At 42.5% G+C, this 72089-nt stretch overlaps 1 protein-coding gene across 4 annotated transcripts; it reads left to right on the top strand.

The window, feature by feature from the left end:
- Positions 1-13978: 13978 nt before the first annotated feature.
- On the top strand, positions 13979-68231 carry LOC128589067 (HAUS augmin-like complex subunit 8). Of its 4 annotated transcripts, XM_053595934.1 has the most exons (11): positions 13979-14114; positions 16411-16475; positions 19385-19440; positions 24354-24441; positions 25929-26039; positions 28682-28752; positions 29341-29406; positions 29513-29671; positions 31906-32047; positions 34192-34333; positions 68088-68231. In XM_053595934.1, exons 1-11 carry the CDS (start codon positions 14086-14088, stop codon positions 68149-68151), a joined length of 993 nt encoding a protein of 330 aa, XP_053451909.1. In that variant the 5' UTR covers positions 13979-14085; the 3' UTR covers positions 68152-68231. The 4 variants fall into 4 exon arrangements, with proteins under 4 accessions (XP_053451909.1, XP_053451911.1, XP_053451910.1 ...); XM_053595936.1 differs by lacking the exon at positions 25929-26039; XM_053595935.1 differs by lacking the exon at positions 29341-29406.
- The last annotated feature ends 3858 nt before the right edge of the window (positions 68232-72089 follow it).

Below are 72089 nucleotides of genomic sequence, written 5' to 3'. Positions count from 1 at the left end.
ATTTGAGTTGTCACCCGACCCTTGTGTTCCAGTTGCCAGAGACCTTTTAAACTCTCCCACCTGAGACAGGTGCTGACTGAGACAAATGATTTGGACTTTTTGAACTGAGCCAATCGCCTGAGGACTATTCAACTGGTGCCCTGGATGTGTGGTTGTAGGAAGGTTTGGTTTTCCTTTTCCAAATGTTGCCTGTGGGGGGCAGGGTGACTTAATTGCTGGTATTTCTCCACAGCTGAAACTTCAGCCTGGATTAACTGTTTCACTAGGGTCGAACAGAGACCAGCTGAAAACAAGACAGAACCACTTAGCCCCACCACACCAAATAGGTTCCCAGTTTCTCAGGCCGTAGCACTGTACAGGTCCTCAAAAAAGCTCCAGGGGAAAAGTCAAATGGTGTAAAATAATCATGGGGTGGAATTAGCAGAAAAACTCTGGTAACATGAATGACCAGAATAGAGCAACCCTGCTGCCCCAAGGAAAGATATGGCAGATGTTACTGAAGATCCCATTCATAAACAGCTGGCTGAGATGTTAGAAATTGAATTCAGAATTTGGATTGCAAACAAGATTAATAGAATGGACGAAAATTTGGAACTAGAAATTCGAAGAGCAATTCAAAAGTCAGAATTAGAAATTCGAGGAGAAATTCAAAAGTTGTCTCAAGAATTTAACGAATTTAAAGACAAAACCACCAAAGATTTTGATGCACTGAAGCAAGAGTTTGCAGCCCTCAAATATCTGAAAAATACAGTAGAATCCCTCAGTAACAGAATGGAGCAAGCAGAAGAAAGGATCTCTGACTTCAAAGACAAAGCTTTTGAATGCTCCCAAACTCTCAAGGAGGAAGAGAAATGGAGAGCAAAAACAGATCATTCTCTCAGAGTGCTCTGGGATGATTTGAAGAAGGCTAATAACTGCCTCATTGGAATCCCTGAAAGTAATGAAATGGCCTCAAAAGGCACAGAGGCCCTTCTCCATGAAATTATGAAAGAGAATTTTCCAGACACGCTAAAAGATTCTGAAATTCAGATAGCAGACAGTTTAAGAACCCTAGCATGACTCAATCCAAATAAGACATCCCCCAGGCATATCATAATTAATTAAACTAGTGTTAATAGGAAGGAGAACATTTTCAAAGCAGCCGGATATAAGAAATACATTACCTACAAAGGGAAGAATATTAGAATATTGGATAGATCTCTCTGCTGAAACTTTTCAAGCCAGAAGAGGGTGGTCATCAACTTTTAATCTCCTAAAACAAAATAACTTTCAACCCCGGATCCTGTACCAGCTAAACTGAGTTTCATTTATGATGGAGAAATTAAATACTTTAATGACATTCATATGTTGAAGAAATTTGCCATAACCAAACCAGCTGTTCAGGATATTCTCAGACCTATCCTCCATAATTACCAGCTCAATCCTCTACCACAAAAATAAACTCACTCAGAAACTTTTGATCAAACTCCAACTTCTACAGTGGTGGAAGGATTAAAAATGTCCACTGGACTTTCAAAAACTCTATACCCAAAATATTACCAGACTTATCAATATTCTCCATTAATGTGAATGGCCTAACCCATCCTCTAAAGAGGCACAGGTTAGCTGACTGGATACAAAAACACAGTCCAGATATTTGCTGCATGCAAGAGTCACATCTTACCTTAAAAGATAAATATAGACTCAGAGTGAATGGATGGTCGTCCATATTTCAGGCAAATGGTAATCAGAAAAAAGCAGGCATTGCTATTCTATTTTCAGATACAATAGGCTTCAAACCAATAAAAGGAAAGATAAGAATGGTCACTTCATATTTGTTAAGGGTAATACTCAATATGATGAGATTTCAATTATGAATATTTATGCACCCAACCAGAATGCACCTGAATTTATAAGAGAAACTCTATCAGACATGAGCAACTTGATTTCCTCCAGCTCCATAATAGTCGGAGATTTCAACAATCCTTTGGCAGTGTTGGATAGATCCTCCAATAAGAAGCTGAGCAAAGAAATTTTAGATTTAAACCTAACCATCCAAAATTTGGATTCAGCAGGTATCTACAGAACATTTCATTCCAAAAAAACTAAATACACATACTTCTCATCAGACAATGGAACATACTCCAAAATCGATCACATCTTAGGTCACAAGTCTAACTTCAGTAAATTTAAAGGAATAGAAATTATTCCTTGCATCCTCTCGGACCATCAGGCAATAAAAGTTTAACTCAATAACAATAGGAATCTGCATACTAATACAAAAACATGGAAGTTAAATAACCTTATGCTGAATGATAGCTAGGTCAGAGATGAGAGCAAGAAGGAAATCACCAAATTTTTGGAATAAAACGACAATGAAGACACGAATTCTCATAACCTCTGGGATACTGAAAAGGCAGTACTAAGAGGGTAATTTATAGCACTGCAAGCCTTCCTGAAGAGAACGAAAAGAGAGGAAGTTAACAACTTAATGGGACATCTCAAGCAACTGGAAAAGGAAGAACATTCCAACTCCAAACCCAGTACAAGAAAAGAAATAACCAAATAGCCAGGCATTGTGGCGGGCACCTGTAGTCCCAGCTGCTTGGGAGGCTGAGGCAAGAGAATCGCGTAAGCCCAAGAGTTAGAGGTTGCTGTGAGCCGTGTGACACCACAGCACTCTACCTGAGGGCGGTAAAGTGAGACTCTGTCTCTACAAAAAAGAAAAAGAAAAGAAATAACCAAAATAAGAGAAGAACTAAATGAAATTGAAAACAAAAGAATTGGGGCGGTGCCTATGGCTCAGTTGGTAAGGCGCCAGCCCAATATACTGAGGGTGGTGGGTTCAAACCCAGGCTGAATTGCAACCAAAAAATAGCTGGGCGTTGTGGTGGGAGCCTGTAGTTCCAGCTACTTGGGAGGCTGAAGCAAGAGAATCGCTTAAGCCCAGGAGTTGGAGGTTGCTGTGAGCTGTGTGATGCCATGGCACTCTACTGAGGGCCATAAAGTGAGACTCTGTCTCTACAAAAAAAAAAAAAAAAAAGAATTATAGAACAGATCAATAAACCATAAAGTTGGTTTTTGAAAAGGTCAATAAAATAGATAAACCTTTGGCTAACCTAACCAGGAAAATAAGAGTAAAATCTCTAATTTCATCAATCAGAAAGGACAAAGACGAAGTAATAACAGACTCCTCAGAAATTCAAAAAATCCTTAATGAATATTACAAGAAATTTTATTCTCAGAAATATGAAAATCTGAAGGAAATTGAACAATACTTGAAAGCACGTCATCTTCCAAGACTTAGCCAGAATGAAGTGGAAATGTTGAACAGGCCAATATCAAATTCTGAAATAGCATCAACCATATGAAATCTCCCTAAAAAGAAAAGCCCAGGACAAGATGACTTTACGTCAGAATTCTACCAAACCTTTAAAGAGGAACTAGTACCTATATTATTCAACCTGTTCCAAAATGTAGAACAACAAGGAATACTACCCAACACATTCTATGAAGCAAACGTCTCCCTGATCCCCAAAACAGGAAAAGACCCAACAAGAAAAAAAATTATAGACCAATATCACTAATGAATATAGATGAAAAAGTATTCAACAAGATCCCAACAAACAGAATCCAGCAACATATCAAACAAATTATACATCATGACCAAGTCAATTTCATCCCAGAGTCTCAAGGCTGGTTTAATATATGTAAATCTATAAGTATAATTCAGCACATAAACAAATTAAAAAACTAAGACCATATGATTCTCTCAATTGATGCAGAAAAAGCTTTTGATAATATCCAGCATCACTTCATGATCATAACACTTAAGAAAATTGTAGAAGGGACATTTCTTAAACTGATAGAGGCCATCTACAGCAAACCCACAGCCAATATCGTATTGAACGGAGTTAAATTGAAATCATTTCCACTCAGATCAGGACAAGGCTGCCCATTGTCTCCACTGCTCTTTAACATTGTAATGGAAGTGTTAGCCATTGCAATTAGGAAAGAAAAGGCAATCAAGGGTATCCATATAGGGTCAGAAGAGATCAAACTTTCGCTCTTCACAGAAGATATAATTGTATATCTGGAAAACACCAAGGATTCTACTACAGAACTCTTAGAAGTGACCAAGGAATACAGCAATGTCTCAGGTTACAAAACCAACATTCATAAATCGGTAGCCTTAATATATACCAACAATAGTCAATCTGAAAGAACAGTTAAGGACTCTATTCTGTTCACAGTAGTGCCAAAGAAGATGAAATATTTGGGAGTTTATCTAACAAAGGACGTGAAAGATCTCTATAAAGAGAACTATGAAACTCTAAGAAAATAAACAGCCAAAAATGTTAACAGATGGAAAAACATACCATGCTCATGGCTGGGAAGAATCAACATTGTTAAAATATCTGTACTACCCAAAGCAATATGCAATTTTAATGCAATCCCTATTAAAGCTCCACTGTCATCCTTGAAAGATCTTGAAAAAATAATACTTCGTTTTATATGGAATCAGAAAAAACCTCGAATAGCCAAGACATTACTCAGAAATAAAAACTAAGCAGGAGGAATCACGCTACCAGACCTCAGAGAATACTATAAATCAATAGCGATCAAAACAGCATGGTACTGGCACAAAAACAGAGAAGTAGATATCTGGAACAGAATAGAGAACCAAGAGATGAACCCAGCTACTTACCGTTATTTGATCTTTGACAAGTGAGTTAAAAACATTCAGTGGGGAAAAAAGTCCCTATTTAACAATGAAGAAATCGGTCTGGGCGAGTATTTTATGACGAGGACCCCCCGGGCAATTGAAGCAGCTTCAAAAATACACGACTGGGACCTGATCAAACTAAAAAGCTTCTGTACAGCCAAGAACACAGTAAGTACAGCAAGCAGACAGCCCTCAGAATGGAAGAAGATATTTGTAGGTTATGTCTCCAACAAAAGTTTAATAACCAGAATAATCCACAGAGAACTCAAACGTATAAGCAAGAAAAGAACAAGCGATCCCATCTCAGGCTGGGCAAGGGAGTTGAAGAGAAACGTCTCTGAAGAAGGCAGGTGCATGGCCTACAGACATATGAAAAAATGCTCATAATCCTTAATCATCAGAGAAATGCAAATCAAAACTACCTTGAAATACCATCTAACTCCAGTAAGATTGGCCCATATCACAAAATCCCAAGACCAGAGATGTTGGCGTGGATGTGGAGAAAAGGGAATACTTCTACACTGCTGGTGGGAATGCAAATTAATACATTCCTTTTGGGAAGATGTTTGGAGAACACTTAGAGATCTAATAATAGATCTGCCATTCAATCCTATAATTCCTCTACTAGGTATATACCCAGAAGACTAAAAATCACATTATAAGAAAGATATTTGTACCAGAATGTTTATTGTAGCCCAATTCACAATTGCTAAGTCATGGAAAAAGCCCATCGATCCACGAATGGATCAATACATTGTATATGTACACCATGGAATATTATGCAGCTTTAAAGAAAGATGAAGACTTTACCTCTTTCATGTTTACATGGATGGAGCTGGAACATATTCTTCTTAATAAAGTATCTCAATAATGGAAGAAAATGTATCCAATATAATCAGCCCTACTATGAAACTAATTTATGGCTTTCATAGGAAAGCTATAACCCAGTTATAACCTAAGCATATGGGAAAGGGGGAAAGGGAGGCGAGGGAGGGGGGAGGCTGGGCACAGGGAGGAGGATTGGTGGGATTACACCTGTGGTGCATTTTACAAGGGTACATGTGAAACTTATTGAATGCAGAATATGATTGTCTTAACACAATAACTAAGAAAATGCCAGAAATGCTATGTTAACCAGTGTGATGAAAATGTGTCGAATTGGGTGGTGCCTGTGGCTCAAAGGAGTAGGTTGCTGGCCCCATATGCTGGAGGTGGCGGGTTCAAACCCAGCCACGGCCAAAAACTGCAACAAAAGAAAATGTGTTGAACTGTTTATAAAACCAGGGCATGGTGCCCCATGACTGCATTAATGTACACAGCCATGATCTAATACTAAAAAAAAAAAAAAAAAAAAAAAATGTAAGGTAAAGATTTGAAAAGAAGAAAAGAACATGTTGGTTATATTTTTGTGAAGTAAGTACAGCATCATTACCTCTGGATTGTTGTTATTTTCTCCTCCTCCTTCCCTTGATCAATAGCACCAAACCATTTATCATACAGATTGGTTGGAAATATACCTCCTCAGATATTTCAAAGAAAATCCTCACACAGACAAAAACAAAATTATTCTCATAGCAAATATATATTGAGGAAATTACAGAGAAAACATGTATCTTAAAAATTCATTTTGATCCCACTTTTTTCACAGCTCCCCCAACTGTGACCCACACAGAAGTTGGCTCCTCCTCTCCCATAACTTGCATACCCAGAGGTGTGTACTGGTATGTTTTCCAACTAAAACTAGTAGCATAAGAGCATAATCTGGATCGTGGTGGGAACAAAAATTGGACATTTTAGCAAACGGGTACAAACTGACAAGTTCAACTCATTTTAAACCTCTTAATTTCTTGAAAATAAATATTGATATTTTCCTTCTTTGTTTACACACAGTGCTTTAGTTCTTAGCAAGAAAATTTCTGAAACAAATAAAATAAACACATCCATGCACTCAAGTACTTGGGGCTTCTGACTTGGGTAAGTGAGCTTGGGAGAAAATGCTCCCCTAACAGTTTCACTCTTCTTTCTCTTAATTGTATACCAAATACCAACTCTTTAAACTTCTAAGTATCAACTTGTTGGCTAAACACTCAAAACCCCAATGCCTAACTAAATATTACTCCTTAACAACCCCTTGGGTTGGAACATATACACCCTCCACAAAAAGGGAACTTCATCAAAATTTAGACTTATCTTCAAGTCTCTGAGTATCAGTGTTAGAGACAGATGTGAGCTTCCATTGTGGTGGCCTGGAAACTTGATGTAGCTGATGAACAAGTATTAACACTGTAAAATGTGGCCTATTGCACTTAGGAGGTTTGAATTGGGGAGGGGGGCACGAATGAGGGACAACTGTCATATAACCTTGCTAGCTTCAGAGGCACACTTTGTTTCATTGGTCTCACTAAACAGCCCAAGACTCCCTCAACAGTAACTGGTTCAGGAAATGCCTCTAGACAACTCTCTTGATTATACTTCAGTAACGGCTCGTTTATTCTAATATGTATTGAGCTGCCATTTGCGCTAGGCATAGTAGGGAGTGCTGAAGATAGGCGGGAGAAGCAAATGGAGTCTCAGTCCTTCTATACCTTAACTTTACCAGGTTATTGGTGCACAACACCCACCCATGGTAGTTATGGTTTTCCCTGTGCCTTCCCATGTGGTGGTGCCAGTGTTTGGAAGACTCTGGGTGACTCTGGAAACCTGGCAGGTTCAGAACATGTTTGCCTGATGTGCACTAAACGTACACACACACAAAGCATGTGTTTCCTCTCTGGCTTCCTGGACCCTGCTCTGCAGAGTCCATGGGTAAGAGCTGGGTGGTGAAACCAGAATGTGACCCAAGCAGGATAGGCCAAGGATATTTGCTGTTCCCTCCTGATAGACAGCTCAATGGCAGACTCAACGTGGTGCTAATGATATTTTCATTTCTGGATTGGCCCAACTCTCTAGTAATTTGACATGGTGTTATCAAGAGCAAGGTCACAAAGTCTACAGATGAGTAACTCTAAGCTTGCTGGAAAATCACATCAATTTCAGGTGTGTGCTATTAGGACATCAGTGCCAAGTTACTATCTGCATACCTACTGTGTGACAGACATTCCCAGCACAGTAGTGGCTGACTCTAAGGCATTAGTAAACTATTGCTGTTAATCATATGGTTGACTAAGAATGGGGGATAAAGAAAGACATATTGTGAAATTGTAAAAACCTGTTTGCAGTTGTTACCACACTGCCATATTTTTGTTCAGAGCAGTTAACAAAAAACAAAATGAATTGACTTTTTCTGTTCTAGTCTTTCCCCCTGTGAAATGTACCTGATCCTTGAGACAGCTGTATCAATTCAAAACTTATCTGTTTTAGCCTGGGTGTGGCGACTCACACCTGTGATCCTAGCACTCTGGGAAGCTGAAGTGAGTGGATTGCTTGAGCTCAGGAGTTCAAGACCAGCCTGAGCAAGAGCAAGACTCCATTTCTAAAAATAGGTGGGAGTTATAGCGGATGCCTATAGTAGTCCCAGCTACTTGGGAGGCTGGGGCAAGAGAACTGCGTAAGCCCAAGAGTTTGGGGTTGCTGTGAGCTATGATGGCACAACACTCTGCCTCATAAAACAGAACAAAACAAAAACATCCCCCACTTACCTGTTTTCCATATATACTGATTACATTTTCAGAGCTCTAAACATTTTGGCTGTTGCACTCACTTTAAAAGTCAGACTTCTAAGAGGCTTGTGGTAGGAGCTAGTTGCTGTTTAGCCATCAATGTGAGTAGTGAATTAAGCAAACAGATACAATAGAACCTCTAGAGTTGGCCAGCTCCCCTCAGTGACAACCTCCTTAAATTGACCTCATTTTCGCATGCACCACATGTATGCATCAGTCCAGTTGGCCTAGTTCCTTCTGCTGACCATGTCCATATGTTGACCAGTTGTCACAGTCCCTTGGGTGGTCAACTCACAGAGGTTCTACTGTATTAACAAAGGATGCCAAAGGTGGTAAAGGTGAAAGAAGGTGCAGATGGTGGAGTCATTCCGACATCAATTTTAAAGTAAAGGTATTAAGAGAGAAGGGAAGGAATGAGGAGAAAAGGACGGTGCCATAGGTGGCCCCTTTGAGTAGGTTTCTGATTCACCCTAAGGTAAAAGTTTGCTTACTCTGGTAAACTGCTATAACTATTTAGAACTGTTTTCAGAAGTTCAATAGCATTTTTCTTTTGGAAATGTTCCCTTCATTAGGAAGGCAGTGGGAAGTCATCAAATGCAGGATGCTTGATTTGGTAAACATTCTGTACATGTAAGTACATATTTAACATTTTTTTTCTTATTACTAATTATTTTGTATGAGTGTTCATCAGTGAAGATGGAGAAGGTGATGTGTGGTGAAAAAGGAGAGCATATCTGACACTGGGTTTTTAAAAATCAAGGAATCCAATTTACCGAAATTTTGACTTTGTGATGTGTTTCCCAGTTTTTCATATACTTTGTCTATTATACCTGTTACTGTGCTTGGGCAATCATGAGGCAGGAAACCAGTCACACAGCACTAGACCTATGCTGTGAGTGGATGATGCCAGAGCTTTAACAACCTTTAAGACAAATGCTACCACAGAAACGGGCTCGCTGTCCAAGTTTACTTTGTCTCCAGACATTAGTTTTTCCTTTAGCTTTACATGACTTTTTATTGGCTGCTATTCTAAAGATGCCCTTCATCAATGGCCCTCCTTGATTAATGAAGGAAAGCACATCCTATGAGGAAGCAAAGGAAAGAAAAGTACACGACTCTTCAGATTCACAAGCCCAGAGGGCAAGATGGCCCCTTTTGATAACCAGAGCTGTGGTATGCTAGGTTACCATGCTCACCCTCAAATGAATGAGGAATGCTTTAAATTTTTTTCTTGGGGGGTAGGGGTCTGGGGATCTCTATTTTCTACTCATCAATTCATTCTTCACAGCCTCTGTGGAATTACCCTCTGCTACCTCAACATCCTTTTCTGATTATTTCCTAGTACAGATGCTCTTCCTTAAGCATGGAATCCTTCTGCCACACTCATTTCTCATTAGTTTATTCTCTTTTAATTGACTATATGCCCCATCCCTACTTCCTATTTTTCCTAGGATCTTTCAGAATCACCTTAAAACCTCCCTCCTCCATGAATGAAGACTTCTCTGGTCACACTGTCTTCTCACTGGAAGAAAACTCATTTCTTTTTGCTCTATCTTCATGTCCTTTGCTTGTAGTGTAGAAAGATAATAAGAGCAAGGATCAGGTGACAGTTTTCCACTTATTTATCTATTATGCCACTTATTTCCTGTGTGACACTGGACGTAGTACATACTTTACTGAGGATTTATTTCATTTGTGAACTGGGAATGATGATGATAATCACAGCTACCTCCAAAATTTGCTGTGGAAGCTCCATGGTCTGAGGTAGTTTCTACATGTACCTAAAACAGTAAGTTGTTTCCACTTTTAGCATAGAATTCCTTCCATCTAGCATAGTGCCTGGAGAGAGATGGACACTCAGTAAATATTACCACTGACAGTGAACACACTCGTTTGAAATGATGCAGATCATACTCTGCTTTCCTTTGAAACATTCTGTTAGAATTAACAGACTCAGATATGCCCAAGGAGGAATCTGTATGCTTAAGTCCTTAGAATGCAAATCATAGACACAGGAGATATTTTAAGTTGTGAGATTGAGTAGCCTCTAATGAAAACATAATTAAAGGAGACTTGAGACAAGTGTGGAGTCAACAAAGAAGCTAAAAGGGGAATGTGAGGGAGGCGGGATCGCAGAGATCCTCCCACTGAGCCCACTCTGATGTGTCTGAGCCAGCATACGAGGGGCTTTGCTGAAATCAGTAGAACAGCATCTTTTTCTGTTGTGTTTCCCTTCCCATTCTGCAATGCCTGAATCAGATTTGTATTCTTTGAAGTAATACACAACCAAAACTAGGGTCTGTCCACTGATTGCTCCATTTGGAGAAACACTTGGTTGCGAGTGTTGACCCCAGAGTACTTTCTCCTCAGGAAGGCCGCAGAAGACAAAAGGAGACCTACCAGAATCAGGGTGGCCAGGTTGTCATTCTCACAGACATCTGTGACAGAAGCCCTGAAGAGCTGCCCAGGCTTCAGGGCTGGAGCTGGGGCCAGCAGAGTCATGCACTGCTGGTGCTGGCAAGGGTCCCAGCTGCACCAAAAGGTCCAGTTCAGGAAAGAAAGCCTTCTTTTCACTTCTGATTGGTCTGAACAAGTAAGAAAGAAGTCAGATTAGTAGATGCAGTAGTTTAATTTACTTAGCCTTATTTCCACTTATCTCTGTTCCATAGCATGTTGGAAGAGAGACACTGAATCACAAGCTGTGTAGAGCTCCCCACACTCTGATGCTGGCTGTTTGCAGCCCTGTCCTGTAAACTGGTGCTAACACCTAGAGGTTGATCAGACTCAGCTTCCATTCTTCCCATGGAACTCTCTTAAGACAGTGCTGTCTCCTTTTTTCTTACTACATCATGAGGTGTTCACAATCCAGGTTACAAGATTTCTGGGTTAAGGAGGATGAGGGCATTCAGGTGCCAGATCCCATGTTAAAAGCTAAAATCACCTTATATTCTAATTAAGCAGCATTTGGTAATTATCTACTTTCACAGTAGGTCTCATGCCACCCACATTTCCTGTGTGACACTCAGAGTGCCCAACTATAGCCAGCTCTCTTTCGTCATCTGCCTGTCAATTCTCTACCATCAAAGGGATTGGGCAACCTGCCTGGCCCCACTTCTCAGCCAGCTCTGGCCCCTGCTCTGGAGGCTGTGACTCTGGGGCAGCTCCGTGGATACCTGGATTTCATGTTCTGCAGTCACCCCTGGTTGTGTGGTAAGATCCGAAGTGGACTTGTTCCCCATGACACCCTGCCAAACTACCCAGAAATGATCTGTACTACTCAACAGTCCTGCCAAAGAAATGCTGGAAAAAAAAAAAAAAAAAAAAAACTGTTCAAAGAAAAGGTGATCAGCAAGCAGGAGTTGAGTCCAAAGTTTCTACTGTGTAGTTATGAATGTTTCTCCAATAAGGGACCTTAATATATTCTTAAATAACCTTCCTTACTACAAATTCACAGAGCAGCCAGGTTTCAGAAGGATAAACAGATGAGCCACGTTTCACTGAACATCCTTAAACACCTATCCCTTTGGTTCTTTTGGGACATTGAGCGCATCACCACCAGGGACCCATACGTAGGGGCAATGCTCATGGTGCTAAGCAGGGGCCACAGTGGACTGCTGGTTCTCTTACTCAGTTGGACATGTTACTCAAAACTCTCCAAGCTTCAGTTTGCTCAACGTTCACATTAATACTACCTATACCTCAATGTCCTGAGTAAAACACCACTCAGGACAAACCCTGGATCACAGCACTCTTGAAAAAAGTAATTTCATTCTTCACTCAGATGATCTAAGGTACCCTAGACAACAATCTCTCCCTAGATAACAATTTCTTCCCCACAAAACAGAGCTCACCCCACCCCCATTTGTGTTAGCAGGCTCCAGGAGGAATGCAATCTTGGAGGAAGCCTACCACTCTACCTAACATTCATGCCCTACCATTTTGCAAGGACATTAAGAAGAAAATCAACACATTCTTAAATCCAGATGGATATGGCCGAATGTCAAGATGCACAGATGTTGCATATAGTGCACAGTAATGTGCAGGCTGGGTCATCATATGCAACCTCGTCTCTCTCTTCTTATTGTGATTTGACTGCTTCTAAAACTATCCAAATGTGTCCTGTTAGGTTTAGTGAGAGAATGCTCTAGAAAGGATGGAAGGATGGCTATCCCTTGACACACAGCTGTATATCCAGCTACTATCCGAAAAAAGTTGGAGAGCAAAGTACACAGTGAGTCCTGTATTTTCTTAAAGAATCTTTTCAGACTTAGCCTCACCTTTTGTATTGTATATTATTTGGTACAAGAGTTCATGTTCCCTACGTAAAACAATGAAACTACGCACCTAGAAAATTCAAACTACACAATGGCAAAGTATAGGTTGGTTAGTCAGGAGTCAGAATGCGATTATCTCATTAACTTAGTGATGCTGACAAAAGTTTTGAGCATGGACCAAGTATTAAATATAGACTTACACTTGGATTAAGAGGTGGGAATGGATTGTATAAGATCCTTCCAAAATAGAGGCTATCTAACATTCAGGAAATGAGACTGAGCACTTCAATACTGAAATATGAGAAATAATTTTAGGGGAAAAAAATTCTGATCCATTTAGCTTCATAACAAAACAAAATAGTTTTTCCAAGAAAGATGTTTGTGAAGTAAAAAATCAGACAGGAAAAATACATATTTTCTCCCCAACTGGACCATAAGTTAGTGAATGAAGGGATGTCCTCTGGTACCCGAGACAGTAAGTGCCTAGTGATTGTTTATTTGATGTATGAATGAATATTGTATGTGATCTTTTGTTGTCACAGATATTTAAGCTTAAGACTAAACAATTTTTGAGACTTTGGAGTTACAATTTGGAATCCAGTCAATCCCATTTTAGGTATTCCTTGGCCTCTTTCTGGCCAGAACTGACCCACAGCTGATAATCTCTGGAAGGTCCCTTGGAGACACAAAGAACTAAGCATTAGCAAATGTTTCACAGCAAATGCTCGCAGAGGAACATGTTTCTTTATCATTTCTACGTTTCCAAAAAGGGAAAGAATTGGGACTGGTCGAGATGTTATTTGATCCACAGGTGTGGCTTAACAGTGATATGTAAACTATAATCACTATTATATCTACAATTAAGATGAAAGCCAAGGTGTTATTTATTAAGGGCAGTGCCTTGATAATTGATAATTACGGATGATTGAGAATAGCGTGTTCTCAGTACCCTGAGGTGAGAAAGCTGCAGGTAAATGCACGGAGATGCAGCTGTTTACGGCCAGTCACCAAAAACAAGCTTGTTACACAAACCAGCCATTTAATTTTCTTCACGTCTCCCATTCAGTCCAGGAAACCGTTAAAATAAAGCTAATTAATGTAATTCTGGGAAGGATATATGAGAAGTCACTTAAAAGCAATTTTTGCTTACTGAACAGCATGTACTACATTTTCATTTGGAAGTGTGTTTACTTTCCTGCCTTTGACACAGCCTGCTTACGAAACCGGAAAAGCGAATTTGCATTCTGTGCACGCCGCCCGCTGGCTCCCTGCGGCTGATCCGAGACCCGGGTGCCCAACAGGTGCGCGTCCGCCGGTGCTCGTCAGGGGAGGCGCAGTTTAAACTCGCGGCCGCGCCGCCCCTCCCGCCCCGCAGCTCCACGCGGGTCGGACTTCCGAGGGGTAGCCGGTCAGCAAGGCCAGCCTTTGGGTGACCAGAAGGTGGGAAATGGCGGATTCCTCAGAGCGCGGAGTAGGGTGAGGCTGGGAGTCCTGGGCACGGATTTGTGGGTGTCAGAGGGGCGGCAGCTTGGAGAGTGGGCGCCCTTGCCGCGGGCCGGGAGGAGCCTCCTGCTGCGCGCAGCTCTGCTCTGGTTCTAGTTCAGAGAGTGGGAGCCGGCAGGACAGCGCGGGAAAAGGGGAGAGCAGCCTGTCCGTGTGCCGAGCTGCCTCTGTGGCGGGTCACTAAGAACAAGCTTGTTACCACTAACTCTCCGCTTAGGTTTCTTCAATATCTCCCATTCAGGACCTTTCAGGGGCAGGTGAGGTGCTCCAGGCTCACACAGCTGCAGTGACCCCCTCGGGTCCTACCAGCCGGGCCTGGAGCCCACTGGGTTTGACTCCAGAGCTCTGGCTCAGATACCAGCTGCTGGTCTGGCAGATGAGGAGGAATCAGGTGAACAGTGAGGAATCTGCAGGGCAGAGAGGGTCGCATTTGTTAAGAAGGCCTCGAGGCGCCCGCCGGGGTCTCGCTTCAGGGTTTCGGGAGCCTCCTCGACAGGAGTGGCTGCTGTGACAGGTAGCGCTGTCCCAGGGGAGGCAAAAGTGAAACCTGCCGGTCTTCAGAACTCTGCAGACGTTACTTTACGCTGTGTGAGCCACCTGAGGTGCTTTTCAATGCAGAGACCCCAGATACACGGACAGGCCTCAGGTACAGTGAGGAGCAGCAACAGACTGTCTGTCCCTGTCCTTCTAATGTTAGAGCCTGTCTTCCTACCAGCTGACAACGGTTTTCATGTTCATCTCCTGTTCGGGATCCTTCCCCATTTCCTTGTTGCCCACAGAAGCGTTTAATCCTCCACAGGTGAAAGCCATAGTGCCCACTTTTTTTGGTAAGGCTGGCAAGCTGAGAACAGTGTTCATTTTTAAATAGTTGTGCAAGAGAGTCAAAATTTTTTAAATTAAGTCACAGCTGTGTACATTAATGCATTTATGGGGTACAATGTGCTGGTTTCATATACAATTTGAAATACTTTCATCAAACTGGTTAATATAGTCTTCACCACACTTTAATTATCATGTTAAGACATTTATACTCTACACTTAGTAGATTTGACATATACCCCTGTAAAATGCACCATAGGTATGGCTGGAACATACTCTTCTTAGCAAAGTGTCTCAAGAGTGAAAGAAAAAGTATCCAATGTACTCAACTCTTCTGTGAAACCAATATATAAGCACCCACACCTCCATATGAAAGCTATTACCCGACTACAGCCCAAGATGAAGGGGAAAGAGGAGGGGGAGGGGAGAGTGGAGGGAGGGTAACTGGAGAGTCAGATTTTTTTGTGAAACACAAACTGTATGAAATTAAAACATCACTGCCTGTAAATAGTTTTATTGGAACATAGCTTGTCCATTCCATTTTCTTATCCATCTCTGCTTTCATGCTAGAATCGGCAAAGTTGATTAGTTTCTGGTCTTAGCAGCACACATGTTGCCCACAAAGCTATGATTATTTACTGTCTGCTCTTTACAGAGAAAGGTTGCACATCTGGGCTCTAGGAACAGGGATGAGCCCGTAAGGTAGAATTCAGAACTCTCCCAGGTTGGACCTGCCACCTTTCCTCCCTGACTGCAGCAGGCAACTGTTCATCTTCTCTAACTAAACTGTAGCACTGATCAATTTCTATATACACATCATTCTCTCCTAACCCAGTGTGCAGGCACTGGTTGAGCCATTGTCTCAGGATGTCCTCTGTCACATATCTAAACTTACTGTGCTTTTCCACATCCATTCCACCACCCCTGTACTTGCTGAGCTCCCCTTCATGCTTTCCTGTTGAGGTAGATACTGATCTTGCCTTTCTGGGGAGGAGCTCTGTATTTTTTTGTTGTTGTTGTTTTGTTATTTTTGTTTTTTGTTTTGTTTTTTGCAGTTTTGGCCCAGGGCTGGGTTTGAACCCGCCACCCCCAGCATATGGGGCGGGCGCCCTACTCACTGAGCCACAGGCGCCGCCCGGGAGCTCCGTGTTTTGCTCACCACTATATCCCTATGGGTGTACAGCAGGTGCACAAACATCTGAATGAATGAGCCCAGGGGTAACTTGAGATCTTCCACACTCAGCAAAACTGATCTCTTACACAGAGCTCTTGTCATCTGCCCCTTCATATCTCAGGTATTCAGTTACACTGGATTGCCCAGATGACTGGGGCTGGTGACTCCTTGTGTCCCTCTTCCTGCTGAGGTGGCACAGCCATGCTGAGATTCCTCGGGCTCCCCTGTGCTGCTTGAGCATCTTGGTGAACAAGACCTCTTTTTCTTCTCTTGTAGAAAGCTTGCCTCTGCTGGGTCTGGCGCTGTTGGTGGAGCCAGAAAGAAAGAAAGAAGCACACGAGGTGAGAGGTAGCGGGATCCATTTAAACATTTAAACAAAATGCAATTCTTTTTCCTTCATTGAATGGTTTTGATGGAAGGGAAAAAAAGGCCAGAGAAGGGGCCTATTGCTTTACTGCCTCGTGGTCACACTTCTGGAGATTGAGTGTGGCCATCGTAGCCCCCTGATGAGGAATGTGGCATGAGATGGTGGTGATCATTTTGGACAGTGGGGTCCCTCTCAACTGTGGAATTCATGAGCTGTGTCTAGGACACATCTTTTGGAAGGTGGACATGGAGGGCATGAGCTGAAATTAGTATCAGGCCCAGGGGTGGTGGCTTGTGCCTGTAATCCCAGAACTTTAAGAGGACAAGGTGGGATGATCACTTGAGGCTAGATGTTTGAGGATCTGTGAACTATGATGACCCCACTTTACTCTAGCCCAGGTAACCGAGCAAGACTGTTTCAAATAATAAATAAAATCATAGACTCATTTTCCACTATATAACAGTCTTATGGGGATGCCCATAGGTCTATTTTCCTCTGTGGGTCTGGGGTCACTGTTAATAGCCCCTAAACATCACTGAGTCTCAGCAGGCTTGGATGGTAGATTCTTTGGTCTCAGTCGTTGAAAGTCCAGACTATAACACAATGAGGTATTTCTCAATGAGTTCTGTGTGGCATTACCCAGTTTACAGAACTTAGAGTAGGAATTTAGCTCCAAAGACTTTTGTGTTCCCACATTGCTTGTTAATCTTGTGCATAACACTTACTGTATTTGTGTGCTGTCTAGTTCTTAGAAACTGTTAATATATCTTTTGCTGCATCATTACTTCTGTGGAAAATCCAGCTATGTTTAAAACAGATGCATCCTCATTTTCCAGAAACTTGAAACCGATTTTCTTCCTCACTGTCCTAGACAGCCAGAGCCTTAGATATTTCTCATTGAGCAACACTGATGGTTTTTAGAAGACCCAAAGCAGGATGGACTCCCCTGCTGAGAACGGGGTGTCCTTTACCTCACCCCTCTGGCTGCGCAATCCAGTGGCAGGCCCTTCTGTGGATCTGTCAGGTTTCAGGCAGCAGTCTGCCTGCTGGGTTCTTGGTGTGCTTTTGGCTAAAGAATGACCAGACACCTCAATGTAAGGCAAGCATGGAACAAAGTTTGTTGCGAATGAAAAAGATGGACTATATCTTGCTCTTACTCCATAAACCTAACAGACATAGACCATGAATAGGCCTCCGTTGTCAAAATAAGAAAAGGCTTTGGTGTTATGGTGAGGGTTCTGTTTTATTCTGCCTGGATTGGACCTACCTCCTGATCCAGAGGTCACCTTGGAACCAAAATCCTTTTGTGCATGTTGACCTCCCATGAGCCTCTCTGAAAGCCCATGTGGGGGCTGTGGACCACAATGTAGCTTTAACCTGATGACATGGCAATTAGCCTTCAGGCTCATCTAGGTCATCTTCAAGACTCTACTGTACCTATGTGCCTTGGCTGATGGGCTACAAATTTCTCTACATCCTTTTGCAATTGGCATGCAAATTTCTCTCTGGTAGATGGTGCAGGCGGGGGGTGGGGGAGGTGCCCTTCTTCCCAGGTGTGAGCAATCACTTGGCACAGGATTAGGGTGAGATGGGAGCCCCACCCTTGTCCTGTTTCTCTAAGAGAGCCAGACTTCTAGCTCCCTAACAGATCGGTTCTCTCCCTGAGACCCTGCCTGGTCCTGGCCTTGACCCTTAGGCAACTCCACTCATTGAGCTCCTGGTTGTCACTGGCTTCCAGGCACACCCCCCCCCCGCCGCCCCCGCTCCATGCAAACACTCACTCTGCAGACACACTCAGATTGCTGATCCAGCTCTCTGGCTGACTTAGGGATCCCTGTTAATTGTGGAGTTGCCTCCTTTTCTCTCAGAGTTGTGGCTGCAGCCCCAGTGCCCAACAGAAGTATCAAATCATAGCACAGAGTTATGTTTAAAGTCACAATCACACAACCATGCTTTTGATCTATGTGGCATTGACCATGCCAAGCCACAGGAAACCTCTGAGCTCTATAGGCACCTATTAAAGTGTAGAATACTTGGCATATTTCTGAGCACCTATTCCGTGCGAGGTGGTAGAATATTAGCAGCAAGCAAAGAGGACAAACTCCCAGGCCTTCAGGGAGCCTGAGGGAGAGGAGGCCAACAGTGTAGGGGAAATAGACACTATGAGTAAAACAGGGCTGTACTATGATCTGAGCAGAGCCCTGGAGGGGAGAGGTGCCGGGGGGGGCATAGTGAGGGGTCAGGGTAGCTGAACAGAACAAGTGAGGGAAGTGTGGACATGACAAGTTCAGAGCTGGCACAGGGCCAGGAAGGGGCCTGGAAGTGCTCAGACCTGAGCTGGTGGACCCAGCTGGCTGTGTCTGCAGAAGGCCTGGACGCTGAGCTTGTCTCAGGGGTGGGGGCAGTGAGAGGTAGTACCAGGAGTGATGCCTGGATACATGCAGGTTGGGGAAGGGGCTGTTGGGAGGAAGTGGGAGGAAACTGGAGGCAGACAATGTAGTTTTCTTTTTCTTCTTCCCTGCCTCAAGGCACTTGCCCCTTTGCCTTGGGACATACTCCAAGATCTGAGCATTTCTGTGGCTCCACCCTTAGGTTGGGACTTGCATATAGCAGGTGTCCAAAAATGTCTGGGCAACAGTATGTGTCCTGCAAATGTTCTTGCATACAGTAGGTGTCCCTCCCATATGTGCTTGAATCTCCTGAAGGATGTGAGCAGAAGGAGCAGAGAGCAACTGCTTCTGTCCCATCACTGAATAGGGAGGGTCATAGTAACTGGCTCTCTGGGGCTTGGGGTCCTGGGCACTTAGATGTGTTGATCTGGGTGTGTTGGCTCTTCTTGGCTCACTGTTATAACTGTTATAAACCAGCAGTGTGTCCCCACAGGTGGAAGAGTGGTTGAGTCCCGTTATATGGACTATGAGAAGAAAAGGAGCAAAAAGGTAATGCACTACCCAGGTTATGCTTGAAGCAGTTCTGAACATGGTTCCAAAGCAACTTGAAATTCTGAAAGAATCATGCAAGCTGGTGGCAACCTGGTCCTGAAGAAAGCGGTCTAGGGCTTTTTGTCCAGGTACTTTTGAGATTGTCAGCTCTTGACTGAGCTGTGCTTCTCTGTGGTGAGCAGCTTATTGCTTTAAGCATCCTTCCAAAACTATTATCTCTATTGAAAGGCAAGAACCGTTTCATGTTTCAACCCAATGATTTACTTTCTTGGTTTTGAAGCTTTTTTGTCCAATGTCCAGAGCATAGCCCTTGGGACATGACTGACATTTAAAAAATACTTTCAGGTTTTTAGAGAAGAAAACCTGTGGGAAGGGGGAAATGACAGGCTTAACTCACCCAGTATTAGAGGAAGAATTTAGTAAACTATTATCTAGTAGTCTCAAATTGTCAAAACCATTGAAATGGCACAGAACATATTTAACCTAAACATGCTTTGAAATGAAAACAATCAGCAGACTACCCAATTACTTGTTTTTTGTGTTTTTTTCAGTGAAGTCAAAATTTGGGCTATTCCTCTCTTTTCCCAATCTTGGTTTATAAAATTGACTTGAAGATTCATTTCCCCTCTGTATGTCAACTCGTGAGTACTTGACACTGTAACTGAAGATCCAGCTTGAAGGAAAAGGATATCTTTGCACAAACTGATAGTCTCCAAAGGGTCACATCCTTGCCTATCCTAATTTTAATGTTACTATGAAGACAATTATAGCATCCTCACATGATGTTCATATGCTGTATTATCTCTAAATCTTAAAGAGATTTTCTGGGGTTTCTCTTCCAATTTTTTAAATCAAGGTATAATTTAGAGCCAATGTCACCCTTTTTCTGTGCAGGGTTCTGCAAGTTTTGACACAGAACCATTTCAAGGGTACAGAGTGGTTCAACCTAAAATCCCTTGTGCTCTGATGGAAGAAAACTCTTTCCCTCCCCTAGGCAACCACAGATCCAAATCTACAGTCTTGGCTTTTCCAAAACGTCATATCCGTGGTGTCATCACACAACGTATAGCCTCTTGCATCTACCTCCTACACTTAACAGTGCCTTTTCATACCCTCATGTTTGTTACTGCACCAGTGTATTTGTCTGTTCACCAGTTGAAAGTCATTTTGTCAGTTTCCCATTTTGGTGATTATGAACAAAACGATTGTAAACATTTCTGTACATGTTTCTGTGTGGACATGTTTTCATTTCTCCCAAGAGTAGGTAGAAAAACTCAAACCATGTTTCCTATTCTCACAATAAAACTCTCAATACAGGAGAATAAATCTGTGACCAATGCAAGGGGTGAAGGTTCCCCACTAATGATCAGTGGACACCAACCAGGTATCTTCCCATTCAATTCTGATACTATCTATCTGGAGATACCATCACATCCCACAAGTTGAAGCCTTTGCCCCCAGAACTGGTGGCCCCCCACCCAATGGATACTACTCGTCTGAGCCTTGGGAACTTCTACCTGACTCGCTTCAAGCTGGGGTTCTTACAAACCGCCTCTTTGGGTTTGATTAATTTGCTAGAGAGCCTCACATAGCTTAGGGAGATGCATTTACCAGTTGTTTGTGAAGGACACAAACTTACAAAGTCTACAGATTGAGCTGAGTGAAGCAGCTAATCTCTGTAACCCCAGCTACTGGTGAGGCTGAGGTAGGGAGGATAGCTTGAGGTCAGTAGTTTGAGAACAGTCTGGGCAACATAGCAAGGCCTGTATCTCTAAACATTAAAAGAAAATCAGCTAGGTATGATTGTGTATGCCTGTAGTCCAAGCTCAGGAGGCTGAATTGGGAGAATCATTTGAGCCATCAGTTTGAGGCTTCAGGGAGCTATGACTGTGCCACTGTACTCCAGCGTGGGTGATAGAGTGAGAACTGGTCTCTGAAAACAAACAACAAACCGTATAGGTGAAGATATGCATAAAGCATGGAAGGGGTCATGCTCTTTCTGGGCACACTACCCTTCAAGAACCTATTCAACTGTCTGGAAACTCATGGGTTTTTATGGATGCTTCAATATATATGCATGATTGAAGCATGGTGAATCATCTTGAAATGTGATTAGACAAAAAGGATATGATCTAAACCTAGCAAGTTTGCTCTTGACCTCTGTATGTAACATTCCTTCCTTGAGAGTATGGGACAGGTCCCTCTCTGGCTGGTAAAGAGATTTTATTTACTGTAGCAAGGGCTGTGGGAGTTATGAGATAGGAACTGGATGAAAACAATATGTATATGTGTGTATAATACCACATGAAACTGCCTAGCTGTTAAATTAAGAGGCTGCGCCATTTTTACATTCTCACCAGGGAGATAGAGTTCAGATTGGTATTTTTAAACTTTAGCTATTCTAATGGGTATGTAGTAGTATTTTATTGTGGTTTTAATTTGCATTTCTATAAATCAGTGATATCAAGCATCTTTTATGCTTTTTTATTTTCTTTGCCATTTCTGTATCTTTGGTGATGTGTCTGTTCAAATTCTTTGCCCTTTTTTTTCTTATTTTTTAATTTTGAGAATTCTTTCTATATTCTGGATGCTAGCTCTTTATGGGGCTTTCCAAATATTTCCTTTCAGTTTGTGGCTTGTCTTTTCATCCTATTAGTATCATCTGAGGAGTAGAAATTGTTGATTTTGTTGAATTCCATTTTACCAGTTTCTGCATTGGTAAATTATGCTTTGGGGTCTTATTGAAGATATCTCTGCCTAATCCAAGATCACAAAGATTTTCTCCTGTATCTTCTTGTATTAATTTTATAGTTTAGGTTTTACACTTAAGTCTGTCATCCACTTTAAGTTACTTTTTGTGTATGGTGATTTTTGGTTGTTACAGCATCATTTATCTAAATGACTTTCCTTTCTCTTATTTCATTCTCATGTCATCTGTCAAAACCCAACTGATTAAACAATACACATGCATGATGTATGAATTCTATTCTTTTCTATTGTTTTGTTCTTATGCAAGTTGGTAAAATTGCTATAGCTTTGTACTAAGTCCCCAAATCAAGTAGTGTGAGATCTTCCATTGTTCTTTTCCAAAATTTATTAGTCTCTTCTAGTTCTTTACCTTTACATAGAAATTAGAATTTCTAAGTTTAGAATTAGCTTGTCATTTTCTAGCAAAATTACTGTGATTTTGATTGTATTAAATCCATGAATTAGGCATAGGGAGAATTCCCTATTAATAGCATAGTCTTTCAATCCATGAACGTAGTACTTCTCCATTTATGTAGATTCTCTTTGGTTTCTTTCAACATTGTTTTGTCGTTTCCAGAGTATATATATTGCACATGTTTTGTTGGGTTTATACCTAAGTATTTGGTGTTTTTAGTGTTAATGTCCATGGTACTCTTTGAAATTTCAAACTCTAGATTGTTCATTGCTACTTCACTGCTAGACACATTTTTAAAATATTAACCTCACAGCCTCTAGACTTACTGTGTTAGCATAGCTCTCAAGAGAAACAAAACAAATAGGGTGTGTGTGTATAAATGGCTTGAGATATTGGCTCGTGGGTGATTTTGGAGGATCTCAAGATCTGATGTCTACAACCTGGAAAGTTAGCAAGGGAGCTGTAGTTTACTCTGAGTCTGAGGCCTGAGACCATGGGTGCCAATGGTGTCTGAGGTGCTCCAGGTTGAGGGGAGGAGAAAATAATATGCCCCAGTTCAGCTAGGTATCCAGGAAGAAAAAGGGGTGAATTTCTCCTTTCTCTTTTTGTTCTGTTCAGGCCCTAAAGGGATTGGAAGTTGCCCATCCACACCGAGGAGGGAGGGAGATCTAGTGAGTTCATCAATTCAAATGCTGATCTCAGTAAACACAGTCACAGACACATCCAGAAATGTTTAGGCACACCACACTGTGCAAGACAAGTTAACACACAAAGTTAACAATGCTTACTAAACTTACTAGTTTTATTTTTCTGGGACCTCGACTGTGATGTTGAATAGGAGCAGTGTCTATACATTGTAATATTTATAAGTTTTTTGTTGTTGTTATAATAAAGGCAGTGTTCTATGGACTTGTTGGTTTTTCCTAGGTTTGGGGTGAAAATGGTTTTTCCTGATAACCAAATTGGTATCTTTCCAGGAAATTAACAAATACTGAAAAGTATTCAGAAAATCAGTCACCTGTTATCTGTCAAATCAGAGATAATCACCAGCAAACATTTTGGTGGTCTTCTATGTTCTATGACTGTGTATGTCTACCCATTGACAAAATTTCTTTGTCCTATGTATATGAGATAAAATTTCAATCTTTAAATCTTTCCCTTGCCTCAAAAGAGGAGCAAGTACAAAAAACAACATAGACTGGCTCAGCACCCATAGCATAGTGGTTATGGTACCAGCCACGTAGACTGAGGGTGGTGGGTTCAAACCCAGCCCAGGCCAGCAAAGCAACAATGACAACTGCAATAGAAAACTAGCCAGGCATTGTGGCAGGCGCCTGTAGTCCCAGCTACTTGGGAGGCTGAGGCAAGAGAATTGCTTAAGCCCAAGAGTTTGAGGTTGTTGTGAGTTGTGATGCCATGGCACCCTACCAAGGGTGACACAGTGAGACTCTGTTGTCAAAAAATAACAACAAAAAACATAGACTACATCAGGGTCTAAAGCAGTGGTTCTCAACCTGTGGTCGTGACCCCTTTGTAACAATGAAAATACATTCTGCATATCAGATATTTAAATTATGATTCATAACAGTAGCAAAATTAGTTATGAAGTAGCAATGAAAATAATTTTATGGTTGAGGGTTACCGCAACATGAGGAACTGTATTAAAGGGTTGCAGCATTAGGAAGATTGAGAACCACTGGTCTAAAGGGAAGGCGTCTTGTCCTCTGAATGTCATGTATTCCCATAGCAGTCTCCTGAAGTGGATGCACCAAAATCTGCTGAGAAAATATCTGATGAAGGTGGAAAGAAACCCAGCCTGTACCAGGAAAGCAAAGGTACAAAGCAGCCTTGGTCCTCAGCTAATGGTAAACATGGTGGTCAATTTTGTTTTCATATATGCTAAGTTATAACTCCCCCTTTCCTTTCTGGAAAAGGTCAGAAGAGCTAGGCAAAGAGTTCATGTGTAAGGATAGATTGGGGGTATATGGAGAAGTGAAGGGATGGATGGGAGGCTTGTGGGGGGTCCCTTCCTTGCTGTGTGGTCCCAGAGTAGAGCCACATTGCCATCATGGCTGTCCCTTTTGGCATTAGTTCCTTTTCTATGTGACTATTTCCCCACTGGTGCTCTGAGAGAGGAGTCTCACAGAGGGTGCAAGGCCTCATCCTCCCATCTCTTACCACCTTGGGTTGCCTGCCTTATCTCCTGTGCTTGTAGCATTATGGTCTCCCCGGATCCCTCTTCCTGGAAGATGTCACCAAAGTGATATGAAAATATTTTAGTTTTTCTAATTGTGGCTGCAACTTTCATTCCTTATTTAAAAATGGCAAATGAAGACCAGGTTGAGAGAGCTCACTCGTGATATGCCCACCCCAACAATTACTGTTAGCATATTTGGTGTTCCATGCTAGTCATCATGATCACTCTAGAAGTCTGGGAAGGCCCTTCTCAACCTGACACTTTACTCTGGCTCTTTGTGTAAATCCTCACATGTTCACCACCATAGCAACCATGGACAGCTCTTCTTTTGCATGAGGCTCTTTTTATTTCCAAGTCATTTATTTCCCCAAATGCATAGCTGTTTAGTTCCCATTATGACAGAGGCTATCATATATACCATCTATTGCTGTTCAAAGTACTCTGGAGCCCTTGAGTAATTGTGGCATGCTATACATCAATATCTATTTTAGGTAGCATAAGTCATCATTTCATGGCTTTTGGTATAGGCTAAAAGATGAGAGGGAACTCCCAGAAAAGATGAATAGTCTTGAAGCTGCAAGAAAAAGAAGTTAAGGGCATGGGGGACTCAGCATGTGGCATTCTTAACATCTTTTAAACCATCAGAAAGACCTATTTATGCCACCTTTTTTTGTTGTTGTTCTAAAGAATGTTTCTTTTTTTTTTTTTTTTTTTTTTTTTTGAGATAGTCTCATTTTGTCGCCCTTAGTAGAGTGCAGTGGAATCATAGCTCACAGCAATCTCCAGCTCTTGGGCTTAGGTGATTCTCTTGCCTCAGCTGGGACTACAGGTACCAACCACAATGCCTGGCTATTTTTTGTTGCAGCTTGGCTGGGGCTGGGTTCAAACCTGCCACCCTTGGTATATGGGGCCAGTGCCCTACTCACTGAGCCATAAGTACCGTCCAGAATGTCTCTTTTCTAGTTGTACATTAAAAATAGATTCAAACTGATGGCTGGGAGATTTATCAGCTTTGTTTATGAAGAAATTGGGTTTTTGTGATATTATTCCCAAAACTTGCCTGTTTCCTGGCTTAAATGTAGAATATCTCACTGTGCTAATTTTGGGGGATTCTTGTCCGGACAGCAGAAAGCAGGGGGATCAGAAAACCTCATGTCACAGGAGATCACCTACAGTCCACATTCCTGGAAGGGCATGACATGGCCCCACCTGACCTGGATCTCTCTGTTATTAAGGGTAAATAGTTTTACCACCTCTTTTACTAGTTAGGAATTGCAACAGATTTCAGCAGGCTCCCAAAGTACAGATACTCCTTGACATACAATGGGGTCAACATTCCGAAAGACCTATCGTAAGTTTAAAATAACACAAGTCAAATGTATTTAATGCCTCATTAAGGGCATTATAAAGCTGAATAATGGTTGGATTTTTTTTTTTTTTTTGCAGTTTTTGTCCGGGGCTGGGTTTGAATCTGCCACCTCTGGTATATGGGGCTGGTGCCCTACTCCTTTGAGCCACAGGTGCCACCCTGATTTTTTTTTTTTTTGTTATTAAGACAGTCTCCCACTGTACAAGAGCTACATGGTACGTATCTTAAGTTCATCCTATGAACAGAAATTCATGGAAGTAGTATCACTCTGTGTCCTGAGTAGAGTACAGTGCCATTGATACTGGAATTTCTTTAGTAGGTCCTTGGACTCTGGGATTCAAAGAATAAATGCATTGATGACAGATCAGTGGAAATGTTGGAAGCTCTCAAGGCACTTTCAACCTTTTACATTGAAAATAGTTTGCAGACTTGAAGTTTATGTGGAGATACTGAACATAGACGTTTAGCCATCAATGAAGAATTTGTAGGCATTTTTAAGGAAGTAAAGGGGGATTTTTTCAAGGCACTGGGAAGAGTAAAACAGATTTATAATAATGTCAAAGTTCTCTTGCATACAAATCGGCAAACAGCTAGTTTAGAAATTATGGAATAGATGGCCTTGCCTTAAGAAGCAGCTTATGTGCTTAGTGCCTATAGCTCAGCGGCTAGGGTGCTAACCACATACACTGGAGCTGGTGGGTTCGAACCCAGCCTGGGCCTACCAAACAACAATGACAACTACAACCAAAAAATAGCCGGGCGTTGTGGCGGGTACCTGTAGTCCCAGCTACTTGAGAGGATGAAACAAGAGAATAGCTTAAGACCAAGAGTTTGAGGTTGCTGTGAGCTGTGATGCCATAGCACTCTACCCAGGGTGACATAGTGAGGCTCTGTCTCAAAAAAAAAAAAGCAGTAGCTTATGAAAGACTTTATCTATGGGCTCTAAAAAAATAGAGCACTTAGACTTCAGACAAGTGGAGAGGCAGATGCATCTGGCAGAGTGGGTCTGGAAAAGCTACTTCAATGTGCAGCTGGTCAAATGGAGCTTCATGAAAGATCTGACATTTCTGAGCCAGTCGGGGGAAATTGTGAAATTATAAATGAACTAGTTGCTGCCTCTATCCAAAAAGGCGAGATGAAGAAAAGGCTGAGTGAACTGGGGATCACACAGGCTGATGACAACCTCATGTCGCAGGAGATGTTTGTCAGAATTGTGGGGAATCAGTTCAAGTGCAATAGGAAAGGAAGTTTGGGGACATTTCTGATCACAATGATGTAAACAGCAAAATATTGGATTTTGCACATGCTGCCCTGGGAATCATTGCTGCCATTGTGGTCTGCTTCATGTCCTTGATTGGGCTTGAGTGAAATGTAGACTTACTGCTATTTGCAGGTGTTGCACACAAAGCACTCCTTTATAAGGAAGATCATGAAAATACATAAGATAGGAAATATTTGGAGATTACTTATCTGAAAGCCTTGCTTTCTTAAACACAGTTCTCTCATATTACACCTGTTAGTAACTTTCTAGTGTAATTACAGTTCAGCACTTCACAGAGAAGGAAGGGAGGCAGAGAATGCAGGCCAGTGGGTACAAATGCAGCAGGCGTTACACGTGCAGTGTTCCTTTTAGAGTTGTCTGTTCCTCCTGATTACAGCAGGTCTGGTTTCCATGCTTATTTACACAATACTTATAAGTTTTTGTGATTGAGAAGTTATCTGCCTCATCAGACTTATTTAGGATGTGAGTGGGATGCATTTGTATGGTGAACTGTGCAATCATCTAAATAGCAATAGATGGCATAGCGAGTTTGAAACAGACATGAAAGGAGTTGTTCAGAGCTGATGTGTATGGAGAGCATTTTCACTATTGCTGAATGTGAACGATTACAAAGAAGATATTTTTCTATCACTGTAACAGTATTCTGATATTTCTTACACAATTAAAATGTTCACCTATATAACCTATATCAGCTATGTTTTCTTGGTATCATATTGTAAAACATAGCTTTTAAAAATGTTTATAACAGAGTATATGCGACATTATATGCCTAATGATTAAAATTTTAATGATAAAATAATAATTAAAAAAAGACAGTCTCACTGTCTCACCCTGGGTAGAGTGCCGTGGTGTCACAGCTCATAGCAACCCCGAACTCTTGGGCTTGTGCAAACCTCTTGCCTCAGCCTCCCAGTTAACTGGGACTACATGCATTCACCACTATGCCTGGCTATTTTTAGTAGAGATGGGGTCTCACTTTTGCTCAGGTTGGTCTCGAACTCCTGAGCTCAAGCAGCAATCCTCAGCCTCCCAGAGTGCTAGGATTACAGGCTTGAGCCGCTGTGCCTGGCCAAGTTGAATAATCTTAGACTGAATCATTGTCAGTACAGACACTCCTCAACTTATGATGAGATTACATCCCAATAAACCCATTGCAAAGCCAAAACATTATAAATGAGAGACCATTTGTATGTGCTTCTCACTGTTAATATGTTCTTCTTATCTTAGATGAAAGAATGGTGGGACAATTAGAAAGGAAAACCAAGTCAAGAAAACCTGCTCATATGGAAAAATGTCCAGTAAGTATCTGAGATGAGTTTCATTAACAGACTGCGTATATCTGATTCAGCTGCTGGCTTCTGCCACATATCGCTCAAGACCTTAGGGCTCCTGGAGCAAACAAGACAGTTGTGCCATTTAGGATAAAAATTAAGACCATAAGTGTTCTTATATCATTTATAGAGTTTGTTTTTCCAAGTACACACACATTAGTAGATACTAACAAGGGGTCGTCTAAAGTAGGATTGGGGCCCCTGCTGCTGGTGCTGTGCTAGGTAAGATGTGGGGCCAGGCCCTTCCCCTGCTAGGAGGACAACTGAGCTCTGGTCTCAGGACACATGGACAGGGGGACTGAGTTCTGGTCCTGGCACAGCACCGAGTCTGTGGCTGCCCTCAGCTAGCCTCTGACTGCTGGCTGCTGCAGACTTCCTATTCCTTCCCACAGAGGGCTAGAAAAGACTAAAAAAATAGGCACCAGGTCCACTTACAGTAGAGAATTCCCAAATTATCAAATAGATACACATCATGGTTCTCCCCTGCTGGGGGTTCAGGGGAACTGGGTTTATACTAGTTCATTGGAAACTCAGAGTCTTTTTCCTTTTCTTAAGGATTTGTACAAACAAATGGAAATGATGGAGTCACAAACGCTACTGTTTATACTGCTGTCAGAAAAGGTGAAAGCAGTTCCTTGATCATGTCTAATGTGGATGAAAGGGTAGCCTTGATTAACCACAGGGAGGGAGTTCCCTCCAGCCTGAGCCTTCCTTTATCATTGAACAGATGGAGAAGGGTCTTGCTCAGTTTGAACAAGAGGCAGAAAAGAAATTATTAGTGTTGGACAAAGAAAAGGAGAAGTGGCAGAAGAAGGCCCATGACCTGAAGCGCCGACTTCTCCTTTGTCAGAAGAAGCGGGAGCTGGAAGATGTCCTTGATACCCAGGTCAGTTCTGGGCAACGTCTTATGACCAGGGCCTCTGAGTTGAGAATTCCAGTGAGGCTGTCTCCCCTCCATTTCAGGGAGCCTTTGTAATAGGATTTCTCTGCTTACTCACTCTTAACCTTTGCTGGGCTTTTGGGACCATGCACACTCTGGTCCAGGTGTTGGTATATGATAGTTTCTCAGAGAATGAGATTCTAGCGTAAAGTGCCAATCAGTAAGTGGGACCTTACTGATAGACTTGCGGAAATATTCCCTGAGGACCTACTGGCCATGTGCAGGGACAGGATGATGTACTCTGGGTGGACTGTTCTGGGAGGTCAGTGTGCTGGTGGGAGATACATTAGTCTTAAAGCCATGTGGTCAGTGCTGGGACAATGGTATCCATTTGCGGGGAGGACACATAACAAACCCTAGGAACCCTGAAGGAACTGTCCAGGGGGATGGGCCCCCTTGCCCAGAGTTTGCTATAACAATGTGCCACAATTCTTTCTCTCTGATTCAGGAGGCTGAAAGTCCAAGATGGAGGCATCACTAGGGTTGACTCTGATAGCTGTGAGGGGTGATCTGTCCCAGGTCACTCTCCTTAGCTTGTGGGTGGTGGTTTTCTCCCTGTGTCTCTTCACATGTCTTCCCTGTGTACCTGTGTCCAAATTCCACCTCAAGACATCAGTACTATTAGATTGGGCCCACCTTAATGACCTCATTTTAACTTGACCCTATAAAGACCCTGTCTCAAAATAAGGGCACAACCCAAAGTACTTGGAGTTGGACATCAGAAATTTTGAGCTAGGTGTGGTAGCTCAAGTCTATAATCCTAGCACTCTGGGAGACTCAGGCAAGTGGATTTCTTGAGCTCAGGAGTTCGATACCAGCCTGAGCAAGAATGAGACCAAATTTCTACTAAAAATAGAAGAAGCTGGGCATGTGCAGTCCCAGGTACCAGAGAGACTGAGGCAAGAGAATTGTCTAAGCCCAAGAGTTTGAGGTTGCTGTGAGCTATGGTACCACAGCACAAAGAGGGGGAAAAGAAAATGAATTTGGAGGGATACTGCTCAAATTGTAAGATCCAGCAGATTCATGTGAGTATCCCTGCAGCCGGGCCTGGCCTGGAGCTGAGTACAGTGGAAGGAAAAGAAAAAACAGTGAACCAAATACAGTTGACCCCTAGACAACGTGAGTTTGACCTGCATAAGTACACTTATTTATAGATTGTATTCAATAAATACATTGTAAAATTTGTTAGCAATTTATGGCAATTCAAAAAAAAAAAAAGAACACAGATGTATGCTCGCTTCAGCAGCACATATACTAAAAAAAACCAGATGAACCTTACACTCTAGAAATACCAAAAAAATTAAGAGAAATTTAGATATGTCATAAATACATAAAATATATGTAGATGATAGTCTATTACTGTGCTAATCAACAGTTATAAGGTTTCTGATCAACTATAGGCTATTAGTGTCTAAATTTGGGGGGAGTTAAAAGTTATATGCTGCCAGGCATGGTGGTTCACACCTGTAATCCTATCACTTTGGGAGGCTGAGGCAGGAGAATTGCATGAGGCCAGGATTTCAAGACTAGCCTGAGGAAGAACACCCATCTGTACAAAAATTAGAAAAAAATTAGCTGGGTATGGTAGTGCATGCCTATAGTTCTAGCTACTCACAAGGCCAAGGAAGGAAGATCGTGAAGGAAGAGAGCTATGATTGTGCCACTGCCCTCTGGCCCAGGTGCCAGAGTAAGTTCCTGTCTCCAAAGCAAAATTATATGCCCTTTTTTTTACTGCTGGGAGTGGGGGCTTGGCAGCCATAGCCCTTATTTGTTTGGGGGTTAACTGTATATTTTCACACACCCCCATGAAGACCCAGATGACGTGTGGGGAGAAGGTTGGCCATGCTGATGTGGCCTTGTGGAAGGCAGGCATTTAAATGGAGTTCTCCAAAACAGGAGGGCTCAACCTTCATGGGTCCATTGTGATGCCAGTGGAGGCCCCATACCTAGAACACACTGGAAGGCAGATACACGTCCACGGTGAGGGCCTGTGCCACCCTACTGTCTGCTGGGCTGTTGCCAGGAAGAAAAGAATGCACAGTCTGCCTGAACCCTCAGAAGCTTCCTGAGCTCTGACCCCCTTTGGGCTTAGGAAAGGGCCAGTGCCATATCCTAACCTGTACAAGCTGTTAAACTTTGGTGACTGCAGGGTCTTCAGACCCCTTTTCTTCTGCTTGCAGATTACGATGCTCAGCCCCTTCGAGGAAGTGGCCACACGCTTTAAGGAACAATACAAGACATTTGCCACGGCCCTAGATTCCACCCGGCACGAGCTCCCTGTGAGATTAGTCCACATGGGAAGAGACAAGCAGCAATATTTAGGTAGGGCATTGGGCATCCAGCAACACCATACATCCTGCAGGGTGAGGAGCACATGTCAGTGCTTCCTGCAGGCCTGATGTCATTATGAAAAGTGTCTGGTTCCCCAGAGGTGGCAGAGGACAGTAAGCGTTGGTAAGACTGGTTCCTTAAAGGTTTAGTCTTGAGTAAGTAACTTCTGGGATTTGATCCCAGGGCTGTGGGATCAAATTTCCTGTCCTGCCAAAAGGTATTCTTGTAGGGTTAGCCTGCAGTCCCCTGGGCCCTACAGATGTGCCTCAGAGGCTGGCAGGAGCCACAAGACCACCAGCCCTATCCTGCTTGCTTTCTCAGCAGAGCAGGGAGGTCCCCCTTGTGCATAGGTTTCCCACCTAATCTTCCACTGGAAGACTTCGGTGAGTTCTTTATATCAAGTGTCTTCCCAAAGTCAGAGTTTGGTTTCCGAGAAGAGCTCTCATGGGCCATCTAAAGATGTTTCTTCTACAGGCTGCTGTAGAAGAGCATTGCTGTCTAAAATTCAGAGGTGGATGCCGCTGTAGAACCCTCCCACAACTCATATGAGGCAGAATACAAATACAGTCCAAGATTGCAAAAAGTGTTGCTTTATTGGCAGCCTCAGAGAAATAACTCTTAGTAAAATAGATCTTTTTACAATATGACATTGAACTTTGGAAAATAAGCCACCCTAATGACCTCATCTTACCTCAGTCACCTATATAGGAAAAAGTCACGCCTGTGGGTAGTGTCACGGTTCTGGGATAGACATGTTGCCTGTCGGCACATTTCCTTTTAGTTTTTAGTGCAGCATAACCTATTTAAACAGACTTCTGTCAAGCCATACATATCTTAGTTTACCACATATTTCATCCGCATTTGTCCTTGTTGGAAGTCGTTATTGAAAGGGTATAATGACACAGAATCCCTCATATGGGTGAATAAAATTTACCACTTCTCTTACTGGATGCTTGTCAGTGTCTGGGTTCTGATTTTACAGTAACAGCAGTAACTTCCACATCTGAAACTCCTGTGCTCCATCTCTAAGTTCTATAGGTGGTGGCCAGGAGCTGAGATCAGGACTATGAATTTTCTGTGACTGCCCAAATAATGACCACAGACTGGGTAACTTAAAACAAATTTATTCCCTCACAGTCTGGGAGAACAGGAGTCTGAAATCAAGGTATTGACAGGATTAGTTTCTTATAGCAGTTCTCAACCTGTGGGTTGCAAGCCCTTTGGACTGTATTAAAGGCTCACGGCATTAGGAAGTTTGAGAACCACTGTTCTAGAACCTCAAGGACAGAATTTATCCTAGGCCTTGCTTCTGGTGTTGCCAGCACCCCTTGGCCTGTGGCTGCATCAGTGCAGTCTCTGCCTATGTCTTCACATGGCCTTCTCCATTCACTTCTCTTTATCTAGGATTCCCTTGTGTTGTAAGGGCCCTACGTATTGGGTAAGAGCCCACGCTAACAACCTCATCTTACCTCAGTCACTCATTATCCACAGAGACCCTGTTTCCAGTTGACAGCACATTCACAGGTACTTGAGAGGAGGCTGGAATGTACATTTTTTGGTGGACACAATTCAGTCTGCAACATGAGGGAAAAGACACTGTAAGCCTCCTGCAAGGTTGCCAAAATGTGATTCTAATATACAGTTGGCCTAGAAATGTGTGTTGGAGAGACATGCATTGCCTTAATGTACATGGTATGTGTACTCTGGTTGCTCAGGGGGTGCAGGGGTGCTAGGAATGGGAATTCAAATGTTTAAGCTGCTCATGGTCTGGCTGGGGGACCCCAGGAGACACAGACACAGACACAGACACAGACACAGCACAGCCTTTGCCGTGTCTTGTGTTGCCTTCACTACATCTTACGTTGGTTTCTGTTGCAGATGCCAGGGTGGGATTCTAGATCTGTTCAAATGACCACCTAGTGGATATGCCTGTTCCACTATCTCATGCCCCCATGATTTCAGGCCAAGGGACAAAGAAGGCACCAAGGTACTAGTGTCATCGTCTGCCTGCCCTTACCCGAGAGCTCTACCATAGCATCTCCAGTTAGGTTAGAATAATCTAGCGAAACGCTCAACTCATGCCTCTGTTGCCTTGAGCACCTGTAATCCATCACTGATGACCCTTTTTCCCAAAGATACCCTTCAGGCTGAATTGATGACCACTCAACAACTCCTGAGGGACCTTGCCATTGGAAAATCAGAAGAAAATGTGCAGGCACTGGACCTCCTGAGTGAACTCCAGGACCTCACTGTGGAAAAAGACCTTGAGCTCAGAAGGTATCTCAAAGTATTTTAAGAAAAAGGGGCCACCCCATCCAGGCAGGATGTGGCTGTTGGCAGCTGTATTATTGGAGTGGCTCTAAGTTCTCCTTAGGACTTAGAAGGAGTTCAGTTCCCTAAGTGATCTATTCTCCCCCCAGACATTGCACAACATGGGCAAAGCCAGCCGATGTCATTGTCATCCATGTTGAGAGTTCAGAATTGCAGGGAAAATATTTATTCCATTGTATGGCACAAGTGTCTTTTGCTTGCTCTTACCTGTGAGCTCTACCATAGCATCTCAGTTAAGTTGGAACAATCTAGTGAGTTGCTCAGTGACGAGGTGTGGGTCTAGTTTCAGCCTTTTAGATGTGGCTAACCTATTCTATTATCATTTGTTAAATAAGGATTCTATTCAGGAATGTTTTTGTTCTCGAATGTTTTGTCAAAGCTCAGATGGTGATATGAGACCAGTTACATTCCTAAGTTCTCTGTTCCATAGATTTATATCACTATTTCTGCCTGTATGCCAGGTAGGATGATGCCTAGGTTCACAAGTGGGACCTCCATGAAAAAGGGAGGGTAAAATGGGTCTCTCCTGTGGGGTAAAATGAGAGATCTTTCCTTCCCTACTTGCTTGCTTGCAGAGAGCCCACATCAAACTTCCCGCTTGGGGGAAGGGCCTCTTATCCTCTTGGCAATGGCCTGCATACCTTAAATTTGTTTTCTTGGAGTCACAGCTTGCCTCAGCAGAGATGATATGCACTTGTCTATCTTCTTTCTTAGCTCAGCTCCTCACCTTCAGCTTCACTGAGTCCGTTCGGTTCAGTATCTCTCCCACTGGACAGGAGCCTCTGATGAAAGTTGCCTCTACTCAGCCATCTTATGGTGTCACAAGCTGTGGGCAGGAACAGTGGCACAGAGCAGCTGCATGCCGACCTGACAAGGGGTCTGTGCATGCATTACCTTCGCTTTTTATGAAACTGCTTGTGGGAACCTCTTGGGAGGGGCGGCCATTGGGAAGTTGGTTGTTTCACTCACACTCCTGTGTCTTCCAGAGCTGACGGCCCACCTCTTATTTTCTTGAGTTCCTTATAGATTAGCCCTTTGTTGAATTGGTAGCATGCAAGTATCTTCTTCCACTCTGAAGGCTTGGCTCTTTGCTTTGTTAATTGTGTTTGTAGCTGTGTAGACACTTTTTAACTTGATCAGTTCTATTTATTTTTGTTATTGCTGCAATTGCCTTTGGGGTTTTCTTCATAAATTCTTTCATCAGACTGCTATTAAGAGTTTCCAATGCTTTCTTCTAGAGTGTTTCAGGGGTCCTCAAACTTTTTAAACAGGGGGCCAGTTCACTGTCCTTCAGACCGTTGGAGGGCCGGACTATAGTTTAAAAAAAAAAAATATATGAACAAATTACTATGCACACTGCATATATCTTATTTTGAAATAAAAAAACAAAACAGGAACAAATACAATCATATCGCCTTATGTGGCCTCCAGGCCATAGTTTGAGGACCCCTGGTAGAGTTTCATGTCTTAAGTCACCAAGGATAAAATATTTAAACTTAACAGTTGACAGTGACAAGAGGTGTGGGTCCAGTTTCAGCCTTTTAGATGTGGCTAACCAGTTCTTCTGTCACCTTTTATTAAATATGGATTCTATTCTCCAATGTTTTTGTTCTCTTTATCAAAGATCAGATGGTGATATGACACCAGTAACATGCCTAAGTTCTCTGTTCTGTTCCATAGATTTCTAGTGCCAATGCCATGCTACATGTGTGTAGTGTACCCTGAAGTCTGGTAATGTGATGCCTCCTGATGGGTTCTTATTTTGTAGAATTGCCTTGGCTATTTTTGTTTTTTTTCCAGTTCCACACGAAACATAGAACTATTTCTTTACAATTTCAGTGTCTGGGCTCAGTGCCTGTAGCTCAAGTGGCTAAGGTGCCAGCAGCCACATACACCAGAGCTGACAGGTTCTAATCCAGCCTGGGCCTGCCAAACAATGACAGCTACAACCAAAAAATGGTCGGGCAGTGTGGTGGGTGCCTGTAGTCCCAGCTACTTGGGAGGCTGAGGCAAGAGAATTCCTTAAGCTCAAGAGTTGAAGGTTGCTGTGAGCTGTGATGCCATAGCACTCTACCTAGGGGCAACAGCTTGAGTCTCTGTCTCAAAAAAAGAAAGATTTCAATGTATGATGTTGATATTTTTTGTTTTTTGAATTTTGATTTCCACTGGGTTTCACTTGTCTTAGTTTGAAATTTTTTTTAATTTTCTTTTTTTTTCTTCTAGTTATTCTCTTGCCCTTAGACTCCCAAGTAGCTGGGACTACAGGTGCCCACCACAACAACCAGCTTTTTTTTTTTTTTTTTTGGTAGAGATGGTTGTCTATCTCTGGCTCACTCTGGCTCAGGATGGTCTCGAACCTCTGAGCTCAGGCAATCCATCCGCCTCAGCCTCTCAGAGCACTAGGATTACAGTTGTGAGCCACAACACCTGGCATATTGGTATTTTGATTGAGATTGCATTAAATCTGTGGATTGCTTTGAGTAGTATAGACATTTTGACAATGTCTTCCCAGCCATAAGCATGGCATGTTCTTCCATCTATTAATATTCTCTGCTATTTCTTTTCTTGGTGTTCTGTAGTTCTTTGTAGAGATGCTTCACATTCTTTCTTTTTTTTTTTTTCTTTTGTATTTTTCTTTTTATTTTTTTTTTATTAAATCATAACTGTATACAATGATATGATTATGGGGCATCATACACTCACTTCATAAAACATTTGACACATTTTTATCACAGTGGTTAACATAGCCTTTCCGGCGTTATCTCAGTTACTGTGCCAAAACATTTACATTCTACATTTACCAAGTTTCGCAAATACCCCTGTAATATGCACCACAGGTGTGATCCCACCGATTCCCCTCCCTCTACCCACACCCCCTTTCCCACTTCTCCCTATTGTTAAGTTGTAGCTGGGTTATAGCTTTCATGTGAGAGTCCCAAATTAGTTTCATAGTAGGGCTGTGTACATTGGGTATTTTTTCTTCCATTCTTGGGATACTTTACTAAGAAGAATATGTTCCAGCTCCATCCATGTAAACATGAAAGAGGTAAAGTCTCCATCTTTCCTTAAGGCTGCATAATATTCCATGGTGTACATATACCACAATTTATTAATCCATTCGTGGATCGATGGGCACTTGGGCTTTTTCCATGACTTAGCTATTATGAATTGGGCTGCAATAAACATTCTGGTACAAATATCTTTGTTATGTTGTGATTTTTGGTCTTCTGGGTATATGCCCAGTAGAGGAATTACAGGATTGAATGGCAGATCTATTTTTAGATCTGAGTGTTCTCCATATATCTTTCCAAAAGGAATGAATTAATTTGCATTCCCACCAGCAGTGCAGAAGTGTTCCCTTTTCTCCGCATCCACGCCAACATCTCTGGTCTTGAGATTTTGTGATTATAGGCTAGTCTCATTGGAGTTAGATGATATCTCAAAGTAGTTTTGATTTGCATTTCTCTGATGATTAAAGATGATGAGCATTTTTTCATATGTCTGAAGGCCGTGCGCCTGTCTTCTTCAGAGAAGTTTCTCTTCAAATCCCTTGCCCAGCCTGCGATGGGATCCCTTGTTTTTTTCTTGCTGATGCGTTTGAGTTCTCTGTGGATTCTGGTTATTAAACCTTTGTCAGAGATATACCCTGCAAATATCTTCTCCCATTCTGAGGGCTGTCTGCTTGCTCTGCTTACTGTGTTCTTAGCTGTGCAGAAGCTTTTTAGTTTGATCAAGCCCCAGTAGTGTATTTTTGAAGCTGCTTCAATTGCCCGTGGGGTTCTCCTCATGAAATACTCACCCAGACCAATTTCTTCAAGGGTTTTCCCTGCATTCTCCTCTAGTATTTTTATAGTTTCATGTCTTAAGTTTAAATCTTTAATCCAATGAGAGTCTATCTTCGTTAATGGTGAAAGGTGTGGGTCCAATTTCAGTCTTCTGCAGGTTGCCAGCCAGTTCACCCAGCACCATTTGTTAAATAGGGAATCTTTTCCCCACTGAATGTTTTTAATTGGCTTGTCAAAAATCAAATAGCGGTAAGTAGCTGGATTCATCTCTTGGTTCTCTATTCTGTTCCAGATATCTACTTCTCTGTTTTTGTGCCAATACCATGCTGTTTTGATGACTATCGATTTGTAGTAAAGTCTGAGGTCTGGTAGTGTGATTCCTCCTGTTTTGTTTTTATTTCTGAGTAATGTCTTGGCTATTCGAGGTTTTTTCTGATTCCATATAAAATGAAGTAATGTTTTTTCAAGATCTTTAAAATATGACAGTGGAGCTTTAATAGGGAGTGCGTTGAAATTATATATTGCTTTGGGTAGTATGGACATTTTGATAATGTTGATTCTTCCTAGCCATGAGCATGGTATGTTTTTCCATTTGTTAACATTTTCAGCTATTTCTTTTCTTAGAGTTTCATAGTTCTCTTTATAGAGATCTTTCACGTCTTTTGTTAGGTAAATTCCCAAATATTTCATCTTCTTTGGCGCTACTGTGAATGGGATAGAGTCCTTAACTGCTTTTTCAATTTGACCGTTGTTGGTGTATATAAAGGCTACCGATTTATGAATGTTGATTTTGTAACCTGAGACACTGCTGTATTCCTTGATCACTTCTAGGAGTTTTGTAGTAGAGTCCCTAGTGTTTTCCAGATACACAATCATATCATCTGCGAGGAGCGAGAGTTTGATCTCTTCTGACCCAATATGGATACCCTTGATCGCCTTTTCTTCCCTAATTGCGGTGGCTAAAACTTCCATTACAATGTTGAAAAGCAATGGAGACAATGGGCAGCCTTGTCTGGTTCCTGATCTGAGTGGAAATGATTCCAATTTAACTCCATTCAATATGATATTGGCTGTGGGTTTGCTGTAGATAGCCTCTATCAGTTTAAGAAAAGTCCCTTCTAGACCAATTTTCTTGAGTGTTCTGATCATGAAGGGATGCTGGATATTATCAAAAGCTTTTTCTGCATCAATTGAGAGAATCATATGGTCTTTGTTTTTTAATTTGTTTATGTGCTGAATTACATTTATAGATTTACGTATATTGAACCAGCCTTGAGACCCTGGGATAAAACCAACTTGGTCATGATGTATAATTTGTTTGATGTGTTGCTGGATTCTGTTTGTTAGGATCTTGTTGAATATTTTTGCATCTATATCATTAGTGATATTGGTCTATAATTTTCTTTTCTTGTTGGGTCTTTTCCTGGTTTGGGGATCAGGGTGATGTTTGCTTCATAGAACGTGTTGGGTAGTCTTCCTTCTTTTTCTACATTTTGGAACAGGTTGAGTAATATAGGTACTAATTCCTCTTTAAAGGTTTGGTAGAATTCTGACGTGAAACCATCTGGTCCCGGGCTTTTCTTTTTAGGGAGGTTTTGTATAGTTGATGCTATTTCTGAACTTGATATGGGTCTGTTCAACATTTCCACTTGATTCTGGTTAAGTCTTGGAAGGTGGCGTGCTTCCAAGTATCGGTCTATTTCCTTCAGATTTTCATATTTCTGAGAATAAAGTTTCTTGTAATATTCATTAAGGATTTTTTGGATTTCTGATGAGTCTGTGGTTATTTCGTCTTTGTTGTTTCTGATTGATGATATTAGGGATTTTACTCTTTTTTTCCTGATTAGGTTGGCCAGAGGTTTATCTATTTTATTGACCTTTTCAAAAAACCAGCTTTTTGATTTATTGATCTGTTGTATTATTCTTTTGTTTTCAATTTCATTTAATTCTGCTCTAATTTTGGTTATTTCTTTTCTTCTACTGGGTTTGGGGTTGGAATGTTCTTCCTTTTCCAGTTGCGTGAGATGTCCCATTAAGTTTTTCACTTCCTCTCTTTCGGTTCTCTTGAGGAAGGCTTGCAGTGCTATAAATTTCCCTCTTAGAACTGCCTTTGCAGTGTCCCAGAGGTTCTGATAGTTTGTGTCTTCATTGTCATTTTGTTCCAAAAAATTGGTGATTTCTTTCTAAATCTCATCTCTGACCCAGCTATCATTCAGCATAAGGTTATTTAACTTCCATGTTTTTGTATGGGTATGCAGATTCCTGTTGTTACTCAATTCAAGTTTTATTCCATGATGGTCTGAGAAGATGCATGGAATAATTTCTATTCCTTTAAATTTACTGAGGTTAGACTTGTGACCTAAAATGTGGTCAATTTTGGAGTAAGTTCCATGGGCTGATGAGAAGTATGTGTATTCAGTTTTGTTGGGATGAAATGTTCTGTAGATGTCTGCTAAATCTAAATATTGGATGGTTAGGTTTAAATCTAAGATTTCTTTGCTCAGCTTCTTTCTGGAGGATCGATCCAACACTGCCAAGGGAGTGTTGAAATCTCCAATGATTATGGAGCTGGAGGAAATCAAGTTACTCATGTCTGTTAGAGTTTCTCTTATAAATTGAGGTGCATTCTGGTTGGGTGCATAGATATTAATAATTGAGATCTCGTCATATTGAGTATTACCCTTAACAAATATGAAGTGACCATTCTTGTCCTTCCTTACTTTTGATGGTTTAAAGCCTACTGTATCTGCAAATGAAATTGCAACACCTGCTTTTTTCTGATTACCATTTGCCTGAAATATGGATGACCATCCTTTCACCCTGAGTCTGTATTTGTCTTTTAAGTTAAGATGTGACTCTTGTATGCAACAAATATCTGGCTTGAGTTTTTGTATCCAGTCAGCTAACCTATGCCTCTTTAGAGGACAGTTTAAGCCATTCACATTGATGGAGAGTATTGATAAGTCTGGTGGAATTTTGGGTATCGAGTTTTTCAAAGGTCCAGTGGACATTTTTAATCCTTTCGCCATTGTGGAAGTTGGAGTTTGATCCGAAGTTTCTGGGTGATTTTACTTTTGTGGTATAGGATTGGGTTGGTCATTGTGGAGGATAGGTCTGAGAACATCCTGAAGAGCTGGTTTACTTATGGCAAATTTTTTCAACATATGAATGTCATTGAAGTATTTAATTTCTCCATCATAGATGAAACTCAATTTAGCTGGATACAAGATCCTGGGTTGAAAGTTTTTTTGCTTTAGGAGATTAAAAGTTGATGACCAGCCTCTTCTTGCTTGAAAAGTTTCAGCAGAGAGATCTGCAGTTATTCTAATATTCTTACCTTTGTACGTTATAGTTTTCTTTCGCCGGGTTGCTTTGAGAATCTTTTCTTTCATGTTAACTTTAGTGAAGCTAATTATGATATGTCTGGGAGATGGCTTATTGGGGTTGAATCGTGCTGGGGTTCTGAAGCTGTCTGCTATCTGAATTTCAGATTCTCTGGGCATGTCTGGAAAATTTTCTTTCATAATTTCATGTAGAAGGGCCTCTGTGCCCTTGGCAGCCACTTCATCGTTCTCCGGAATTCCTATAACCCTTACATTGTTTTTTTTTTAATTATCTGAGAGTTCTCTGAGTGAGTGATCCGTTTTTGCTCTCCATTTCTCTTCCTCTTTGAGAGATTGGGAGCGTTCGAAGACTTTATCTTCAATGTCAGAAATCCTTTCTTCTGCTTGCTCCATTCTGTTACTGAGGGATTCTACTGTATTTTTCATATCTTTGAGGGCTGTAAGTTCTTGTTTCAGTGTGTCTAAGTCTTTGGTGGTTTTGTCTTTAAATTCGTTAAATTCTTGAGACAATTTTTGAATTTCTCCTCGAATTCCTAATTCCATTTTATTGATCTTGTCTGCAAACCAAATTCTGAATTCGACTTCTGACATCTCAGCCAGTTGTTTATGAATGGGATCTTCAATCATATCTGCCATATCTTTTCTTGGGGGTGTTGATCTATTCTGGTTATTCATGTTACCAGAGTTTTTCCGCTGATTCCGCCCCATGGTTTACTCCCTTTGGTTTTTCCCCTGGGGTTTTATCGAGGGCCCGTACAGTGTTGTGGCCTGAGAAACTGGGGCCCTGTCTGGTGTGGTGGAGCAAAGTGGTTCTGTCTTGTTTTCAGCTGGTTTCTGTTCGATCCTATTGCAACTTCTACTCTGGCTTGAAGTCTCAGCTGTGTGGAAAAATCAGCAATTAAGTCACCCCGCCTGCCCACCTCTGGCCCCAGTTGGAAAAGGAGAATCAAACCTTCCTACAATCGCACACCCAGGGCACCGCCTGAAGAGTCCTCAGTCTATTAGCCCAGTTCAAAAGGTCCGAATCAACTGTCTCAATCGGCACTTGTCTCGGGTGGAAGGGTTCAAGAGGTCTCTGGGAACTGGATCACAGGGGCCTGGTTACTCCTCTGACACAGTTCACCCCAGTGCAGCGTGGAGTCAGGAGGAGCCACCCAGCAAACAGAGCAGTCTAGGAAGGTTGACGTCTCCTTCCCCACTTTGCCCCTCCGTCGGACCCAGTCACTGGTATCTCTGCAGATGGCTAACCCAGTTGCCTGCAGTGAACAGACACTCCAGGGATTTGCACCTGCCTGAATCGCAAGGAAGTCTGCCAGGCCCCCGCAGACTGCCGCTATCTAGCAGGAGGAGATGGGGCCTGACATGTTTGAGTGTTTGATGCAGGTGATGGGAAGGAGGTGTTCACTCAGGCTTAGCCCCGTCCCTGATGGATGCTGCTAACAGAACAGAACAGACAACTTTGTGAGGTTCTGTCTCTGTTCCTGTCGTCGCCTACAGAAGACGGGCTGTTTTGAGTTCAAACGTCTTTGCTGCTGGAGAATTGCATCTGAACACCTCTCTGGGTCGGCCCCGCCCTGGAAGCTTCCCGGGTTTGTGAGCCGCGTCACCCGGTGGCCTCCTCTGGTTGCCCAGGGAGACAGGGGGTGTGGCCTCAGAATATCCAGAAGTGAGCGTTCTGCCGTTAAAGAAAAAACGGCTGTTGATCTACCTCCAGGGAACTGCTGCTCTGGTGTGGGCACTCAGGCGACCCTTTTCTCCTCTGTCCCGCGCCCCAGAGTCAGCACTGAGCGGCCGCAGTTTGTGCTGGGTTCACACCCCTTAAGAGATCCCCCAAGAATCAGAACTCTTGGGGGATGGGCCCCCAGACCCCGATTGGGAGTGGGACGGGGGGAAGCTAGAGTTTCATTCAGTTTTACGCAATACTACGGTCCGGGGAGGGCTCCTGCACTGCACCGCAGGGAAGTGCCGCCAAGGCTTGATTTCCCCTCAGCAGAGTGCCCTCTCCTCGCTCACGTATCCCAGAGTCAGCGCTGACCTGACGCAGCTCAGGCACTGTGCTCTCCCCTCGAGAAATCACCCAAGGAGCCGAACTCCTGGGGGACAGGCCCTCAGACCCCGAGTGAGAGTAGGGGTTCTCAGCTCTCAGCGGGGAGGCCAGAGTCTTATTCAGTCTTGGGCCCGTATGCCCAGGGAGGGTTGGTGCACTGCACCGCAGGGAAGTGCCGCGAGGCGTGACTCCCCCTCAGCCCGGTGCCCTCTCCTCACTCGCGCCTCAGGGTCAATGCTGACCAGTCGCAACTCGGGGACTGTCCACTCCCCTTGAGAAATCGCCCAAGGATTCGAACTCCTGGGGGATAGTCCCTCAGACCCCGAGTGAGAGTAGGGGCTCTCAGCTCTCAGCGGGGAGGCTAGAGTCTTATTCAGTCTTGTGCCCGGGGAGGGTTGGTGCACTGCACCGCAGGGAAGTGCCGCGAGGCGTGACTCCCCCTCAGCCCGTTGCCCTCTCCTCACTCGCGCGCCTCAGAGTCAATGCTGACCAGTTGCAACTCGGGGACTGTCCACTCCCCTTGAGAAATCACCCAAGGATTTGAACTCCTGGGGGATAGTCCCTCAGACCCCGAGTGAGAGTAGGGGCTTCTCAGCTCTCAGCGGGGAGGCTAGAGTCTGATTCAGTCTTGTGCCCGGGGAGGGTTGGTGCACTGCACCGCAGGGAAGTGCCGAGGCGTGACTCCCCCTCAGCCCGTTGCCCTCTTCTCACTCGCGCGCCTCAGAGTCAATGCTGACCAGTCGCAACTCGGGGACTGTCCACTCCCCTTGAGAAATCACCCAAGGATCCGAAGTCCTAGGGGACAGGCCTCCAGACCTCAGTGGGCGGGAGGGGAGCGCCGGGGATTCAGGGTTGCCGGCAAAGGATTCCCAAAGTTTTATTCAGCCCTATGTCCGGCAGGAGAACGCCACGGCACCCCAGTAGGGGAGGTAGGTCCAGTTTTTAGAAGGTCTCTCCCGTGGAGTGTAGTGGGAGGGCCTTTAATTTCTGCCCGCTTGTTCAATTTTGGGGCTCTTGAGCCGGTCTCATGGGGGAGGGGGACTCCCGTCCGCTTGGTGGTGGATTTTGTACCTTTTGTTTGCGTCCTTGTGATCACAGCTTGCCTCAGCGGTGTTGATTTGCGTTCTTCAGCCTTCTCTCTTGGTGAGGCTCAAGTCCACCAGGATACTTACTAAATTCCTGTCCCTTAACTCTCCTTCTGGACGGGAGCCTTTGTTGAAAGCTGGCTTCAGTCCGCCATCTTGTCTCCCCCCCTTCACATTCTTTCTTACGTAAATTTCAGGTATTTACTTTTCTGTGTGTGCTATTGCAAAAGGTCTTGCATCTTTGATTCTCAGCTTGATTGTTGTTGCTGTGTATGAAGGCTACTGATTTGTGGACACTGATTTTTATATCCCAAGCTATTTCTGTAGCTCTTGATCACTTCCAGGAGTCTTGTGGTTGAGCCCTTAGGATTTTCTGAGTATAACATCATCTGGTCAACAAAGAGTGATAGTTTCACCACCTCTTTGTCTGTGTGGATACCCTCTATATCCTTCTCTTGCCTAATTGTTTGGCTATGACTTTCAGTACTATGTTAAATAGTGGCATTAATGGACATGTCTGGTTCCAGTTTTAAGTGGAAATGCTTTCAAGTTTGTCATAGCTTCTATCAGTGTAGGAAATGTCTCATCTGTGCCTGTTTTAAGTGTTCTTATTTTAAAAAGATGCTGAATCTTGTGAAATGCTTTTTCTTTGTCTATTAAGAGGATCATGTGGTCTTTGTTTTTACTTTGCTTTATGTGGTGAATTACATTTACGGATTAGTGTATGTTGAACCAGTGCGACATCCCTGCCATAAAGCCCACCTGGTCGTAATTTTTTATTTTTTGATGTGTAGATAAATTCTTTTTTTTTTTTTTTTTTTTTTGAGTAAATTTATTTTAGGTTAATGCGAGGGTACAAGCAATCAGGTCAAACTATTTGATTTAGTTAGGTAGAGTTCATCTTGTGGTTATGTCCCACACGTAAAAGGTGTGCCAACCCCTCCACCCTATGCCCATTCAGTGAGAGCATCCCAACCCCTCTCCCCGTTTTGCTAGAATTTTATTTACTGAGTGCTTTTGCATTGATAGTCATTAATATTTGTAGTTTGTTTTTTTTTGTTGAGTCTTTTCCTGGTTTTGGTATTGGGGTGATATTTACTTCATAGAAGGAGTTGGGGAGGGTCCCTTCCTTCTCAATGTTTTAGGATAGATTCTGCAATATAGAATTTTGGTGTAAAATTGTCTGGTCCAAGACTGTTTTATTTATTTATTTTTTTTTTCCTTTTTCAAGTCTTTTATTGTTGTAGTTTTGGTGCTTGGTATTGGTCTGTTCAAGAGTTATGTTTCTTCCTGGCTGAGTCTAAGGAGGTAGTATGGTTTCTGAAATTGGTCAATTTCCTTCATATTTTCAAATTTCTGGGCATAGAGTTTTTTGGTAGTAATCAATGATGATCTTTTGGATTTGTGTGGTATCTGTTTACCCTTTTTCATTTTTGAGTTTGTTAGAGATCTTTAATTTCTTGTTAATCTGGCCAATTTCATTTACTTTTCAAAGAACTAGCTTTTTGTTTCATTGATTTTTCTGAGTGGTTTTTATTTTATTTATTTTTTTTGCAGTTTTTGGCTGGGGCTGGGTTTGAGCCCACCACCTCTGGCATATGGGGCCAACATCCTACTCCTTTAAGCCACAGGCACTGCCCAATTCTTCTGGGCAGTGCCTGTGGCTCTTTTATTCTCAATTTCATTTAATTCTGATCTAAATTTTGGTTCTTTTCCAGTAGGTTTGAGATTGGATTACTCTTTTTTCAGTTCCTTGAGATGACTCTTAGATTGGTGATTTGCACTCTTTCAGACTTCTGGATGAGGGCATTTAATGCAATAAATTTCTTTCTTACGACTACTTTGGTAGTAAGCTTAGGTTTTGATGGCTTATATCTTCATTGTCATTTTGTTCAAAGAATCTAATGATTTTCTTCATTTCCTTCTTGACCCAGCTATTTTTCATCATAAGGTTGTTTAGTTTCTGTGACTCTGTGTGGGGATGAAGGTTTTTGTTGGAGTTGAGGTCTACTTTTATTCATTATGGTCCAAAAAGATACAAGGTATAATTTCTATTCTTTTTAATGTGTTGAGGTTTGTTTTGTGTGGTAGAATATAATCAATCTTGGAGAATGATCCAAGCTGAGAAGAACATGTATACAGAGCATTTCACTCCAACACTACTGAATATATCTGTTAGGCCCATTTGTTCTGAGGTTGTGTTTAAGTCCATTGTTTGTTTGGTTTCTGCTTGGATGACCTGTCCAGTTCTGTCAGTGGGGAGTCAATATCCCTGACTATGTTATGGTGATGTAGGTTATCATATTGTTCAAAACAAGTAGGATTCATTTTATAAATCTGGGGGCATATGTTTCCATGATCAATATCTAGAGTCCATTTTTGTTTTTCTTTACTTGTGTTGCTTTAAAGTCAATTGTATCTGCAAAAACAATGTTGACTCCTGCTTTATTTTGTTTCTGATTTGCCTGAAATAGTGTTTTACAACTCTTCACCCTGAGTCTTAATTTGTCTTTGGGAGTTCGATGTGTGTCCTGAACACAGCAGATACTTGGCTCATACCTTTTTATCCAGTCAGCCAGCCTGTGTCTTCAGTGGGGTATTGAAGCCATTTACATTTATTGAGAGAATTGACAAGTATGGTGAAGTTGTGTTTATCTTGTTTTGTGGATGTCTGTTGCCTTGCTTTGTTCTTCAGTGTCCAGGAGTCTTTACTTTGCTGGTGGTCAATTGTGTTGATCTGTATGTAGTACAAGTCTAAGTACTTCCTGCAGAGCTGATCTTGTAGTGGCAAATTTGCTCATTGTTTGCTTGTTGGTAGAAGATTGCTTCTCCACTGAATATAAAACTTAGTTTTTCAAGATACAGAATTCTAGGCTGGCAGTTGTTTTTGTTCAAAAAGATTGATGGTGGGAACCAACTCTCTTCTGCCTTGTAAAGTTACCACTGCAAAGTCTGCTGGCACCCTAATGGGCTTGCCTTTGTAGGTCAACTGTTTATGCCTGGCTGCTTGCAGAACATTCTTTCCTTTTGACATGGGCCATTTTAATTATGATGTGTCCAGGAGACGGTTTGTTTGAATTTAGTCATCCAGTCATCCTGAAGTTCAATAGTACATATCTGTATGTCTGGTCCCTGGCAATGTCTTCAACTAGAGCTTCCAGGCTTTCGAGACTCTCTTCTTCCTCAGCAATATCTTTGATTCATATACTTGTATACGTTGCATAGTTCCATATCTCAAAGATTGCTCTGCTTTTGGTCTCTTTTCTGCCTTGTTAAATGTTTGGGTTAACTCAAAAGTGTTAGATTTCTGAGAGTATTTCTTCATAATCTAATCTGTTGCTGAAACTATCTGATGTGTTTTGAATCTTTCTGAATGCCTCTTTCATTTCCTTAAGCTCCATTATATCCTTCCTAATTATGTCTAAATCCTTGGTGACTTTGTTTAGTATCATTGCCTTCTTGAGATAATTTTAGGACTGCATTCATTCATCATATTTTCCATGCATATTCTGAATTCCATTTCAGTCATTTCAACAAATTCTTTGTGGGTGGCATTTTTTGCTGTAGCTTCACTCTATTTGCTTGTAGGAGTTGATCTGCTCTGAGCTTTTATTTTGCTGGGGTTCTTTTGATGATTCCTTTTCATGTGTGTTTTCTATGTTTTTTTAAACTTAAGCTAAAACATTGTGTCACTGACTCATAGTTCAGAGAAACTCTTATTGGGCTTGATTAGCTCACAGGAGGTAGTCAAGGTCTGGAGAGCAGAGTCTGGGCCAACCAAGTGGCATATACCAGTCTTTCAGCTTTAGTGGGTTCAGCATGTTCTAGGGTCATTTTGATGCCCAGTCAGGTGGGCTGATATCTTGGAACATATAGCACTCCACATGTTCTTCTAGGTCTTGGGAATGCAGAGTGGCAGCTCTTCGTCCCACCAGTTGCTCAGAAGATTTTAGGGCTGCTTGGCTACCAGATCCAGTGGCTAGTATTAGTTTCATAGGCCTCAGGAGGCAGAGCTCTTCAATCCTCTTCTAGAACCTGCTGAAGTAAATCAGTAGCTTGCTGTTCTGCCATCCACTTAGCAGATTTTAGGACCATTAGTTATATACCAACTCTGAGGGGATGATGTCAATTTCAGAGGCCCTGGGAGATGGAGCTCATCACACCCCTTTGAGGAGCTGCCAAAGCAAAGCACCAGGTTGCTATTCCAATAGCCTGCTCAGCAGGGTTTGGAGGTGGCTTCAATATTAAATCTGGCAGGCTGATGTCAGTTTCAAATGTGGAGTTCACATTTCTTCTAGGACCTGTCAGTGCAGAGGAACAGCTTGCTGTTCCACTGTCCCAATCAGCAGGGTTTGGCAGCTGCTTGGATACTAAAACTGGCAGGCTGATGTCAGTTTCAAAGGCCCCAGGATGTGGAGCTCACCACATCCTTTTGCCCATTTAAATGAGCTACTGCTTTCTCTGGAGACCTTCCTACCCACAGCCTATCAAAGCTGCCATGTTAAGGGCTTCATGGAATATGATCCCCTGAGGTCCAGCCTGCTTTTCTCTAAGTTGGATGTGGCTGTTGCAGGACTTCCGGTTGAAACCCCTAACCTGGAAGAAAATGCACACGTAGAAACACACTGTATATGGGGGCAGTGTGCAGATGGCAGGCCAAACTGTCCATGAGGATGAGGTGAGGTCAGAACCAGCTAGGTAGGAGGTAGGTACAGCCTAAGCAACAGTCTTGCCAGTGTCAGTGCAACTGAGCCAGTGTTTCCTTTTGCAGTGTGCAGGGAAGGCACTCCCAGATCCCAGCCTACTGATGTTGTTATCAGATCACACAATGTGGGGCCTCCTGAGTTTCAGCCTGATATAGTAGGGAGGCAGGGCCTGTCTCTTTTCACTACACCCTGTCTACTCCATGGGTAATTCCCACTGGATGCCAGTGGAAGAGAAGCTGGCCTCCACAGTGCACAGTTATATGGTTGCCATGGGGTAGGGGCAGGGTCTAGACTTTTTACTACACCAGTACCTGTGGGTTGGGACACCAGCCCAACTAGTCTGTGTAAGCCAGGTGGGTCTTCCCACTACATGCCAGCACAGAGTGAAGCAGGCCTCAGCAAGGGGCACACTATCTGGTTGCTAAGGGGGTGGATGGGCTGTGGCTACAAGCAGGCTAGAGCCAAAATTGGCCTCTATTCTTCCAGTTGCAGGGAGATTCAGAGGAGAGACCCACTAGGTGCAGGAAATCTGGGTCTCTGGTCCTTCATGGCACTTTCCTGTGGAATGAGAGTTCCTGTCTTGTTCTTTGTGGAGAACCCCTGAGTAAGGCAAAGGGATCCTCCTTGCCCTTCTATTTGGCTCTAGCCTCCTTCAGATCTGGTCCGCTCTGTGGCTGTCCTCTCCTCTCTTTTATTCTTTCTCATCTTTGTCCTTGGAGCTCTTCTCGGTGGGGTTACTGAAAATTTCTGTTGTCTAACCTTCCTACCTCTAAGGGGGTGGATGGGCTGTGGCTACAGGACAATCTGATGAGAGCTGCCTCTAGTCAGCCGTTTGGCTCCTTCATTCATGTTTTTTGTTTTGTTTTGTTTTGTTTTTATTAAATCATAGCTGTGTACAATAATGCAATCATGAGGTACAATGTGCTGGTTCCATATACAGTCTGAAATATTTTCGCCGAACTGGTTAACATAGCCTTCATGGCATTTTCTTAATTGTTGTGTAAAAACCCTTATACTCTACACTTAGTAAACTTCACCTGCACCCTTCCAAGATGCACCCTAGGTGCAGACCCACCAACTGGTGATTGGTGGGTCCATTCATGTTTTAAATGTCTTCTGGAATTAGGGGTTGGAAGGATTTTTCTATACTCTTTACTGAGAAAAGGCACAGATTCTAAGGGACTAGTTAATGATTGTGTTGGAGCCCATGTCCTTGTGGGGCCAATACCCACCAAGGTCCTCAGGATGCCTTTTTCTCTCCCCCAGGAGATTTACAATTATAGGCTTTTCTCCACCTCTTCAAAAAAAGAATCTTGATTTCTCTTCCTTACAGTGCTAACTCTATTCCCTGAGATGCCTAAAATATTTGAAAATGATTCAGGAGAAATAGCTGCCACCCAGTGTGGTATTTCTTTCTTCTGTGGATATTTTGCCACCGCTGTGGTATTTCTTCTGTGCTGCAGGATAAAATCAAGACACAGCAAACGTGTACAGATGGCAAAGGTCACGGGTTTGGGTGGTTAAATATGTAGAAGGCAATGGAGAAGTGTGCATGACATTTAAGCGGTGTGAGGGCAGAGGCTTTATCCTTTTCATGGCTGTCCTACCTGCTGCTGAGACAGTGCCCAGTTATCTGAGTCAGTTTTCTGTTGCTTCTAACAATAATTGAAACTGGATAATTTATTAAAAAGAAAAACAATTTTTATTTTTTTCTGAGACAGTCTCAAGCTTTTGCCCTGGGTTAGAGTGCTGTGGTGTCACAGCTCACAACAACCTCTAATTCTTGTGTTGAAGCAATTCTCCTGCCTCAGCCTCCCAAGTAGCTGGGACTATAGGCACCTGCTACAACACCTTGCTATTTTGTTGTTGTCACAGTTGTCTTGTTTTAGTTGGCCCAGGCCAGGTTTGAACCCTCGAGCCTTTGGTGTATGTGGCTAGGACCCTACCCACTGAGCTACTGGAACTACCAGTTTATTTTTTATATTTCTGGAGACTGAAGTTCAAGATCAAAGGGTCACATCTGATGAGGTCCTTCTTTCTGGTGGGTACTCTGCCATGTTTGTGGTGATGCAGGATGTCACATGGTGACAGTGCTGAGCATGCTAGCTTGAGCGTCTTTCATAATGCCACCAGTCCCACTGCTATGATAACCCCATTTGTTTATGAATTGCCTAGCACTCATGGCCCAATCTCCTCTTAAAGTCCCCACCTCTCAATGCTGCCACATTAGGGGTTACGTTTCAGCATGAGTTTGGTGGGGACATTCAGACCATAGCACCAATAGAGTGCTGATGTGGCCTAAGTATTCTTAAACTAACCAGTCCTCTTTTATGCCTGCTGGTACTATCTTGGGGGTTGCCCTGCTTGAGTCTTCTCAGAAAAAATTTTGCTTACTCTTTCCCACCAGACACATACTTGATATGGAAATCCCCATCCCCAATGTTACAGCCCCTGGGGCACCATGAAGGGGCTCTGCTTTTACCTGGCATTTAGCTTTAGAGAGTGAAATTCCTTCATTCCTTCTCTTATCACAGAAGTTTTGTGCAGGTACTGGATCTCTCTGCTGAGGCAAATAAAGAGGCTGCCTTATCAAACCAGGAAGTCTGGGAAGAGGCCCAGGGCATGGCACCCCACAGCCGATGGTATTTCAGCCAAGAAGGTGCCTGTGAGGAGACCCAGGGAACACTTGAAAGGTCTCCCCCCTCTGGGGACGAGCCGCATGCCCCATGCATCCCCACTCAGCCCATGTGCACCAACCGTAGTGAACACCTTCCTTCATGCACCCAAGAAGAGAAGTCATCTGGTGCTGCTTGTTCCAGAAGGGATTAACAGTGACTGAGATAAATTGAGGAGATGTGAGCACTTCATACACTGCCCTAGTGGTACAGACATTTTTGTCTAATTATCTGTTTTGATTTATTAAAAAAAAAAAAAGCTGCCCCTGTGGCTCGGTGAGTAGGGCACTGGCCCCATATACTGAGGGTGGTGGGTTCAAACCCAGCCCCAGCCAAACTACAACAAAAAATAGGCAGGCGTTGTGGCAGGGACCTGTAGTCCCAGCTACTTAGGAGGCTGAGACAAGAGAATCACCTAATCCTAGGAGTTGGAGGTTGCTGTGAGCTGTGACACCACACCATTCTATCAAGGGCAACATAGACTCTGTCTCTAAAAAAAAACAAAATTGTATTGCAATCAAAGCCTTGTTTTCTACACAGGTGGATGGTGTAAAGGGCTATATTGTTTCAGATTTTTCTGAGGCAAAACTTTGGCCTCGGGAAATCCAAGACATGAGATTATTTCATTCTTCTGTCACAAGGGTGGTTTTGAATAATGTCTGATAGCAAGATAGGAATCAGTTGTACATTGGTTGTGGTCCCACGTTCCAGTGGGTATTGCTGTAGGGTGCTCACCAATTTAACCTGTGGCCCATAGAATTCTTCGCTGGGAGTGGGGACAGCACTGATGATGCCTTGCAGAGGGGACTGTATCCATAATGCTTGGGCAGTAGGACAACACTGATTTCTGGGAGTGGGGACAGCATCCATGATGACTGGGAGAGTAGACAACACCGATGATGCCTTGGAGAGGGGACAGTACTGACGATGCCTTGGACAGGGGACTGTATACATAATGCTTGGACAGTAGGACAACACTGATGATGTCTTGGAGTGGGGACAACACTTTTCATGCCTGGGAGTGTGGGCAGCATCAATGATAACTGGGAGGGCAGACAACACCGATGATGCTTGGGGGTGGGATCGGCACTGATGATGCCTGGGAGTGGGGACAGCACTGATGATGATGCATGAGAGTGGGACAGGACTGATAATGCGTGAAGTGTAAACAGCACCAATTTGGGAGTGGGGACAGCACTGATTTCTCTGGGAGTGAGGAAAACACAGATGATGCCCGGGAGTGGGGAGAGCACCATTGATGCCCTGCACTGGGGACAGCACTGATTGTGCCGGGGAGTGAGGAGAGCACTGATGATGCCTGGAGTGAAGACAGAATCAATGTTGCCTGGGAGTGGTCATAGGACCGATGATGCCTGGGAATGGGGACAACACCAATGATGCCTGGGATTGGGGTCAGCACTGCTGATGCCTGGATTATGCCTGGGAGTGGGGATGATACTGATGATGCCTGGGAAGGGAGACCATATTGATAATTCCTGGGCAGTATGACAACACTGATGATGTCCTGGAGTGAGGATAACACTGATGGCCCCTGGTAATGGGGTCAACACCGAAGAAGTCTTGGAGTAGAGACAGCATCTATGATGACTGGGAGTGGAGACACCACTGATGATGCCACGGAGAGGGACTGCATCAGTGATACCTGGGAGTGGGGAGAGCACTAATGTCTAGGATTAGGGATGGTATTAAAGATGAGGGAGGCTGGCACCGATGATGCCTGGGATTGTGGACAACAGCACCAATGATGCCTGGGATTGTGGGGAAAGCACTGAGAATGGCTGTTTTGGGGGACAACACTTTTAATGCCTGGGAGTGCAGCCCGCAATGATGAAGCCTGGGAGTGGGGACCATCTTGATGATGCCTGGGAAGTAGGACAACACTGATGATGTCCTCAAGTGGAAACAACTCTGTGGATGCCTGGTAGTGGGGTTAGCACTAAAGATGTCTGGGGGTGGAGACTACACTTACCATTCCTAGGAGTAGGGACAGCATCGGTGATGCCTGGGATTGGAGACAGCACTGATGATGCATTTGAATGCAGACAGATTCAATGATGCCTGGGATTGAGGACAGCCCTGATGATGATTCCTGGGTGTGGGGACAGCACTGATGATGCCTGGGCATGATGACAACACGGATGACGCCAGGGAATGGGGGCAGCACCGATGATGCCTGGGAGTGGGGACAGCATTGATGTAGCCTGGGATTGGGGACAGCACTGATGATGCCTTTGATTGGGGCACCCCTGATGATGCCTGCGAATGGGGACAGCACTGATGACACCTTTGGGGACTGTGCTGATGATGCCTGGGAGTTCGAAGAGCGCAGATGACACCTGGGAGTGATGGCAACACTGATGATGCTTGGTAGTGAGGACAGAACTGATGATGATGCCTGGGTGTTAGGAGAACACCGATGATAGCTGGGATAGGGGAAAGAATCCATGAGCCTGGGAGTGGGGACAGCACTGATTATGCCTGCGAGTTAGGAAAACCCTGGTGGTGCCTGAGAGTGGGGACAGCACCAATTATGCCTGGGAGGGGGAGTACATCGATGATGCCCTGGAATGGGGACAGCACTGACAATGCCGAGTGAGGAGAGCATGGATGATGCCTGAGAGTGGGCACAGCACAGATGAAGTCTGGAAGTGGGACAGCACTTATGATGCTTGGTATTGGGAACGACACTGATGATGCCTGGGAGAGGGGATCATATCGATGATGCCTGTGAGGGAGGACAACACTGAAGATGCCTGGGTGTGGGGACAGCACTGATGATGCTTGGGAGTAGGGAGAGCATGGATGATCTGGGAGTGATTACAACACTGATGATGCCTGTGATTGGGGACAGCGCTGATGAAACCTGTGAGTGGTGATAGTACCGATGATCCCTGGGAATGGGGACAGCACCGATTATGCCTGGGAGTGAAGACAATACTGATGATGCCTGGAAGTGGTGACAGAGCTGATGATGCCTGAGAGTGTGGAAAGTATTGATGATCCTAGGAATTGGGACAGCAATAATGATGTCTGGGAGTGGGGACAGCACTGATGATGCCTGGGAGTGATGACAATGCTGATGCTGCCTGTTATTGAAGACAGCACTGATGATGTCTCAGAGCTGGGGCAGCACTGATATCTGGGAGTGGGTATAGCAATGATGATGCCTGGGAGTGGGGACAGCACTGATGATGTCTGAGATTGGGGAACATATCGATAATGCCTGGGAGGTAGGACAACAGTGATGAAGCCTGATGGGACTGCACTGATGATGCCTAGGACTGAGGACAGTACCAATGATGCCTGGGACAGGGGACCAAATTGATGATGCCTGGGTAGTAGGACAACACTGATGCCTGGAAGTGGGGTCAGCACTGAAGAAGTCTGGGGTTGGGGATGACACTGATGATTCCTGTCAGTGGGGACAGCACTGATGATGCCTGGACGTGGGGACAACACCGATGATGTCTGGGAAGGAGGACAACACTGATGATGCCTGGGAGTGAGGATATCACCGATGATGCCTGGAGTGGGGACCATATCGATCGTGCCTGGGAGGGAGGACTCCACTGATGATGCCTGGAAGTGGGGACCATATCGATCATGCCTGGGAGGGAGGACAACACTGATGATGCCCGGGAATGGGGCAGAACTGATGATGCCAGGGAGTGGGAATAGTACTGATGATGCCTGGGTGTGAAGACAACACTAGTGATGCCTAGGATTGGGGACAGCACTGATGAAGCCTGGGAGTTGGGACAGCACTGATTATGCCTCGGAGTGGGGACAGCACCGATGATGCCTGGGAGGGAGGACAACACTGATGATGTCTTGGAGTGGGGACAGCACTGATGATGCCTGGGAGTTTGGACAGTACCGATGATATCTGGGAGTGGGGAGAGCAATGACGATGCCTGGGAGTGGGGAAAATGTCGATGATGCCTGTGGGGGAGGACAACACTGATTATTCCTCTGAGTGGTGACAGCACCAATGTTGTCTCAGATTGAGGATACCACTAATGCTGCCTTGCAGTGGGGACATCACTGATGATGCCTGGGATTGGGGACAATCCCCACCCCAAGCTTCTCTGAAGCACAACTTTTTTTTTTTTTTTTTTGAGGCAGAGTCTCACCATGTCACCCTGGATAGAGTGCCATGGTGTCACAGCTCAAAGCATCCTCAAACCCTTGGGCTTATTTGATTCTCTTGCCTCAGCCTCCCAAGTAGCTGGGACTACAGGCACCTGCCACAGTGCCCAGCCATTTTTGTTGCAGTTTTTTTAGCTGACCTGGGCCTGGTTCAAACCTGCCACCCTCGGTGTATATGGATGGAGCTGTAACCACTGTGATATGGGCGCCGAGCCTGAAGGGAAACTCTTGAGAGTGAGTCTCACCAATCTGTGTTTTACAGAGTGTCTATATGTTGCTGATATCCATTAAGTTCATGAGTTGGTGCTCTTGGGTATATACCCATGATTAATATTTTTGAGTTATAAGATAGCAGCAGGGTTTCTAATATTTTAGGTACATTATTGTTCTCACAAGACTACTTTCCCTCTCCTCCCCAGTTATAAAAATTATTTCCATGTGAATGATTGAAATACCTCACTGTTTCAGTTTTCATGAGGTTGTACTGCTTTCATAAATTTATAACTATTTAGGTTTGGCGCCCATAGCTCAGTGGTTAGGGTGCGGGGCTTGGTGGGTTTCTACCCAGCCAGGGCCTGCTAACCAACAATGACAACTACAACAACAACAAAAAAATAGCCAAATGTTATGGCGAGCGCCTGTAGTCCCAGCTACCTGGGAGGCTGAGTCAAGAGAATCGCTTAAGCCTGAGACTTGGAGGTTGCTGTGAACTGTGACGCCATGGCACTCTACCCAGGGGGACAGCTTGAGACTCTGTCTCAAAAAACAAACAAACAAAAAAAAAAAACTCAATGATTAAAACTTCTAAGTATAATACTTGGTGTGCTAATACGTGATTTTGTTTCATGCTTGGTATAATGTCTTCTAGATCTTGGCATTAATTTAACATTTGTCCAATTTCTGTCTGACATCTATCCTTGGTTGTTTTTTTTTCTCATTTATTTCTGCAGGGACGCAAACCCTGTCTTTTGATACATAATACTTTTACTTTTTATTTTTCTCCAGGTACCTTCAAAACTATTATTCTTTAAGTATTTAGGTTGTATGGGTGCCCGCCACAATGCCTGGCTATTTTTGCTGTTTGGCAGGCTCAGGCTGGATTCGAACCCACCAGCTCCGGTGTATGTGGTTGGTGCCTTAGCCTCTGAGCTACAGTCGTCAAGCCGATAATTGTTATAAATGCTCTTAACTCTCTTATATCTCTTAAAAGATATATGCTGAAGTGAATGGAAATGAAATTATATGGGATTTGCTTCCAAGTAATTCTGGGTCTGAGGAGGAAGTGGCCAATCTTGTTTGATTTGTTCCCTGTGTGTTGGTAAATGTGCTGGGTAAAAGAAGGGCTGATTATACTGTTCTCTTTACTTTTGTATGTGTTTTTAAAACTTTTACTAGGGAAAATTCCAAAGTAAGGAAAAATGACATTTAGAAAATTGTTTTGTTCAGACAGTCTCACTCTTTTGCCCATGCTCAGGTACCATGGTTTCAACCTACCTCACAGCAAACTTGACCTTCTGGGTTCAAGCGATCTTCCAAGTAGCTGGGACTACAGGTGTCCACCAGAATGCCCAGCTAATTTTTCTTTCTTTTCTTTTTTTTTTTTTTTTTTTTGAGATAGGGTCTGATTCTGTCTCCCTGGGTAGAGTGCTGTGGCATTATCATAGTTCATAGCATCCTTAAGCTCTTGAGGTTAAGCGATCCTCTTGCCTCAGCTTCTGAGTAGCTACAGCTACAGGGGCCTGCCATGATGCACAGCTAGTTTTTTTGTGCATCACGGCAGACCCCTGTAGTTGTAGCTACTACTTATATATATATATATTTTTTTTTTTTTTGAGACAGTCTCACTATGTTACCCTCAGCAGAGTGCCATGGCATCACACATCAGCAAAGTCAAACTCTTGGTTTCAAGCAATTCTCTTGCCTTAGCCTCCCAAGTAGCTGGGATTACAGTCACCTGCCACAGCACCCGGCTATTTTTTGTTGTTATTGTTGTTGTCATTGTTACTTAACTGGCCCAGGCTGGGCTCAAACCCAACAGCCTCAGTGTATGTGGCTGGCGCCGTAACCACTGTGCTATGGGCGCCGAGCCTAGTTTTTCTATTTTTAGTAGGGACAGGGCCTTACTGTTTCTCATGCTGGTCTTGAACTCCTGAGCTCAAGCAATCTGCCTGCTTTGGCTTTCCATAGTGCTTGGATTACAAGTATGAGCTGCCACACCTGGCCAAAAATGACATATTGAATAAATCCTTGGCTTCTTTAATTTTAGTAATGAGAAAAGTTAATTTGTTTTTATCATTTTTAAATGATACAGGTTGTAAGCCAACATTGTGAGACTTCATATTTGAAGATTACTGAAAAATTAAGTGAATGTAAAGCAACTAATGAGAACCAGCATAACATTTTTTCTTGATCAGATAACTATTGATGAAGAAAGAGTGGTAACACAAAATCTAGAAACTTAATGTAAGAACTATAAAAGTTGGTTTGACTAAGCTTAATTGCTTTCTGCAACAGGATCTGAAAATGGATATTTCAACAGGTACTTTAAAAGAGAAATAAAATTGTTAAATTTTTTGAAGTTGAATTTAACCCTGTACAGGATTGATTTTCAGCTGGTGTGCTATGACACACGGTTGGGTGCAAGATCTTTGGTGTGCCCCCCAAAATGTTAAAGAGCATTAAATTAAATTGTCAAAATAAATTCAAAACAATAAGTATAATCATCTTATTCTTTTTTTTTTTTGATCACCATATTTTAAGTGTGCCTTGGAAGTTTAACTATAGGTTCAAGTGTGCTGTTAGATAAAAGTTTGAAGAACGCTGTGTACAGTGTCAGATGTTCAGAGTAGGTCCTGATGTTGCCTGATGGGAATTTACTATCACAAGTTTACCACATCATTATATAATCACCTCAAATATGAAAAAATTGGAACCCCACAATAGTTTTAATCAAGCATTAGGTGTCATGATAGAAGTGATAATGTATTCCTAGAACTGTGGAAATTACAATTCAGTAAAATTTCATAAACATTCAAGGCATTGACTTTGTTAATAAAGAACATTTTCAAAACAAAAACTGACCATCTGCCTAGCATGGTCTGTAACAGGGCTTTTTATTTTTTATTTTATTTCATTGTTGTTCGAGACAGAGTGTTTGTCGCCCTCAATAGAGTACTATGGTGTCACAGCTCACAGCAACCTCAAACTATTGGGCTCCAGTGATCCCTTTTCCTTAGTATCCTGAGTAGCTGGGACTACATGTGCCTGCCATGATGCCTGGCTATTTTTAGAGATGGATTCTCACTTTTGCTCTGGCTGGTCTCAAACTCCTGAGCTCAAGCAACCCACCCACCTCAGCCTCCCAGAGTGCTTGGATTGCAGGCATGGGTTACCTCACCCAGACTCTGTAATAGGGCTTTTTAGTGCCAAAAATGTTGGATATAATTGACTAAATCTAGTTTAATGAAAAGTTTACCATATCATGTCCCTCTCATTTTGTTGTGGCATTTACAAATCACCATTTTGAGCAATCAAACATGGTGCAGATGAGGATAGGCCACAATGATTGAGGAAAGCTTTCATGATAGAGATGTAATAAGCTGTTTTACACAGAATGAATAATGGGGTTTGTCATTGGGTTGTGGTGATAGTTGGATACCATGTAAATTCACTAAAAATCATTGATTTGTACTCATAAAATGAGTGAATTTTAGGGCATGTAAATTATACCTGAAATCTGTTTTATTTTTTTATTTTTTATTAAATCATAACTGCATACATTGATATGATCATGGGGCATCATACACTCGCTTCATAGAACATTTGACATATTTTCATCACAATGGTTAACATAGCCTTCCTGGCATTATCTCAGTTACTGTGCCAAAACATTTACATTCTACATTTACCAAGTTTCGCAAATACCCCTGTAAGATGCACCACAGGTATGATCCCACCAATCCCCCTCCCTCTACCCGCCATCCTCCTCCCTCCCCTTCCCACTTCCCCCTATTGTTAGGTTATAACTGGGTTATAGCTTTCATGTGAGAGCCCCAAATTAGTTTCATAGTAGGGCTGAGTACATTGGGTACTTTTTCTTCCATTCTTGAGATACTTTACTAAGAAGAATATGTTCCAGCTCCATCCATGTAAACATGAAAGAGGTAAAGTCTCCATCTTTCTTTAAGGCTGCATAATATTCCATGGTGTACAAATACCACAATTTATTAATCCATTCGTGGATAGATGGGCACTTGGGCTTTTTCCATTTTTAGCAATTATGAATTGGGCTGCAATAAACATTCTGGTACAAATATCTTTGTTATGTTGTGATTTTTGGTCTTCTGGGTATATGCCCAGCAGAGGAATTACAGGATTGAATGGCAGATCTATTTTTAGATCTCTGAGTGTTCTCCATATATCTTTCCAAAAGGAATGTATTAATTTGCATTCCCACCAGCAGTGCAGAAGTGTTCCCTTTTCTCCACATCCATGCCAACATCTCTGGTCTTGAGATTTTGTGATATAGGCTAGTCTCACTGGAGTTAGATGATATCTCAAAGTAGTTTTGATTTGCATTTCTCTGATGATTAAAGATGATGAGCATTTCTTCATATGTCCGAAGGCCGTACGCCTGTCTTCTTCAGAGAAGTTTCTCTTCAAATCCCTTGTCCAGCCTGCGATGGGATCCCTTGTTCTTTTCTTGCTAATGCGTTTGAGTTCTCTGTGGATTCTGGTTACTAAACGTTTGTCAGAGATATACCCTGCAAATATCTTCTCCCATTCTGAGGGCTGTTTGTTTGCTTTACTTACTGTGTTCTTGGCTGTGCAGAAGCTTTTTAGTTTGATCAAGTCCCAGTAGTGTATTTTTGAAGCTGCTTCAATTGCCCGGGGGGTTCTCCTCATAAAATACTCGCCCAGACCAATTTCTTCAAGGGTTTTCCCTACACTCTCCTCTAGTATTTTTATAGTTTCATGTCTTATGTTTAAATCTTTAATCCAATGAGAGTCTATCTTAGTTAATGGTGAAAGGTGTGGGTCCAATTTTAGTCTTCTGCAGGTTGCCAGCCAGTTCACCCAGCACCATTTGTTAAATAGGGAACTTTTCCCCACTGAATGTTTTTAATTGGCTTGTCAAAGATCAAATAGCGGTAAGTAGCTGGATTCATCTCTTGGTTCTCTATTCTGTTCCAGATATCTACTTCTCTGTTTTTGTGCCAATACCATGCTGTTTTGATCACTATCGATTTGTAGTAAAGTCTGAGGTCTGGTAGTGTGAGTCCTCCTGTTTTGTTTTTATTTCTGAGTAATGTCTTGGCTATTCGAGGTTTTTTCTGGTTCCATATAAAACGAAGTATTGTTTTTTCAAGATCTTTAAAATATGACAGTAGAGCTTTAATAGGGATTGCGTTGAAATTATATATTGCTTTGCGTAGTATGGACATTTTGATAATGTTGATTCTTCCCAGCCATGAGCATGGTATGTTTTTCCATTTGTTAACATTTTCAGCTATTTCTTTTCTTAGAGTTTCCTCTTTATAGAGATCTTTCACGTCTTTTGTTAGGTAAATTACCAAATATTTCATCTTCTTTGGCCCTACTGTGAATGGGATAGAGTCCTTAACTGCTTTTTCAACTTGACTGTTGTTGGTGTATATAAAGGCTACTGATTTATGGATGTTGATTTTGTAACCTGAGACGCTGCTGTATTCCTTGATCACTTCTAAGAGTTTTGCAGTAGAGTCCCTAGTGTTTTCCAGATACACAATCATATCTGTGAAGAGCGAAAGTTTGATCTCTTCTGACCCAATATGGATACCCTTGATCGCTTTTTCTTCCCTAATTGCGGTGGCTAAAACTTCCATTACAATGTTGAAAAGCAATGGAGACAATGGGCAGCCTTGTCTGGTTCCTGATCTGAGTGGAAATGATTCCAATTTAACTCCATTCAATATGATATTGGCTGTGGGTTTTCTGTAGATGGCCTCTATCAGTTTAAGAAAAGTCCCTTCTAGACCAATTTTCTTGAGTGTTCAGATTATGAAGGGATGCTGGGTATTATCAAAAGCTTTTTCTGCATCAATTGAGAGAATCATATGGTCTTTGTTTTTTAATTTGTTTATGTGCTGAATTACATTTATAGATTTACATATATTGAACCAGCCTTGAGACCCTGGGATAAAACCAACTTGGTCATGATGTATAATTTGTTTGATGTGTTGCTGGATTCTGTTTGTTAGGATCTTGTTGAATATTTTTGCTTCTATATTAATTAGTGATAGTGATCTATAATTTTCTTTTCTTGTTGGGTCTTTTCCTGGTTTGGGGATCAGGGTGATGTTTGCTTCATAGAACGTGTTGGGTAGTCTTCCTTCTTTTTATACCTTTTGGAACAGGTTGAGTAATATAGGTACTAATTCCTCTTTAAAGGTTTGGTAGAATTCTGACGTGAAATCATCCGGTCCCGGGCTTTTCTTTTTAGGGAGGTTTTGTATAGTTGCTGTTATTTCTGAACTTGATATGGGTCTGTTCAACATTTCCACTTGATTCTGGCTATGTTTTGGAAGGTGGTGTGCTTCCAAGTATCGGTCAATTTCCTTCAGATTTTCATATTTCTGAGAATAAAGTTTCTTGTAATATTCATTAAGGATTTTTTGGATTTCTGGAGTCTGTTGTTGTTTCGTCTTTGTTGTTTCTGATTGATCTTAGAGATTTTACTCTTTTTTTTCTGATTAGGTTGGCCAAAGGTTTATCTATTTTATTGACCTTTTCAAAAAACAAGCTTTTTGATTTATTGATCTGTTGTATTATTCTTTTGTTTTCAATTTCATTTAATTCTGCTCTAATTTTGGTTATTTCTTTTCTTCTACTGGGTTTGGGGTTGGAATGTTCTTCCTTTTCCAGTTGCTTGAGATGTCCCATTAAGTTGTTAACTTCCTCTCTTTCCATTCTCTTGAGGAAGGCTTGCGGTGCTATAAATTTCCCTCTTAGAACTGCCTTTGAGGTGTCCCAGAGGTTCTGATAGTTTCTGTCTTCACTGTCATTTTGTTCCAAAAAATTGGCAGTTTCTTTCATAATCTCATCTCTGACCCAGCTATCATTCAGCATAAGGTTATTTAACTTCCATGTTTTTGTATGAGTATGCAGATTCCTGTTGTTACTCAATTTAAGTTTTATTCCATGATGGTCCAAGAAGATGCAAGGAATAATTTCTATTCCTTTAAATATACTGAGGTTAGACTTGTGACCTAAAATGTGGTCAATTTTGGAGTAAGTTCCATGGGCTGATGAGAAGTATGTGTATTCAGTTTTGTTGGGATGAAATGTTCTGTAGATGTCTGCTAAATCTAAATATTGGATGGTTAGGTTTAAATCTAAGATTTCTTTGCTCAGCTTCTTGCTGGAGGATCGATCCAACACTGCCAAAGGAGTGTTGAAATCTCCGACGATTATCTAGCTGGAGGAAATCAAGTTACTCATCTCTGTTAGAGTTTCTCTTATAAATATAGGTGCATTCTGGTTGGGTGCATAGATATTAATAATTGAGATCTCGTCATATTGAGTATTACCCTTAACAAATATGAAGTGACCATTCTTGTCCTTCCTTACTTTTGATGGTTTAAAGTCTACTGTATCTGCAAATAAAATTGCAACACCTGCTTTTTTCTGGTTACCATTTGCCTGAAATATGGATGACTATCCTTCCACCCTGAGTCTGTATTTGTCTTTTAAGTTAAGATGTGACTCTTGTATGCAACAAGTATCTGGCTTGAGTTTTTGTATCCAGTCAGCTAACCTGTGCCTCTTTAGAGGACAGTTTAAGCCATTCACATTAATGGAGAGTATTGATAAGTCTAGTGGAGTTTTGGATATCGAGTTTTTCAAAGGTCCAGTGGACATCTTTAATACTTTCATCAGTGTGGAAGTTGGAGTTTGATCTGAAGTTTCTGAGTGAGTTTACTTTTGTGGTATAGGATTGGGTTGGTCATTGTGGAGGATAGGTCTGAGAATATCCTGAAGAGCTGGTTTACTTATGGCAAATTTTTTCAACATATGAATGTCATTGAAGTATTTAATTTCTCCATCATAAATGAAACTCAGTTTAGCTGGGTACAAGATCCTGGGTTGAAAGTTATTTTGCTTTAGGAGATTAAAAGTTGATGACCACCCTCTTCTGGCTTGAAAAGTTTCAGCAGAGAGATCTGCAGTTATTCTAATATTCTTTCCTTTGTAGGTAATGATGTTCTTTCGCTGGGCTGCTTTGAGAATCTTCTCTTTCATGTTAACTTTAGTGAAGCTAATTATGATATGCCTGGGGGATGACTTATTGGGGTTGACTCATGCTGGGGTTCTGAAGCTGTTTGCTATCTGAATTTAAGATTCTCTGGGCATGTCTGGAAAATTTTCTTTCATAATTTCATGCAGAAGGGCCTCTGTGCCCTTCTAGGCCACTTCATCATTCTCCAAAATCCCAATTATTCATATGTTGCTTTTCTTCGAATTATGTGAGAGTTCTCTGAGTGAGTGATCCATTTTTGCTCTTCATTTCTCTTCCTCTTTGAGAGATTGGGAGCGTTTGAAGACTTTATCTTCAATGTCAGAAGTCCTTTCTTCTGCTTGCTCCATTCTGTTGCTGAGGGATTCTACTGTATTTTTCATATCTTTGAGGGCTATAAATTCTTGCTTCAGTGTGTCTAAGTGTTTGGTGGTTTTGTCTTTAATTTCGTTAAATTCTTGAGACAACTTCTGAATTTCTCCTCAAATTCCTAATTCCATTTTATTAATCTTGTCTGCCATACAAATTCCGAATTTGATTTCTGACATCTCAGCCAGTTGTTTATGAATGGGATCTTCAATCACATCTGCCGTATCTTTTCTTGGGGGGGTTGATCTATTCTGCTTATTCATGTTACCAGAGTTTTTCCACTGATTCCACCCCATGGTTATTTTACTCCCTTTGATTTTTCCCCTGGGGCTTTATCGAGGGCCCGTACAGTGTTGTGGCCTGAGAAACTGGGGCCCTGTCTTGTGTGGTGGGGCTAAGTCGTTCTGTCTTGTTTTCAGCTGGTTTCTGTTCGATCCTGTTGTAACGTTTACCCTGGCTTGAAGTCTCAGCAGTGTGGAAAAACCAGCAATTATGTCACCCGGCCCGCCCACCTCTGGCACTAGTTGGAAAAGGAATATCAAACCTTCCTACAACTGCATACCCAGGGCACCACCTGAAAAGTCCTCAGTCTATTAGTTCAGTTCAAAAGGTCCAAATCAATTGTCTCAATCGGCACCTGTCTCAGGTGGGAGAGTTCAAGAGGTCTCTGGGAACTGGATCATAGGGGTCTGGTGACTCCTCTGATATGGCTTACTCCAGTGCTGTGTGGAGTCAGGAGGAGCCACCTAGCAAATAGATCAGTCTGGGAAGGTTGATGTCTCCTGCCCCACTTTGCCTCTCCATTGGACCCAGTCACTGTTATCTCTGCAGATGGCTGACCCAGTTGCCTGTAGTGAACATATACTCCAGGGGGTTGCACCTGCCTGAATTGCAAGGAAGTCTGCCAGGCCCCTGCAGTCTGCCTGCTATCTAGCAGGAGGAGATGGGGCCTGACATCTTTGAGTGCTTGATGCAGGTGGTGGGAGGGAGGTGTTCACTCAGGCTTAGCCCCATCCCTGATTGATGTTGCTAACAGAACAGAACAGACAACTTTGTGAGGTTCTGTCTCTGTTTCTGCTAAAATCGCCTACAGAAGATGGGCTGTTCTGAGTTTAAACATCTTTGCTGCTGGAGGTTTGTGTCCGATTACCTCTCTGAGTCGGCCCTGCCCTGGAAGCTTCCCGGGTTTGTGAGCAGTGTCAGGCAAATCCTTTGCTCACTGGTGGCCTCCTCTGGTTGCCCAGGGAGATAGGGGGTGTGGCTTCAGAATATCCAGAAGTGAGCTGTTTTGCTGTTAAAAAATGGCTGTTGATTTACCTCCAGGAACTGCCGCTCTGGTGTGGGCACCCAGCCGACCCTTTTCTCCTCTGTCTTGTGCCCCAGAGTGAGCACTGAGTGGCCGCAGTTTATGCTCTGTCCATACCCCTTGAGAGATCTCCCAAGAATCCGGACTCCTGGGGGGCAGGCCCCCAGACCCCCGAGTGAGAGTGGGGGGAAGCTAGAGTTTCATTCAGTTTTATGCCTGGCCATATTGTTGCCCAGGGTGGGCTGCTGCACCGCACCACAGGGAAGTGCCGCCAAGGTGTGACTCTCCGTCAGCTGAGTGCCCTCTCCTCACTCGCGTGTCTCAGAGTCAGTGCTGAGCTGTCGTGGCTTGGGCATTGTGCACTCCCCTCGAGAAATCACCCAAGGATCTGAACTCCTGAGGGACAGGCCCCCAGACCCCCGAGTGAGAGTGGGGGGAAGCTAGAGTTTCATTCAGTTTTATGCCCGGCCATATTGTTGCCCAGGGTGGGCTGCTGCACCGCACTGCAGGGAAGTGCTGCCAAGTTGTGACTCTCCCTCAGCCAAGTGCCCTCTCCTCACTCGCGTGTCTCAGAGTCAGCACTGAGCAGTCGCGGCTCGGGAACTGTGCACTCCCATCAAGGAATCACCCAAGGATCAGAACTCCTGAGGGACAGGCCCCCAGACCCCGAGTGAGAGTGGGGGGAAGCTAGAGTTTCATTCAGTTTTATGCCTGGCCGTATTGATGCACGGGGAGGGCTGCTGCACCGCACCACAGGGAAGTGCCGCCGAGGCGTGACTCCCCCTTAGCCGGGTGCCCTCTCCACACTCGCGTGCCTCAGAGTCAGCGCTGACCAGTTGCAGCTAGGGGACTGTCCACTCCCTTTGAGAAATCACCCAAGAATCCGAACTCCTGGGGGACAGGCCTCCAGACCTCAGTGAGCAGGAGGGGAGTGTTGGGGATTCAGGGTTGCCGGCAAAGGATTTTTAAAGTTTTATACAGTTTTATGCCTGGCAGGAGAATGCCATGGCACCCTAGTAGGGGAGGTAGGTCCAGTTTTTAGAAGGTCTCTCCAGTGGAGTGTAGTGGGAGGGCCTTTAATTTCTGCCTGTTTGTTTAATTGTGGGGCTCTTGAGCCGGTCTCATGGGGGAGGGGGACTCCCGTCCGCTTGGTGTTGGATTTTGTACCTTTTGTTTGCGTCCTTGTGATCACAGCTTGCATCAGCGGTGTTGATGTGCGTTCTTCAATCTTCTCTCTTGGTGCGGCTCAAATTGACCAGGATACTTACTAAATTCCTGTCCCTTAACTCTCCTTCTGGACGGGAGCCTCTGTCGAAAGCTGGCTTCAGTCCGCCATCTTGTCTCTGACCCTGTTTTCTTTTAAAAGAAATTATAAAAGGAGATGGTACTACAGAATGTTTTTTTTTTAAGAGACCTATAAGAGTTATTGTCCACTTTTAAATTAGGAATGTAAATGTTGAGTGAAAAGGGAAATCCTTGTAAATTATTAAAGCTTGAGTTCATGTTTAACTACCAAACCATGTTTATAGTGAAATGATTTCTCTTATCAACGTAAGCATGTTAGGAAATCTCTACTCTTATCCCAGTTATGCTGCCATTTCTCAGACATCCTATAACTCCTTTTAGAGGTTATGCTACATCTTTTGTACATTTTCAGAGATGGAAATCTTCATGTTTGGGGAATAGGCTGGATCTTGAAACTAGACAAGTCTATTTAAGGTCAGATAAGAGAATATGGGATATTCCAAAGGTCGCCAATAAAGTCACCATATATAGGAAAAATGGGAAATGTAACAGGTAACAAGACTAATTCTTGTGTATGGCAATTGTTATATTTTTGGAAGAGAAGACTCATTTGGAAATATAAGTTTTAACATTAAAAAAAATCTTAATTATATCCCAGATTAATTTTTCCCACTTAACTAATGTCTACTAAAGGTACAACACCACAGAGGAAAAATTACTTATACCCATCAACACTGATGAGAACAGAACCATGTGAACATCTTCTTGATCAGTGGAAAAGGAAACAGCCTGAACTGTTAATGATGCTGAAGTGTTCAGGAAACTACAAAGAAGAGATCAGCCAGGTAATATTTAAAGCAACATAATTTTAAAAGTCTCCTCCATTGCCCTGGGTAGAGTGCTGTGGTCTCATAGCTCACAGCAACCTCAGACTCCTAGCCTTGGGCAATCCTCTTATCTCAGCCTCCCGAGTAGCTGAGACTACACGTGCCCACCACAACGCCTGGCTAGTGTTTCTATTTTTAGTAGAGATGAGCTTTCTCTCTTGCTCAGGCTGGTCTCAAACTCCTGAGTCCCAGCAATCCACCTGCCTCAGCCTCCCAGAGTGCTAGGATTACAGGTGTGAGCCACTGCATGCGCATCACCTATAAATTTTTGATGTGGTCAATTTTATGTGAAGAATATTTAACTGTCTGACCTTCAGTCTTACTTTCCCTCTCATTAATGATAGTTGCCTGATACTTAGGTTCATTTATTCTAATCTTGTCAGTTTTTCAATTTTTAGACTAATATATACTCATATTTATATTGTGCTCATTATAATTCTAGGATAACTAAAATGTTATTAACATTTTAAAGAGTAGAAGAATTGTTATTTGCAGACATTCTGCTACTTTTGTTGAGGTTGAACTTATATACATTGTATTTATTTATTTTTTCTCTATTTAATTTTGTTTATGAAAATGGACTTTTTTTATTAAATCATAGCTGTGTACATTGATATGATCATGGGGCATCATACACTAGCTTCATAGACTATTTGACAAATTTTCATCACAATGGTTAACATAGCCTTCCTGGCATTTTCTTAGTTATTGTGCTGAGACATTTACATTCCACATTTACTAAGTTTTACATATACCCTTGTAAGATGCACTTCAGGTGTAATCCCACCAATCCCTCTCCCTCCACCCTCCTCCACCCTCTCTCCCCTCCTTTTCCCCCTTCCCCCTATTCTTAGGTTGTAACTGGGTTATAACTTTCATGTGAAAGCCCTAAATTAGTTTCATAGTAGGGCTAAGTACATTGGGTACTTTTTCTTCCATTCTTGAGATACTTTACTAAGAAGAATATGTTCCAGATCCATCCATGTAAACATGAAAGAGGTAAAGTCTCCATCTTTCTTTAAGGCTGCATAATATTCCATGGTGTACAAATACCACAATTTATTCTATTCATGAATGGATGGGTATTTGGGCTTTTTCCATGACTTAGCAATTATGAATTGGGCTGCAATAAACATTCTGGTACAAATATCTTTGTTATGATGTGATTTTTGGTCTTCTGGGTATGTGCCCAGTAGAGGAATTGCAAGATTGAATGGCAGCTCTATTTTTAGATCTCTAAGTGTTCTCCATATCTCTTTCCAAAAGGAATGTATTAATTTGCATTCCCACCAGCAGTGCAAAAGTGTTCTCTTTTCTCCACATTCACGCCAACATCTCTGGTCTTGAGATTTTGTGACATAGGATAGTCTCACTGGAGTTAGATGATATCTCAAAGTAGTTTTGATTTGCATTTCTCTGATGATTAAAGATGATCATTTTTTCATATGTCTGAAGGCCATGCACCTGTCTTATTCAGAGAAGTTTCTCTTCAAATCCCTTGCCCAGCCTGCGATGGGATCCCTTGTTTTTTTCTTACTAATGCGTTTGAGTTCTCTGTGGATTCTGGTTATTAAATAACCTTTGTCGGAGACATAACATGCAAATATCTTCTCCCATTCTGAGGGCGGTTTGCTTTACTTACTTTGTTCTTGGCTGTGCAGAAGCTTTATAGTTTGATCAAGTCACAATAGTGTATTTTTGAAGCTGCTTCAATTGCCCGGGGGGGGGGGTTCCTCCTCATGAAATACTCGCCCAGACTGATTTCTTCAAGGGTTTTCCCTGCACTAACCTATAGTATTTTTTATAGTTTCATGTGTTAAGTTTAAATCTTTAATCCAGTGAGAGTCTATCTTAGTTAATGGTGAAAGGTGTGGGTCCAGTTTCAGTCTTCGGCAGGTTGCCAGCCAGTTCACCCAGCACCAATTGTTAAATAGGAAACTTTTCCCCACTGAATGTTTTTAATTGGCTTGTCAAAGATTAAATAATGGTAAGTAGCTGGATTCATCTCTTGGTTCTCTATTCTGTTCCAGTCATCTAATTCTCTGTCTTTGTGACAATACCATGCTGTTTTGATCACTATCAATTTGTAGTAAAGTCTGAGGTCTGGTAGCATGATTCCTCCTGTTTTGTTTTTATTTCTGAGTAATGTCTTGGCTATTCGAGGTTTTTTTCTGATTCCATATAAAGGGAAGTATGGTTTTTTTCAAGATGTTTAAAGTGTGACAGTGGAGCTTTAATAGGGATTGCATCGAAATTATATGCTTTGGGTCGTATGGACATTTTAACAATGTTGATTCTTCCCAGCCATAAGCATGGTATGTTTTTCCATTTGTTAACATTTTCAGCTATTTCTTTTCTTACAGTTTCATAGTTCTCTTTATAGAGATCTTTCACATCCTTTGTTAGATAAATTCCCAAATATTTCATCTTCTTTGGCACTACTGTGAATGGGATAGAGTCCTTAACTGCTTTTTCAACTTGACTATTGTTGGTATATATAAAGGCTACCGATTTATGAATGTTGATTTTGTAACATGAGACGCTGCTGTATTCCTTGATCACTTCTAAGAGATTTGTAGTAGAGTCCCTAATGTTTTCCAGATATACAATCATATCATTTGCGAAGAGCGAAAGTTTGATCTCTTCTGACCCTATATGGATACCCTTGATCGCCTTTTCTTCCCTAATTGCGGTGGCTAATACTTCCATTACAATGTTAAAAAGCAATGGAGACAGTGGGAAGCCTTGTCTAGTTCCTGATCTGAGTGGAAATGATTCCGATTTAACTCCATTCAATATGATATTGGCTATGGGTTTTCTGTAGATGGCCTCTATCAGTTTAAGAAATGTTTCTTCTATACCAATTTTCTTAAGTGTTCTGATCATGAAGGGATGCTGGATATTATCAAAAGCTTTTTCTGCATCAATTGAGAGAATCATATGGTCTTTATTTTTTAATTTGTTTATGTGCTGAATTACATTTATGGATTTATGTATATTGAACCAGCCTTGAGGCCCTGGGATAAAACCGACTTGGTCATGATTTATAATTCGTTTGATGTGTTGCTGGATTCTGTTTGTTAGGATCTTGTTGAATATTTTTGCATCTATATTCATTAGTGATATTGGTCTATAATTTTCTTTTCTTGTTGGGTCTTTTCCTGGTTTGGGGATCAGGGTGATGTTTGCTTCATAGAACGTGTTGGGTAGTCTTCCTTCTTTTTCTACCTTTTGGAACAGGTTGAGTAATATAGGTACTAATTCCTCTTTGAAGTTTTGATAGAATTCTGACGTAAAACCATCTGGTCCCGGGCTTTTCTTTTTAGGGAGGTTTTGTATGGTTGATGCTATTTCCAAACTTGATATGGGCCTGTTCAGCATTTCCACTTGATTCTGGCTACGTCTTGGAAGGTGACATGCTTCCAAGTATTGGTCAATTTCCTTCATATTTTCATATTTCTGAGAATAGAGTTTCTTGTAATATTCATTAAGGATTTTTTTGGATTTCTGAGGAGTCTTGTTATTTCGTCTTTGTTGTTTCTGATTGATGAGATTAGAGATTTTACTCTTTTTTTCTGATTAGATTGGCCAACTGTTTATCTATTTTATTGACCTTTTCAAAAAAGCTTTGTGATTTATTGATCTGTAGTATTCTTTTGTTTTCAATTTCTTTTAATTCTGCTCTAATTTTATTTATTTCTTTTCTTCTACTGGGTTTAGGGTTGGAATGTTCTTCCTTTTCCAGTTGCTTTAGTTGTCCCATTAAGTTGTTAACTTCCTCTCTTTCCATTCTCTTGAGGACGGCTTG

This window comes from Nycticebus coucang, chromosome 6 (assembly GCF_027406575.1).
Source record: "Nycticebus coucang isolate mNycCou1 chromosome 6, mNycCou1.pri, whole genome shotgun sequence".
NCBI classification, from domain to species: domain Eukaryota; kingdom Metazoa; phylum Chordata; class Mammalia; order Primates; family Lorisidae; genus Nycticebus; species Nycticebus coucang.
The sequence above is the reverse complement of the archived record's forward strand: the minus strand, read 5'-3'. Positions and strand labels throughout refer to the sequence as shown.

What these genes read in the sequence shown, in the direction of transcription:
- LOC128589067 (XM_053595934.1), top strand. Translation starts at nt 14,086, where the DNA reads ATGGCGGATTCCTCAGAGCGCGGAGTAGG. An exon ending in AGAAGAAAAGGAGCAAAAAG is followed by an intron (nt 19,441 to 24,353) that starts GTAATGCACTAC and finishes GTATTCCCATAG; the next exon opens with CAGTCTCCTGAAGTGGATGC. An exon ending in AAGATGTCCTTGATACCCAG is followed by an intron (nt 29,672 to 31,905) that starts GTCAGTTCTGGG and finishes TTCTGCTTGCAG; the next exon opens with ATTACGATGCTCAGCCCCTT.